Below are 72,089 nucleotides of genomic sequence, written 5' to 3' on the forward strand. Positions count from 1 at the left end.
CAAATGTACTGTAGATTAGCTTATAGCATGGTTTTTGTTTGAAACAGTTCTGAGTGCCAACTGACCAACCTGCAAATTTACTTTTGAAACACACCTAGTTGGTAAGATGGGGCTGTGCATGGTTAAAATTAGCAGAATCCCCTACTACAAGAATGTCCTAAACATATCCTTAGGAGAATTTCAGAGACAGCCAGTCCCCATAAGGGCCTTAGTAGTAAGAAATGAGTACAACAGAAGGAAAATTGGGTGCATAGTGGCTTCGTGCAGATTTGGCAGTTTCTTTTTCATTTAAGGCCATGAAATGGTATTTGACTCCATGCTGCTCCACAAGGTCCCTGGAACCAACTCTTGGTATCCAGTTTGATGAGAAGACTGAGGCCCCTGATTAGGGAGTGTGTGAGGAAGGGAAGCATTAGGCTCCCCCCCCCCCGCTCCCCGGTTCACTTGAGGATTTTAGGAAGCCAAGGATGCCTCCTGTCTAAGGTAACCCTCCTGTCTACTTCTCTAATCTCTGCATTCTTTGTGTGCTTGTTTTTCACTGATATGTCTGGGCTAATGTTTTGTGAGAGTAATCGCTACGTATTTTTTCCTTCCTGTATTTTCCCTTTTCCCAGCTTCTTATCTGAGCTGGATTTGGCCTTATCCTCATTTCCTCTCAGGAAGGATTGTGGCACCAGGTGAGTACAGTAATTTCTAAGTCTGTCTGACTTTTATCTTCCAATAGTCTATGCTTTTCGTCAGACCCAGGTTGTCTGGAATAAACAGCAAGGGGAAGGGTTTTTCCTCAGGCCAGAAAGAGTCTTCTGTGCTGGTAGAAAGTTCGTTTATTTAGTAGGCCAAAGGTGCTGGCATAGAAACAGGAAATGGGTCTATTTATTTCTTTCTTTTATTGACCTTTAGGTGAAGGTTTACAGAACAAACTAGTTCCTTATCAAATGGTTAGTACATACATTATTGTATGACATTGGTTAATAACCCTACGACATGTCAACACTCTCCCTTCTCAACCCTGGGTTTCCTATTACTAGCTTTCCTTTTCCACTTCAGTCTTGTTCCATTGGCTGGTTCAATCTTTGGCTGAAGGGTGAACCTCAGGAGTGGCCTCGTTACTGAGCCGAAAGAGTGACCGGGGGCCACACTCTCAGGGTTTCTCTAGTCTCTGTCAGACCAGCAAGTCTAGTCTTTCTTTTTGACTTGGAATTTTGTTCTACATTTTTTATCCAGCTCTGTCTGGGATCCTCTATTGTGATCCCTGTCAGAGCAGTCAGTGGTGGTAGCCGGGCACCATCAGTTGTACTGGGCTCAGCCTGATGGAGGCCGCGGTAGATGTGGTCCATTAGTCCTTTGGACTGATCTTTCCCTTGTGTCTTTAGTTTTCTTCATTCTTCCTTGCTTGGAAATGGGTTTATTTTACCTCCTTTCTCTGTCTTTAAACATATTTAGTTGAATTTCCATTCCTAGCCCCTTGAAATCTCAGGCTTGTCTTCATCTTGTAAACGTCCAGTGCCATCCAATTCAAAATGTCAGCCTCTCATTCAGTTCTAAATTTCTCCCCTCCTCTCCGCTCAGAGCCGCGTTGCATGGAGAAAGGGATCTGGGTGGTATCTTCACTCTCCCTTCTCCTCCACATCCTCTGTCCACTCAAGGAAAGGCCACGCCCCTCTCCTTTCACTGACAACTCTTCTTCAGTGAACTCCCTGTTCGAATTTCTGTCTTCCTCTTTTTTCTGGACATGATGTTGAGGGTGTCAGGGCCAGTTTAGCCCCTCTTAGTGGGTTCTGTGGGGATGCTCTTCAGAATGTGAGTGTGTGGAAGGGAAGGCAGGAGAGATAGTCCCACACACTCACACCCACACCCATACCCACAGCCCTGCATGGGATTCTGAAACCAGAGACCTGCATTAAACTACTCGACATCCTCTGGAGAGATGGGTGGGTGGATCCCAGAGAGCAAAGGCTGGCTGTGTGGGCCAGAGTTGTAACCTGGTGGGTCACAAGCCATATTTGGTTGTAGAGATAGGTATATTTTTTGGCATGGTGTTGTAGACAACCTGAATGGTTGCTATGGACCCAGTGCTTCTTAGTGCCTGGCCCCAGCAGATTCCATGGATGCCCATTCACAGTTTGGATCCTGGAGGCCTGGAGCTAGTGACCCTGTTGGGGAGCCTGCAGCATAGGCTGCCCCAGCCCAGATTATCACTCTCTGAGGCACCCTTGGCACACCTTGGCTGCAAAGTAACACGGGGCATGAAGAGGCCGTGTAGAGACAGAGGGCAAGGCTTGGGCACCACCCCCACTTCCACACATACACTATGTCACCTTGGAAATGGGAGGACATTCCAGCCAGGAGAGCACATGTTCTTCACCAACAAGAAACTTTGGGTCTTGGAGTCAGAAATTTACTAATCACTTTAAAAATCAAGTGAGTTTTCCTTGCGTTCTTGAGTTTTCAAGAGAAAAATTGAAAAAGTAACAATTTGCCAAGTTACTTTATTCCTCCTGTCATCTCTCATCCCTCTCGATGTGAATTGCTGTAAAGTGGAGACTACAAGGCCCACAGCATGGGAGTGACCTGAGGACAGATGGGACAATGCATGAGACATGTTGGGCACAAGGCCCGGCAGGCGGGATGTGCTCAGGTCAGAAAATGCCTGGGGACTTTTGCAAGCTTGATTTTCAGGCTGAACCTTGGCCTCAGCTAAATTTAACAAGTGCTCTGAGCCATTATAGTCGGGGGACTAGTCATTTATAACCGTGGCGTTAAATCACATCATGACTTCCCTCCACCTTTCATGAAGAAGGTGAGAAATAGATAAAGAATGCTTATGATTCCAAACTTCAAGTTTGATTTAAAAACTGTTTCAAAGTTATTTTGACAGTATTTACTCCTTTCTTAGTAATTTTATAATCTTAAAACTTAATCCATCCTAATCTGCAGTTATGGGGCATCGAATTATGGCCATGATGGGATCTTTGCATTAAAAAGGGGTGATGTATTTGTGATGGAGCTGCTGTGAGAGAAATCAAAGGATTTCTCACTACACTCCTGTTCGAGTTTGTTACTCTCCTTTGTTTTGCAACTACTTCGTTTTCTACTACAATCATGGTGTGGGATTTTACCCTGCCACTACTTCTGAATGAGTATTTTAAACACTTTTCAAAGTCTGTCAGCAGGAAGCTGATGGCAAATGCAAATTAGGATGATTTGCGAAAGGTTTGGTAAAGGAACAGTTTAAAAAGGTGTGGACTACTTGAAAGCAACGGGGTGAACATACACGTGTACACCAATGTTCATTGCAGCACTTTTCACAATAGCCAAAAGGTGGAAAGAGCCAAAAAATCTGTTGACAGATGAATGGGTAAACTGAAGTATATACATACAATGGACTGTTACTCAGCCATAAAGAGAAATGAAGTCCTGATGCATGCCACAACATGGATGAAACTAGAAAACATGCTGAACAAAGTCGGTCAGTCATAAAACGACAAGTACTGTATGAACTTACTTATATGAAATAAGCAAATATATAGAAACCAAAACTTACTAGTGGTTACCAGGCATGGGAAGGAGGGGAGAAAAGGGAGTTTTTGCTTATGGCACATTGAGTGTATGTTAATGGTGGTGAGATAATTTGAAAAAAGAATGGTTGCACAACTTAAGGGATATAATTCATGTCATTGAACTAGACAGGTAGAAATTGTTGAATTGCTGTGCGTTTTGTTGCATATATTTTCACCACAATTAAAAAAAAAAAAGTGTGGGTTGGGTGTCAGGAAACCACAAGGGATAGCGCAACTCCCCAGGGAACCAGGTAGAGAAGGCTTCCTTTGAGAGGAGCCAGAACTCTTGGTTGATGGATGTGGATTACTCAAGGTGGCCTTGCCAAAAGAGAAGTAGAGGAAAAAGTGCCCTGATCCCACTCTCCCAGCCGTCTTCTGCCAGGGCTCCCCATTGGCTGAACCCAACTGGTAGTTAGAGGGCAAGAGAGCCTGTTGATACTGTCCCTCTGGGTCAGCCATGGGGCAGAAAGCAGGGAGAATAGATCAGGAGGGGCATTAGACTGGGGAAGGGATGCTTTCTAGGTTTAGATTTACACATTTGGGATAAAAAATTGAATAAGCCCCCTCATGTATGTAAAGTATAAGAGGTTGACACCTAAAGAAGAACTAAAAAAATTGCCTGAGTGTATGGTAAGCTGAAGAGTTGCAAAAATGCAACATTGGACTCATAGACGCTGTAGTAGATTCTCAGGGCTGCCACAACAAAATGCCACAGACTGGGTAGCTTACAAAACAGAAATTTATTGCCTCTTGTTTCTGGAGGTTAGAAGTCCAAATCAACATGCCAGCCAGGCCATGTTGTTGTTAGGTGCTGTCGATTTGGTTCCAACTTAGTGACCCTATGTACAACAGACTGAAACACTACCAGTCCTGTGCCATTCTCACAATCGTTATGTTTGAGCCCATTGTTGCAGCCACTGTGTCAATCCGTCTTGCTAAAGGTCTTCTTCTTTTAGCTGATGCTCTGCTTTACAAAGCATGATGTCCTTCTCCAGAGACCGGTCCCTCCTGATAACACGTTCAACTACGTGAGACACCACGTTCAACTAAGTGAGACCAAGTCTTGCCATCCTTGCTTCTAAGGAGTATTCTGGCTGTACTTCTCACAAGACAGATTTGTTGGCTCTTTTGGCAGTCCATGGTATATTCGATCTTCTTTGACAGCACAGTAATTCAAAGGCATCAATCCTTCTTTAGCCTTCCTTATTCATTGTCCAGCTTTTCACATGCATATGGAGCAATTGAAAACAGGCACACCTTAAAAACAACTTGGCTTGAGTCAGGCACACTTTAGTCCTTAAAGGGACCTGTTTTCTTTTTAATACTTTAAAGAGATCTTTTGCAGCAGATTTGTCCAATGCAATGTATCCTTTGACTTCTTGACGGTTGCTTCCATGGGTGTTGATTGTGGATCCAAGCAAAATGAAATCCTTGACAACTTCTATCTTTTCTCCATTTATCATGATGCTGCTTATTGGTCCAGTTGTGAGGATTTTTGTTTTCTTTTTATGTTGAGATGTAACCCCTACTGAAAGCTGTGGTCTTTGATCTCCATCAGTAAGACCAAGTCCTCTTCACCTTCAGCAAGCAAGGTTGTGTCATCTGCATAATGCAGGTTGTTAATGAGTCTTCCTTGAATCCTGATACTACGTTCTTCTTCATATAATCCAGCTTCTTGTACTATTTTCTCAGATTGAATAAGTATGGTGAAAGGATACAACCCTGACACACACCTTTCTTGACTTTAAACCACACACCCTCGTTCTGTTTAAACAACTGGGTCTTGGTCTAAGTACAGGTTCCTCATGCTTCCTCTGAAACCTCTAGGGGAAGATTCTGTCTTGTCTCTGACTGCTTCTGGGAGTCCCAAGTGTTCCTTGGTTTATAGCTGCATCTTCCCAGGACTATTCTTCTTCTGTCGGTCTTTCTGTGTCTTTTCTCCTCTTTTATAAAGACATCACCAGACTGGATTAGGACCTACATACTCCAGGATGACCTCGTGTTAACTGATATAATCTTCAAAGACCCTATTTCTAAATAAGGTCACAGTACCGGGTTTAGGACTTCAACAAATCTTTCTGGGGGATACAATTCAATCCATAAAAACCAAACCCAGTGCCATCGAGTCGATTCCGACTCATAGCGACCCTATAGGACAGAGTAGAAGTGCCCCATAGAGTTTCCAAAGAGCACCTGGCGGATTCAAACTGCCAACCCTTTGGTTAGCAGCCGTAGCACTTAACCACTATGCCACCAGGGTTTCCATTCAATCCATAATAGGGGCTAAATGTTATTTTATGTCAAAATAGTTTTTAATCTAAAAGGAACAAAAATATAATTGATTAAGGGTAGTGGTTATACAACTTGACTGATGTAACTGATACCACTAAAGAAAAAGGAGAAGGGAAGGGAAGCCAGAGTCAGGAGACCTGGGCGAAGGCGGCGGCATGAACAGATACAAAGAGACACTCAATAATATGTACACAGAGTAACAAAATCAGAAAAACAGGGACCTGGAAAACATGGAGCTGATCTTTAAAGACTTCATAGGTTTCGAAGGTAAATGTGTTTATTTTCACATTTGCTGATAGCTTGGGTTTGGGCTGTCAGAATAAGCGCCCACTGCCTTTTGAAAGGAAACCTTGGTGGCATAGTGATTAAGTGCTACGGCTGCTAACCAAAAGGTTGGCAGTTTGAATCCACCAGGTGCTCCTTGGAAGCCCAATGGGGTGATTCTACTGTGTCCTATAAGGTCGCTATGAGTCAGAATTGACTCAACGGCAACGGGTTCTCTTTGGTTTTGGCCCATTGAAATCTTGACCAACTCTCCAGCAATGAAAACGGCTTCCAACCTCAATATTTATTTTTTATGTGAAGATACATTTTATTAACAAGTTCTGAAGTGATGAAGCAAATAAAAGTGGGGTTTTAGAAATTTACATTTGGGCAATTAATTCTGTAGGGGGAAGGAAGGTAAGAGTGGATAACATTCAGGTGGAGATAATATCTGAGTGGGACCCTGATAGATTTCCAGACCGAAGGACTAACATAAGGCCTGGGTGTGGAACAGCGTGTGGTAGTGGGGGCCCAGAGAGTGAATGGTGAGGCCAAGCATAGGACCAGAGGAACAGAAGGAAACTTCCTCAACCTGATAATGGGAATCTACAAAAAACCTACAGCTAATATTATAGTTTATGGTGAAAGATTAATGCTTTCCACCTGAGAAATAAGATAAAGAGGTCTGCTCTCATCACTCCTATTCAGCATCGTACTGGAGATTCTGGCCAGTGTGATAAGCAAGAAAGGATCAAGCTTTGATTGGCTCAGGTCTGACCCTGATAAGAGGGGCATCAGCCTCCCAGACCCTTTTGAGGATTTCTTCATAAGCTTAGAAAATGAACATCTCTGAGCCTCCAAGGCCTCTAGGTGGCACAATTTGCACTCGACTGCTAATCTAAAGGTTGGAGGTTCGAACCCACCTAGTAGTATCACAAAAGAAAGCGTTGGTGTCCTGCTACTGTAAAGATTACAGCCAAGAAAACCCTACGGAGCCGTTCTACTCTGTAACACGTGGGGTTGCCATGAGTTGGAATTGTCTCGAAGGCAATTAACAACAACTGAACCTCCATACCATCTCTGTTTCATTCCATGACAGACTGTCCCCAGATCTCCTGGACTGACCTTTTCCAGCACTACCTCAAATTGCAAGGACAGCTGATGGAAACTGAATGTGTTAGGTGTGAATAAAAACAAACAGTATAGCAGCAGAGTTAGGAACCATGATACAGGGAGGAAAGAGAGGGAGAGAAAGCAACCTGCCAATTTAAGAAGGCAGGTGTCTTTGCAGCCTAGGGATTCGCAAATTTGAGGTTTTAGCAGAGCAAAATAGGGAAGGGATCTAAGAGACGGGGGAATTATAGTAATTATAATTGTTTTCACTCTCTATGGCATGCACAAAGAGTAAGTGTTAAAATAATAACTTATTTTAAGTAATGGGTTGGTCCTCTGGTAAGAGAAGAGGAAGGACCAGTGTTCCAGAAATGGTTTCATAAGCAACAAGGCAAGGAAAATACCACCCTGGGCGCATGATCCTGGCTCTCAGACTTAAAGGTAAATACCCCACCATTTGGGAAGTCCTTTGTCAGCCTTTTTGGGCTATATTTGTAACGTCAAATTGGTGTTTACATAGCAGGCATGGATTTAAGAAGTACTTCCAGTAAATAAGTCGTAAAAGTATTTTCTCTCATTCAGACTTGGCAAACCAATATTAACTGTTAAGGTCAAATTTTACAGAGGAGATCGCATGGGCCGAATTCTGCCAGGAATGGCTGTGCAAGAGGCACCATGCCCTACCTGAGGAGTTTCATTACCTTGTAGTTGATGTACAAGTGCATTCTGGAGTTGAGCTGTGCCCACTCTGCTGACGTGCACGTGGGCAGCCCTGGGCAGGTCTTCGGCACTGCCACTAAGTCTCTCTCAGATCCCTTCTCAGCCCTTTCTTGTGGGACTGTCAAAGATCGCCTTTTCCAAATCTTTCTATGACCTTTCCCTAGCCTCTGTCACCCTCCCTGAACTTCAGCCGGTGACCCTGCCTCCCCTTTCACTGAGAAGACAGGAGCTAAGAGATGGAAATCGTATAACTTCCTGCTACCTCATCTAAAAATGGATCTGCACCTGGACCTGGTTTGCCATCATCAACCCCAGCTTTAAGCAAAGTCCCAGCTCCCTGTCTCCCACCTGTGCTCCTAATTTGATGCCTTCTCAGGACAGGGACCACAGTCTAGAGCTGAATCCCTAGCCCTGGCAAGAGGGCTTTCTTCTGGTCACATCCTTCGGCATCCAGGAAGAAGTCTTCAAAGACAGGGAAACTCGCCCACCCAGGCCCACACCTCTTCCCTTCTAGAACATGCTCGGGGTATCAGGACCCCCAGAATCTCCTGCCCAATAGCCCTGTGCCTGCTTCAGGGCCCATATGGGCCTTGTCCCTGGGTTCTATGTGTACACCACCAGCCCAAGGGGTGCTCAAGAGAAGGCTGTTTGCAAGGCTGGGGGAGGTAGTGAATGGAGCTTGGATGTTTAGGCTGGAATGTCAACATGTATGCACACATGTCCCCTCGTGATCCCCAGTGGACCAGGGGTGAAAAGAGAAGGGGCGGGGTTGGGGCTGGGACAGATAGCTCTTCCTATGCTGCCACATTCTGGAGGCAAACTCCAAGGAGTCTGAGAATTCTAAATTCAAATCTGGCCTTCCAAGTTATGAAGGTATGTTTGCCAAGGTAGAAACATATTTTGTTTTACAGTTTGCTAGCTCAATTTGTAGGAGACCCTGGACGGCACAAAAGGTTAAGTACTTGGCTACTGATCAGTAGGTTTGTGGTTCGAATCTACCCAGGAGTGCTTCAGAAGAAAGGCCTGGTGATCTACTGCTGAAAGGTCATAGCCACTGAAAACCCTGTGAAGCATTGTTCTACTCTATACACAGAGGGTCACCAGGAGTTGTAATCAACTCAACGGCAACTGGTTTAGTTTTTTGTTCTGTTTTGTTTTAGCTCGATTTGTATATTTAAATATTGAGGCATATGGTATTTAAGCCTACATTTGTATTCTTGCCCTGAACCCTGCAAATGTTAGAGGCAGGCCTATTTTCAACCACTGTCTCTCCTGCTTTTGAACATCTCCACGCATCTATCAGGTGAGAAATAAACAAGCAACTGAGTGAACGAAGGCCCCTCTCTGGCCTGCATTGGCCTAAGAGCTCTCCTTCTAGACACTGACTAATTGTTGAAGTAATGGAAGACTCAGCAGATCACCACTGAGGGCCTGCAATGCTCTGAATACAGTGATGAAGAAGGCACTGTCTCTACCCAAATAAGCGTGGAGCCCACAGACAGTTACCACACAAGGTAATGTGGACGGTGGTGGAGGAAACAGGCTGCTGCCAGGGCCTCCTGTTGGGACGTCCTACTCAGTCACAGGTTGGGATCAGAGGTCAGAGAAGGCTCCTCAGAGGTGACACGCAAAGGAGGAGGAGTTAGCCAGGCAAAGGAAAGAGGTGCAGGATTTAGTTGCCAAGAAACGAGGCCTGGAGAGCCTGTGGTGCAAAGCCAGTTCACACTTCTTCCTCCTTCTCCCTTCAGTTCACTCTTATCAGACTTCCATCCTTACCACAACAGCCCGTCTACTCTGGCAAAAGTCATCAATGACTTCTTAACAAACACAAAATTTTCCACCGTGACTTCTTTGACACATAGGACACTTGTCATTCATTTTTCCTGAATTGGTTTTTGTGAGGCCACTCTTTCCTGGCTTTGCCGTGACCTCCTGCCTCAGCCTCCTTGCTAGCTTTCCCAGTACTCTATCACTGTACTGGCTTTTCCTTGATGATCTCACCCACTCCCGAGGCCTCACCTCCTCCCCTGCCCTCCCCTTAGACCAGTTACCTTTTTCCAAAACTCCAGATGCCAGTAACGGTCCAGGTTCAGTACATCCCAAACCCATCAACTCTCCACAGATCTCCCCTAACTTCCAACAGTTCTGTCTTCCTGACCATCAATGACCCCTTTGCAGGCGGTTGCATCTTCCTCTTACTCCTGGCTCAGGCCCTTATCTGCTCTCAGGAACTGCTGCAGCAGGGTCCTAGTTGGCATCTCTGTGTCCTGCCTTTCTGCCAGATGGATCTTGGAAAGTTACAAATATAATTGCATCGCTCCCTTCTTTAAAACTTAGCAAAGTAAAAAAAAAAAAAAAACTCTTAAAAGTCCACTTCCTTAACATGGCATACCAGTCATGTCTACCTCTCCACCATTTACTCTTGCTGTCCCATCATCCTTTGGCTCTCACCCCTCCTGTCCAGCCACCTGATTGCTTGCCAGTCTCTTTCCCAAACCAGGTTGTTTCTCACCCAGGCATCTTTTCTCTTGCTCCTTTCCCTGCCTGGGGAATCCACTAGCTCCGCATTTCCTGGTGACCAACTAAGTGTTCCTCTTCTAATCCTTTCTCAACTCCACTGTATAATAATCCTGCCTTGAACAATCTATTGGGAACTCAGAGTAATCTACCCAGTGAGTCGTTTTATCCCACCTGTCTGATATTATTTATATTTATTAGAGCAAAGATAACACTGTCATATTTCTGGAGTGCCTGTCAGTTTCTCAGACATGTTTCAGTGCACTCTCTTGACTGTCACACAAAGCTGGGGGGCCTTTAGCACACACTACATACAAGAGAACTGAGGCTTATATACGTCAAATGACTGTCCCAAAGTCACACAGCCAGTAAGTGGCAGGATTCTGACTAAAATAAGTGCTGTCTCATATACCAAATGCAAGAGACCGCGTGCTCTTGAACGGAGTGTTCTGAGCTCAGTGGAGTGCTCCATATCATGGTACTGTGGGTGGATGGGTTACGTAGTCTAATGTTCTTATCAGTCCATCAGAAATAGTATAGGCTGTTAGTGGTTAAGACTGACTTGATTCCTGTAAAGATCCAATTCTCTTCTTTGTCCAGGGTCTTGGTCAAGGTGACTCTGCCCCATATAGGGGCATTGTTGCAATGTGGTTCTGGTCATTTCATAGGCTCCAGATCTGGGCTCCTCATGCTTGCCCAAGGAACATCTGGAATACAAACTGTATGAAGCAAAAGCTTCTCCTCCCTGTGGAGTGCTGCTCTCACGTACCAGAGAGGACTATGACTGATCTCTGAGGAGCCGCACTGGGTTTGTTTCTGGCTGCACATTCACCTTATTTATCTAGTGTTACTATGACAGAAATACCACAAGTGGGTGGCTTTAAAAACAGAAACTTATTTTCTCACAGTTTAGGAGCCTAGAAGCCTGAATTTAGGGCTCTAGGAGAAGGTTTTGTCTCTCTGTCAGCTCTGGGGGAAGATCTTTGTCTTTCTTGACCTTCTTTTCCCTGGTTTCTTGGTAATCTTCTTGTGACGTGGCATCTATCTTCCCTTATCTGTACTCTTTTACTTCTGTGCCAAATCTGATGTTTTTCTATCTCTAAGGTGAGTGGCTTAAAACACACCCTACATTTGGAAGCAGAGACTCAAAAACAGACTTGTACACTAATGTTCATTGCAGCGCTATTTGCAATAGCCAAAAGGTGGAAACAACCTAAATGCCCATCAACAGATGACTGAATAAACAAAATGTGGTTCCATACACATGATGGAATACTACTCAGTCAGTAGGAGAAATGAAATCTTGATACATGTTACAGTATGCATGGAGCTTGAAGGCATCATGCTGAGTGGAATCAGTTAATCCCAAAAGGACAAATATTGCATGACCTCACTTACATAAAAAGACAAGAAACAGCTTCAACATGTGTTACAAATTTAATTGTGTCCACCAAAATATGTGTTATAAATCCTAACCTCTATGCCTGTGGTTATAATCCCCTTTGGGAGTAGGTTGTCTTCGTAATGTTAATAAGACCAAATTAGCGTAAGGTGTCTTGAATCAATCTGTTTTGAGATATAAAAGAGATTAGACAAGCAAGCAAAAGAAGCAGAGATGGGATAAGATAGATGCCAAGCCACATGAAGATGGCTCAGGAGCAGAAGCTCAGAAGAGACAAGAGCCTTCCTCCAGAGCTAACAGAGAAAGAAAGCCTTCCCCTAGAGCCTGCACTGTGAATTTAGACTTCTAGCCTCCCTAAAGTGTGAAAAAATAAAATTCTGTTGTTAAAGCCATCCGTTTGTGGTATTCTGTTACAGCAGCACTCGATAACTAAGAATTGGTCCTGGAAGAGCAGGGTGCTGTTCTTACAGATTCCTAAAACATGGAAGTGATTTTGAAATTGGGTAAGGTAGAGGTTGGAAGAGTTTTAAGGTATCTAATAGTAAAAGCTAGATTGCCTTAAAGAGACTGTTCGTTAAATCATGGATGACAAAGGCAATTCTGGTAAAGGTTCAGAAGGAAGTGAGGACAGCTCCAGGAAAAGTCTCTATCATCTTAGAGAATACATATGGGTACCAGCAACAGAATGTTGTTAAAAATGTGAATATTAAACATGCTTCTAGTAAGGCTTTAAAAGAAAATTATGAATGTGTGGATGGACAACAGAGGAAGGGCGATGCTTTTTATGCAGTGGCAAAGAACTTGTCTGAATTATGTTCAAATGTTTGACGGAAGGTAAAATTTGAAAGTTATGAACTTGGATATCCAGCTGAGGAGATTTCTAAGCAAGATCTTACAGGGGCCATGTGGTTTCTTCTTATTGGTTATAGCAAAATGTGAGCAGAAAGAGATGGACTTAAAAATGAACTGTGCAAAATGACAACAAAACTTAAAGATTTGGGAAATTCTGTTGTACAAACTAAGGATACATGTCCTAGCATGTTCACCAAGGATGTGGCTACACAAACTTTTGTTGAAGAGATTAAGCCTGTGACTGATGGATCTAACTGACTACCACAGCAGAAAACCCATCAGCTTAGACTGAAGGGGACAGAGAAAGAACAAAAGAAAAGGGAGCTATCTGCCTCTTGGAATTCTACAGGCAAGAAACAGGTCAAGGGAGCTACATCTGCTGTCCTCTAGGAATAGGAAAGGACCATCCTTGGAGCAGCACGGAGGCCAGCAGAATTGTTGAAAGGAGCATGGAAGCAGGGCCTTCTCAGTTTCAAATGGTGGGGCCATAGTCTCCTGGATCTCAAAGAGTGGGGCCACAGCTTCCTAGGTTTCTAAGAGATGGATCTTCGCCAACTCAGTTCTAGAGTGTGGGGCTGCCGTTAAGGTATGCTACGGGGATGTGGTGCCACTCAAAGCTGAGAGGGTGGGGCCGCCAAGCCCAAGGGGTAGAAGAATGGGGACTTCTAGGGCTGAGGGCATAGGGTTACCACTTTGATGGATTAGGACAACGGGCCCACCTAAAGCAGAGGGAGTGGAGTTGCCATCCCAGAGGGCCTGTAAGGTGGAGCTGAAGCCCAGGGCTGAAGGGCCTCCACCCAGAATTTAGAGGGCCAACACCCAGAGTCTAGAGGCTGGGGCCAGAAAAGAAAGTTTATTTTCAAACCTTGAGACTCATGTAAATTGTTCTGCTGGGTTTTGGATTTGCTTGGTACGTGTTATCCCTTCTTTCCCTCTAATTCCTTCCATTTGTAATGGGAATGTCTACCTTGTGGCTGTTTCACCATTTTAATTTGGAAACACATAACTTGTAGTCTAGATTTCACAGGTTCACAGACAAAGAGGAATTTTTCCCCAGGATGGACTATGCCTAACATCTCACCCATATTTGCTTGAGATGATTTGGGAGATGAAATTTTGGACTTGGAGTTGTTTAAGATTTTTGAGATGATGTGATAGGGTAAATACGTTTTGCATGTGGCAAGGACATGAAGTTTTGGAGGCCAAAGACTGAATTGTGTCCCTCAAAAATGTGTTATAAATCCTAGCTTCTGTGCCTGTGGTTATAATCCCCTTTGGGAATGGATTGTCTTTTTTGTGTGTTAATAAGACAGGATTAGTGTATTGAGTGTCTTGAGTCAATCTGTTTTGAGATAAAAAAGAGATTAGACAAGCAAGTGAAAGAAGCAGAAATGGGGTAAGATAGATGCCAAGGCACATGAGATTGCCCAGGACCAGAAGTTTTGAAGAGACTAGAATCTTCCTCCAGACCTGGCAGAGAGAGAAAGCCTTCCCCTAGAGCCAGCACCCTGAATTCAGAATTCTAGCTTCCTAAACTGTGAGAAAATAGCTTTCTGTTTGTTAAAGTTAGCCACTTGTGGTATTTCTGCTATAGCAACTCTAGATAACTAAGACAACACACGAGCAAGCAGAATTTGGGTCATCAGTGTTAATTTATCATTCCCAAAGGTTATGGGAACCTCCCAGTTACACGTGCATCGAAGTGTACAGAGTCCCTACTTGTGCCAACACTGTGCAGGGACTGGTACTGCCAAGATTGAACGTGGAGCAGGTTTCTCCTCAGCTCAAAGCTTTTGAACTTCTGAAAAGTGTCCTCCAGCTTTTCTCCCACTCTCCTTGTTGTGATCACTTTTTGATGCTCTGCCACTTAATTCCTGATGACTCTGGCAACTGTATATGCAGAGATTAGGTCCAGCTGAGAAGACATATTTAATCTCTCTTCCCCTACAACTGAAACCCTGGTGGCGTAGTGGTTAAGTGCTACAGCTGCTAACCAGTTGAAATCTGCCAGTCGCTCCTTGGAAACTCTATGGGGCAGTTCTACTCTGTCCTATAGGGTCGCTATGAGTCGGAATCGACTCGACGGCAGTGGGTTTGGTTTTTGGGTTTCCTGTACTACATTGGGAGCTCCCCGAGGGCAGGGAATGTTTTGTTTGTTCTTGTCTCCATTCTCAGGGTTTAGCATATAATAGGTAATCAATAGGTAGTGGATAACTGAGGCTGATGGGCAAATGAAGCAAAGGGGTTTCTGTCACATGGAGTCACTATGAGTCGGAATCAACTTGATAACACCCAACAACAGCAGGAGAGGGAATGGTCAGAAAATAGCACATCAGCCAAGATACGAAAGGTCAGTGGGAGTTATTGTGACAGATAAGGGATGGGAAACCAGAGGAGGTTGGTGCTGGGAGACAAGGATTGTCCAGATAGGAGGTGCACTGTGTGTCAAGGCCCTGAGGGAGAAGGGAGCATAGCTGGCTGTTGGAACTGATGAAATTGAAAGCTGAGCTGGAGTGCTGAACAGGGGCAGAGGCAAGCCTGGACAGATGAACAAGTCTCTGAAGGCATTTGAAACCATGTTAATGACAATAGGACTTCATTTTAGGGACCATGGGAAGCCACTGAGGGATTTTAAGTAGGGAGTATGATCAAAAGTATTCTCATTGGTATCTTTAAACAGATCATCTAGAATTGCACATGGGGACTAGGCTGGAGTGACCAAAGAAGGAAAGGAAGCAGGGAGAGTCAGCTCATAAGCCTATGAGGGAGTCCAAGAGAAAAATGATGGTGGCTGGAATAGGGTTATGGTCTGGAGGTGGATAAAGGGGAGGAATCAAGGTGACTGCCTGTTTTTTTGTGTGAACAACTGGTGGAGAACTGGCATTTTCTGAGGTAGGAAACACTGAAGGAGAAACATGTTTTAGAGGAGCAGGTAGGATGATGAATTGTTTTTTGCCATGGTGAGTTTGAAATGTTTGCAAGCATCTGAGTGCCGATGTCAGGCAGGGAATTTTATATCTAGGCATGGATCTATGGGGAAAGACCCAGAAAGGAGATACGAATTTGAAAGTGGTCTCCATTTAGATGGTAACGGAAGCTCTATGAGCTGGTGAAATGGCTGGGGAGAATACAGACTGAGAAGGGAGAGGGCCCAGCACCAAGCCATGTGAAATTCTCAATGAGTAATGGCTGAGCAGGAAGAGCCTGTGTCCAAACCTGGCTGATCATTAGAACGACCTGGGAAACTTTTAAAACGTGTATCTTCTAGGAAATGTGACTAGATAATTTATATTTTGAAAAACTCATGGTAGCATTAGAAAACATGTGGTAGAAGGGGAAAACTCTCAGAAAGAGCGCAAGTGGTTAGGAAAGAGAAAAACAAAACGATGGTGATGTTTCAGATACTGGGGGAAGGATTTCAAGAAGAAAAGAATCAGACAAGGGCAGGACTGAATTTAGTGACGGGAAGCCAGATGGTGATGCATCTACTTGTCTGACTCCTGACGTAGGGAATTGGTATGCGAACTCAGTAAACATTTACCGAGGGACTACAGGAAGGGGCCCATTAGGGCACTCTGTGCTCAGTGCCCTCAGAGACAAGGACACAGGGTCGGGGAAAGGGGAGGAGGAGGATAAAGAAGGCACATCAACTGGTAGAAAGTTTTTCGCTGGGAGTAGCATCTGAACTCAGGCATGAGGGGCATTAACCAGGCAACCAGCTAAGCATTCCTACAAGAGAAGATAGTGTGAGCAAGAGTATGATAAGAGAAAAAATGTACACTCTAGGGAACAGTTAGTCCCTGGCTGGAGCACAGGGAATTAAGTGTTGGGAATGAAGCAAGAGAATGGGGCATAATCCAGCGATTAAGGGTCTTATATGCCAAGCTAGAAAGTTCTTTGGATTTTACCCTAAAACAAAAGAGGCCCTGAGGAATATAAGAAAGTAAGTAGCACGATTAGATTTGTGATTTAGAAAGCCCACTTTGGGAGCCAGTGTGAAGGATGGACTGGGGTCAGGGAGGATTACGGAAAGATGGAGACTCAAACTTCCACCAGAGGCTGTTGCAGGGATTCAGATGAGGGGAGACGGTTTCACTAGGGCAGGCGCAGCAAAGAAGGGAAATGAGTTAAGGTGGGGGTCACTGATTTGAATGGGAGACTAGAGAAGGTGTGACTTCTGTAGTCTCCCAGGAAGCCAGCACCACACCTAGTTTCTGCCTTAGGTGGCTGTTGGTTGGCGCTGTGACTCACTGAGATGAGCAATAAAAGAGAATACATTTAGGAGAGGATACAAGTAAAGGTTTGGGTGTGGAAGAGAAAATTCCAACTCCTTTCTCCAAAGGAGATGTCAGCAAACTTATTGCTATTTTCCCTAACTGGCTTCTCTCTCTCACCTCTAAGTCATTCTGCAGCCTATTTCCTTCAAATATCCAGATTTATATGTGGCACTTTCCTGTATTAGAACACAGTGACTTTCAACTAGCCACTGCAGGGGTCCACTCATTTTTTAATTCATCTATCCAAAAAGTATTTATAATGTACCAAGAATTTGCAAGGCACTGTAGGGCCCTGGTGATGCAGTGGTTAACCAAAAGGTCGGCAGTTCAAATCCACCACCTGCTCCTTGGAAACCCTGTGGGCCACTTCTATTCTGTCCTATAGGTTCGCTATAAGTCAAACTCAAGGCAATGGGTTGGGTTTGATTTGAGTGCCAGTCACCGGAGACAGAAAAGTGCACAAGACAGAGCTGACCCTCCTCTCACAGAGCTTACATTCTAGTCCCAAACCCATTGCCGGAGGGTCGATTCTAACTCATAGCCACCCTATAAGACAAGAGTAGAACTGCCCCATAGAGTTGACAAGGAGCGCCTGGTGGACTCAAACTGCCGACCTTTTGGTTAGCAGCTGCAGCATTTGACTACTATGCCACCATGGTTTCCACACATTCCAGTAGAAGGGGCCAAAAATAACATTTATGTCACAAAGGCTCTGAAGAAGGATAGGGTAGTATGACGCAAATAAGTGGGTGGGGGCAGCGAGGTCCATAAACAGGTTTTAGCAGATTTGTGAACTCCCTGAAATCTGTACGTAAAATTTCTTCTATGCTTGTGTAATTCGGTGGTTGGGTGGAATAGTCCAAAGCTTCTACGCTCAAAGGGGTCTGTGGACCCTAAATGCGTATGTTCCACACTCTACCCTATTTGGGAACTATTGATACACAAAGTTCTTCGTGAGAAAGTAGTGACCACGGGGAAAGCTAATAGCTTGGCGGTGTCTAGCCCATCCAGATGACCCTACCTTTACTATTACAGATCCCAGAGATGGAGCTTCTGATTAAGCATGAGAAAAGACAATGCACTTCTGAATTTTTTAAAATCCAGTTATTTAAAAAGATCGTGAGATCTTCTATGCCGGAGTCACTGGAGGTTTCCTAGCACGTGCCCTTAGGCCCAGGTTGGCAGCGCAGGAGTAGCAGGACACGCCCCGCTGACACCGCACGGTCACCACCACCACGGAATAGGCTGCTCCGAGCTCCGCCCTTTAGGTTTGGCCGAGAGAAGTCTGCGAACCGTTTGAGAATCCAGACCGGGTTTTCAGGCGTTAAGACGGAAGCAGCGGCAACCCGGAAGTTTCAGCGCTGTACAGGGAAATCGGTGGGGAAGGGCGGAGACCGACGCGGGAGGGATGGCGGCTCAAATTCCAATTGTGGCCACCAGCTCCACTCCGGGCATAGCCCGGAACAGCAAGAAGCGGCCAGCCAGTCCTGCCAACAACGGAAGCAGCGCCGGAGGTTACAGCGCCACTAAGAAAAAAAGGGTGGCCGCCTCCAACTATGCTCAGGTAAGACCCGCCCCCCAGCCTGCGCGTGCGCGGAGCCGCGCGGGGCGGAGTTAGGGGCCGTGCAGGGGCCAAGAATGCCTGTCCATACGCTTGCGCGGAACCGTGCGTGGCAAGGGCGGAGCGCGTGCTCGTGCGTGCTTTGGCGAATGGTGGTCTCTGGTGCAAAAGAAATGTTTTTGTCCTTAGTTTATAAATGTAGGATTTGTCTAGTGAAGAACCACCAGCCTTGCGTTGTCCTTGGGGAGAGATGGGAAGGTGGGAAAGTTATTCCTGGCGTAATCGAAAGGCCATTCTTTTCCCTCGAGGTCATGTTTAGAGCGACGTTGGGAACTTCTGTTTCAGAAGTTAGCTTGCCTCACCTTCATCAGTTCCACAGACATTTGTCGCAGGCCTGTGAGGTGGGAATAGAAAGTTCTCTTCACCCATCTGAAGTGGGTTTGGTCTGTCTTACCTCATGGGGTTGCTATGAGAGTTAAATGAGATAATAGCTTTAAATCACTGAGCACAGCACTGGCGCAGACTTCCCAGAGGCCTCGCAATTCCAGCTAAGAATTTTAAGCAGAGGAGTGGTTTGGTTAGTGTGTTTTTCTGGCTCTTGCGTTGTATTCGGAACAATTAGAGAGCAGAGATGGTGTTACTTTGTCCTCCCAGCACATCTGTGGCACCATCACCCGGAGGCTGCTCTAGAGTTGTGAAAGGCTTGTCCCTGTTGTTTCTTCAAGGGGTAATTGGTAGTGTTTTTTTTTTTCTTTTTAGTACTTTATTGGGGTATGATTTACGTACACTAACATGTACAGATCTTGAGAGTACAGCTCAATGACTGTTTACATACGTATACACCTATGTGGAGCCCTGGTGGTGCTGTGGTTAAGAACTGGGCTGCAAATGAAAAGGTCAGCAGTTCTAATCCACCAGCTGCTCCTTGGAAACACTATGGGGCAGTTTATTCTGTCCTGTAGGTTCACTGTGCGTCGGAATCGACTTGATGGCAACGACTTTTTTTTGATATACACCTATATGATCACCACCCAGATGCAGAGAACATTCCCAGAGCTCCAGAAAATCCCCTGATGACCTCTTCCAGTCAGTACTTTTCTCTCCTCACCAGAGATAACCACAGACATCTGACATCTTTCACTGTAGATTGGCTTTGCCTGTTCTTGAACATAAAGTAGATGGAATTACACGTAATATCCATCCATAGTCTGTCAGTTTGTTGTACTGTGGTGATTTGTGTGTTGCTGTGATGCAGAAAGCTACGTAACTGGTATTTCAAATACCAGCCAGGTCACCCATGGTGTACAGGTTTCAGTGGAACTCCCGTACTAAGTTGAACTAGGAAAAAAGGCCTGGCAACCTACTTCCGAAAATTATCCAGTGAAAACCTTATGGGTTGCAGCAGAACATTTTCTGACTTGCTTGTTTTGGGTGTGTCATCAGGAGGGATCATTTTGCTAGAGGAGGACCTCATGTTTGGTGAAGTAGAGGGCCTCTGAGGGCGAGGGAGGACTTTAATGAGATGTATTGGCACCATAGCTGCAACAATGCCAGTTATCGTGAGAAGGTGGTTGTGAGAATGACACAGGGCTGGGCAACTTTCACACAAGGGGTTCCCATGAGTTGGAGTCTGCTCGAAGGCGGCTACCTCCCTCTCTGTATGCATAACAAATTTGTGTTTGTCTGGGTTTCTCTGTTGAACAGTGCTTTTGGGATGCCTTTATGTTATCTGTAACAGTGCCACCCCCAGTAATCCATTGTATGAACATACCACAACTGATGGACATTTCACTGATTCCAATTATTTTTGGCTTTTACACATAAGCTACTCTAAACATTCTTTACAAGTCTTGTGTGGTTATATGCTTTCATTTCCTTTGGGTAGATGGCTAGTAGAATTGCTGGGTCATAGGTAGACACATGTTTAACTCAATCAGAAATGGTTAAATAGTATTTTTCAATGTAGAGAATGCATTATTTTGTATTCCCACCATCAGTGAGTGTTGGAGTTGCTTCACATACTCAGCAATACTTGGCATTGTCAGTCTTTTTACTTTTAGCCATTCTGGTGGATGTGTTGTGGTATCTCATTGTTATTTTAATTTTTTGTTTCTTTGATGACGAATGATATCAAGCCCCTTTTCATATGCTTATTGATCATTCCAGTAGCTTTTGTGAAGTGCTTGATTATTATTTTTTAATTGGGCTGTTTATTATTGATTTGTAAGTATTCTTTATGTACTCTATCTTAGATACCTAGTGCTTCCCTGATAGAAGATACCACAAGTGAATGGCTTTAAAGAACAGAAATTTATTATCTCACAATTCTGGGGGCTAAAAGTCCAAACCAGCATCTCGGCCATGTTGATTCCTTTTGTGGGCCTCACTCCTAGTTTCTGGTTGTCTGCTGGCAATCTTGGTGTCCATTTGCTTGTAATTGATCCTTATATGGCATCTGTCTTCCCCTGTGTTTGTGTGTCTGTGTCGATTCTGCCCTTTTTATAAGACATCATTCAGAAGTAGGTTTAGGACCAACCCTACTCTAGGGTTAACACAACAGAAGAACCCCCCGTATTTCCAAATAGGAATTAGGATTTCAACATAACTTTTTTGGCAGACAAATTTAATCTGTAACACTCTTGATGTGAGTCCTTTGCCAGACACATGCATCATGAGTACTTTCTTCCAGCGTGTACATTTTGAGTTTTGATAGCTAATGGTGCCAAGACCAAAGAATGCAGTCAGTACATATGAGAAGGAATGATTATTTTGCATCCAAAGGTAGTAGGTATCAACTCCCATCACATCAAGCTTCAGATTGTGACCAAAAGCCTTCAGGGTGCTGGAAATTTCCAGTAACCCAACTTGGTGGAAACCACAACTTTGGTGGCCTCAGGGTTCTTAATAAAGAGAAGGGTTGCCTCACACTTCCTCTAGGTCCTCTACATCTAAGGAACCTGAGTAAACCCTCAGGAGAGGCTGGAAAACCTGGCTTTTCCGGTAATAGTGAATTTTTTTGTCTTTGCTTCCCTTCCCTTCCCAGCTGACATTTAGCTAGTGAGGTGCAGTAACCAGTTACCCCAGGTCACCCTCAGCGTCCCTTACCAAAAAAACCCAAACCTATTGTCATTGAGTTGATTCTGACTCATAGTGACCCTATAGGACAGTAGAACTGCCCCGGAGGGTTTCCAAGGAGCAGCTGGTGGATTCAAACTGCTGACATTTTTGGTTAGCAGCTGAGCTCTTAACCACTGTGCCACCAGGGCTCCCCATAAGGAAAGAAAAAAACTTGGCTTCCTTGCACTCCAGTTCCTTAATCTACAACATAAGCTGGCATCAGCACAGTGCTGCCCTGAGGACTGCCTGGAATCTTCCTGAGATGGTTCTCATGTGTGTCTCTTGCTCAGTCCTCCTGCTATTTCAGTTCAGTTCAATCAGCAGGAACCTACTGTATTGTATTTCTGTTGTGTTCCCAGTAGTATGCTTAAGACATTTCAAAGGATTATAGCTTGTCCCTGCCCTTCCAAAAATTTCCAGAAGGAGAGACACAAATTTATGGCTTAAAATAACATCCATTTATTAGCTCACAGTTTGTAAGTCAGAAGGCCTGGCGTAATGTGACTGGGTTGGTTTTCTGCTCAGGGTATCACAAGGCTGAAACCAAAGTGTTGGCTGGACTGAATTCTTGTCTGGAGACTCTGGGGAAAAATCCACTTTCAGGTTCATTCAGGTCGTGGGTAGAATTGAGTTCTTTGTAGTGGTAAGACTGTGGTCCCAGTTTCCTTGCTGCAGTCAGCCACTGCCGACATTCCTTCCCACATGGCTCCTTCCATCTTCAAAGCCAATCCCTCATGCTCCTGACTTACCGCCTTTGGCATCTAGACCCAGATTTAAAGGGTTTATGTGATTAGGGGAGGACCTCCTAGATAATCTTTTTTTTTCAAAGGTCAGCTGATTTGGGATCTTAATTACATTGACAAAATCCGTTTCCAGCAGTACCTAGATTAGTGTTTGACGAATAACTGGAAGAAAGTTTGTGTTCACCAGGGTACAGGAGTCTTGGGAGCCATCTTAGAATTCAATCTAAGAAAACTTAGTATTTCCTATCTAGGAAAATATAGTAATTTCTGACCGTGAGCCAAAGCTGATTATATGTTGGTGCCCTAGTGTGTCAGGATACAGAAGGATGAGGACTCAGTGTTGGCGATGGCAGTCAGAGGAGAGTGGTGGGAGGCCGAGGGGCTTGAGGTGGCCTTTGAGTGGTGGTGGGGTTTAGCTGGGCAAAGCATTCTAATCTCAGAGCTCTGTACAGGAGCACATACAAGGTTAACTCAGACTGCCCCAGGCTTCCTTAGTGGAGGGAGTGAGTATTTTTATATAAATGACTGAGTTTCTTGAGGTAGAAGGGATTCTACAGATCCTTCAGCATCTAAATTTCCCTAGTTCAAGAGTTTCAAGTTCAATAGTTTCAGCTATTCTGTTTTTTTTTTTTTTTTTTAAAGCAGAGTGTGTAGAACATTTGTAGGATTTAAAATTTTGCAAAGGACATTTACACAGGACCCTAGAGTGCCTTTTGGAATTTTTGATAATGACTTGGTATCGGGGATTCTTCTTCTTAATTGTTATAAAAATGTATACAATGCAGCATTTGCCAATTTAACATTTTTCACGTGTACAGCGAGGTGATATCAATTACGTTAATCACGTTGTGCAGCCCTCTGCAGTAATTGTTGCCAAATTATCTGTTATCATAAATGGAAACTCACTGCTTCCTATACAGTGACTCCCATGTCATGGATTCTTGAGGTGGGTTTCATTTTCCAGAAATGTGCATGCGGTTTCTGAAGTAAATGTGAATGGGTAGATGAACATCAAAGGGCTTTATGCTCAGGAGTCTGCAGGAGCTGAAGGAAATATTTTTGAGATAAAAGTACGCTGAGCAAAGCATTTCTAGCAGTTTTGTTTACACCAGCACCAGTAAATAGTATTAAATAGTTTAATAGTACTAAAACAATTTTATCATTCCATCAAGATGGATCTTTAATTCAGCAGAAATTACTCTTAAGTGATTAAGCTTGGCTAGTTGTGCAGGTTGCCATCTTAGAATTACAGCTCTGTGTTTGGTTTTATGTTTTCAGTGTAACTGGTGTAGTTATTGATCATTATGTGGTAATCTAGAAAGTTGTCATTTTCTATTCATTCTGGTCATGACACTCTGGAAATGATGAGTGTTACTTGGTGGGTTCGGGGACAGATACACTGTGCGAAACCAAAAGATGTATTAATAATAATAATATGCGTTAAGCATTTATATTGTGGAATATATAATTTATAGAACAGAGCCAGAAACTGTTCTAAATTCTGAGTATTATTTAATTATTTAAACAACCCTCTGTGAGTTGTTATCCTCCCCATTTTACAGATAAAAAGACTGAGGCACAGAGAGGTTAAGTAACCTGCCCAAGGATACACAGCTAATAAATGGTAGAGGCAGGATTCCAACCCAGACAGGCTGTCCAGAGTCCACATTCACATTCATCTTTTTTTTTTTTTTTAACTGCCTCTCTTGATATAGTCTATCACTCTCTACTTTGGAAGACATAATTAGATCTCTGGTATAACCAAATCCATGGTACTGAGAAATGCATTTTGGGGGAATTTTACTGAATCAGTATGAGGTATTTTAGGCTTTTCAAATGCCTATTCATGTTGATAAAATTTACTGAGAAACCTAAAAGACCTGTAGACTGAGAATTACTTAATAGACTGGATTTGATGGTTAATAAACAGCAAAGCATCTGAACAAGTCAAGAGGTAGCTGTTGCTTCTTTAGGATAGTGGAGAGTGCAGATGATGACAGAAATTTTCTATAATTGGAAGTAGCCAGAGAATCTGGACTGATTTGTTTTTTTTCATTTAATAGCCATTCTACCCCCAACCTTTAAAAATAATCATGATAATTTTAAATTTTATTAGCTGCTTTTTTCTATTTTTAATGTTACTTTTTCAAAGTGGACATGAGTCACCCAGTATCTTTCCCTAAAACTTATAATTTGTATTTTCTACATGTATCATTTTTCATAATTGTATTCAGCATATAACATTGTATACCCTGTTTACTTAGTAACATTAGTAACATTTCTTAGTAACATTTCTCTAGTTGATATTCTCCTCAATTAGACTTTTTAAAGTATAGTTTTATTTATTTTGTTGCTGCTGTTGAGAATCTGTTCGACTTTTTAATGGCTGCAGTATGTTCCAAGGAATTAGTGCTCTTATTTAATTGACTTTCTTGAATATTTAGGTTGTATCTCACATTTTGGCTGTTTAAAGTAACTTTTCAGTAACCCTGTAGTTTTTGACTGAGGTCAGCTCTTTGAATCTAAAATACTGTTGGTAACTGTCACTGGGCATTTGATTTCTCAGTGAAAAGACAAAAGGCATTTGTCTCACTTCTTTGTAACCTTAGACAGAATGCCCACATTATCCTTACGCGTGCGTCAAAGTCATGCAAGCTATCTATCTGGACAGGCAAAATAATTTTTCTGGAGTTCTATAGTTTGGGGAGTCCCTGGGTGGTGCAAACAGTTAATGCATTTAGCTGCTAACCAAAAGGTTGACAATTTGAGTCCACCTAGAAGTGCCTCTGAAGAAAGGCCTGGCAATCGACTGCCCAAAAATCAGCCACGGAAAGCCCTGTGGAGCACAGTTCTACCCTGATACACGTGGGGTAGCCATGAGTCGGAGTCCACTCAACAACACCTGGCTTTACTTGTCTACGGTTGGGCAGACCTAGGCTGAGACCTGAGGTCTCACTGGCACCAGTCTCAGCGGCAGGCGTGTATGTGTTTGATAGCAGGCCGGCTTCCTCTTCCCTGGGACTTATATCACTGCTTTTAGTGCTGCGCAGAGTGGGCAGCCGTTACCACTAGGCGTTACTGCCTTTCCTTTTCTTTGGGCGTTCATGTCTCAGGGAGGGGCAGTTTATCTTGTACAGTCTCTTAGTGTTAACAGTGGTTTAGTAATATGGAAACTATACATCAGTTTTTATTTTATTTTATTGCAGCCAAGCCTCACAGACTTGATCCTTCCTTGGCAGAAGGTCTCTCCCTCTCATCCTCTCATGAGTAGACACAGGCGTTTCAGCTTGGCTGAGGCAGAGGGGAAGGGAAGAATGAGGCTATGGTAACATGAGTGGGAATAAAGAGGAAAGAAGAGTGGAAAACCTGATTCTGGGCCTAAGAGGTGGGGGTAATTTTTGGAGCCCAGATAGAGAGGGAAGAGAGAGCCCTCCACTATCTCGGAAGCAGGATGCAGCTCTGGAATGACATGGCTCAGCTTATGTTGGGGGGCTTCCTTTTTTTGTCCTGTCTTCAGCTTGACCTCCTAGTGGGCATCTGACCCTGCTGAAGAGGGGAGAGAAGAGGATTGAGTGAGCAAGCCAGCAGAAGGGGTTTGTTTTGAAAGGCAGTTTCATTTTCTTCTCAACTCTTGTCTAGCTTGGTGCCCACAGTCACTGATGTAGACTTCTGGCCCTCTCCTCACACCACCATCCCCTTACTTTCGGTAGATGAACTTGTCCCATGGTGGGTACTTTCTGTTGGCAGAGCTCCCAGACTTTCCAACTCTGTGCTGACTTGCTAGGGACCTACTTTTCTTAGTAGCCTTTGAGGAAGCTCCACCTGCCTGACTCTTACGGCCTAAAGGAGGCATTTCTGCCTGACGGTGTTCTCCCAGGTCTCACTGGAGCCTTGGAACAAAAAGCCTGTGTGAAAAGAATCCCCTGTCCCCCTTCCCTTTCACTGTGCACACAGCAGCTTTGGGCTTCCAAGAGGCTTTCCCCACTAGGGATCATAGAAGAGGCATAAACAGAAAGGGAAAAATGCAGTCTTGGAGCATTTTTTGGCACTCCAAGACCAACACCACTGCCTGGCGTCTTAACTCCATGGCACCTGACAAGGACTCTGTAGCTTGCTTGCAGGTTGAGAAGAGTGATAATCACCGGCTTGTTTTAGGAGCAGAGGAGAAAGACCAGGCCCATTGGCTGGAAGGAACATGAGGTGAGAAGGTCCAAGGAAACCTGCCAGTTTTAGAAGGAAAGGGCCATTCTCCTGACGGATCTGACAACAACTCATAAGGGTTGTTGTCGACAAGACTACTCAGCAAGGAAGGAACCGATGGCCTTGAACTACCAGGAGGCTGGACCTATAGGGAAGCTTAAATTAAGTGAGAGAGAGAAACAATCCTAAGAACTAACCAGTGAGCCTCATATCAGAATGGAAGAACCAAGATTATGGCAGACAACTTAAGGTCCAGCCTCAAAAACTTCATGTTGAGCTAAAGGAGCCAGACGCAAGAGAACATGCTGTCAGATTCCATGTACTGTATATGAAGTTCTAGAACTGGCTAAAGTAATGTGGTAGAAATCATAACAATGGTTGCTCTGGGGATGGAGGGTATTGATGAGGAAGGGACATGAGAGAAGTTTCTGGGTTGATGGAAATGTGCTATATCTTGATAGGGATATAATTTTTAAAAGACTATCGCAGTCTGGGAGGATTGGAAATTGCATTACAAATCTGAAGTGATCTCTTTTGTTTGTTTTTGCTTTGTGATTGTTAGCATAAAATAATTTTTTGTCTTAAAGCATACTCACCTGCTAGTTCCGGGCACCCTGTGGCTGCAGCCATCTGACCCATGGTGCCCCAGGGCTTTCCTTCCTTAGGAAGCCCACATTCTGCCATGCCCCTTAAGGAGGCTGTTTCCATCCTGGATTCTCAGGCTGACTAGACACTTGAAGGGGTTGACCCTTTTTTGCCTCAATATTTCAGGACATAGTCTGACATCAACAGGAGTAGGGACCATGTTGGTGTTAGAGAGATGGTGGGGGCTTTTGAATTGGCCTGACCTGGGTTTAGATCCAAAGGTCGACTACTGTGTGGCCTTGAACCTACCTCCAGAGCCCCAGTTTCCTTTTCTGTAAAATAGGGATAATAGCATCCACCTTGTAGTGGCTGTCAGAATTAAATAAGCAACTCAGGGGAGACAGCCACCCTGTGCTTGGCACATAGGGAGATGGGAAACATGGCAGCCGTGATTCCTGACAGTTTCCTGCGGGTTCTGCACATAGAGTGCTGCACCTAGCCTGGCATGCCCTTCTCTGGCACACGGCACCTGCTGGGCTCTGGGTGCCCTCTCTTGCCTTGCATGTGCTCGCATCTTCTGTCTTACTGAGAGCAGAGTTAGGGAACTTGGCTAAAAGAAACTGACCTCTAACCATTCTTACTATGTTTTCAGGGTATCAGTATGGAAGCCATGAGTGAGAATAAAATGGGGCCCTCTGATTTTAGCACAGGACCTGTGGAAAGAGCTGCCAAACCTTTGCCATTTAAGGATCCCAACTTTGTGGTAAGCATCTAAGGTATTTTAGATATAAAAACCCAAATATATGCGCCTCAGCATCTGACCTTGCTGGGCCCACAGCTGAGGTGACGCTGGTGTCACTTTCTTTCCCAGCCTTAATCGCCGCCTTCTCCCGCCATGGGCTGGTGTGGGAAGGGAGGGGGCAAGAGAAGAAGGGCCTTTCTTGTTGATCTTCCAGTGTGTCAGTTCCCAAGGATTTTGGTGCCTTCTATGAAATTTGTTAAAGGGTACTATTTTGGGAGCTGGTCCTTTCCGTGGTGGTTGTTCCCTTCTCGTTTCATTGGCCTCACCTACGTTTCAGACGAGGCTTGAAATACTTCCGTAAAGAGCCCTTCTCTTCATTAGTTTCTTTAAGTAAATCTGAGCTGTTCTGCTGTAAAGTAGAAATAGGGTTCTCTTCCCTTCCTTCTTGAGAGATGCAATAAATTACAGCAACTCAGAGTACACTATTAAAGTTTATTTTTCATTAATTAGTTTTGAAAATACACTACTACGAGCACCTGCAATAGATTCTGCTATGCTTTCCCATTTTATTTTGTCATCTTTATGGAACCAAAAAAATAAGATTTCTGGAAGGCTTGCCATGCCATGATTGAGGCTTACACGGGTTTTCCAGGATTACCAGTAGTTTACAAGCCAGAGACTTGCCCCTAGAGGGGAGTTTAGAGATGCGGTCATGAGTTTAAATCTAACTTTGTAGTAAATTTATTTTAAAATGATCGGAAATTCATGAGTGAATTCTACAAGGTTAGGTCCAAGAAAGGATTTAATTTTCTATGTGCATATAGAAAAGTAGCCTTTTATTTCTACTCCCTCACCAACTCATGGATTTTTACAACCCAAAAGCTTTATTTTTAATAACTAAGATTAAAGTGTACAATGTAATACTTAAAAAAAAAAAAAAGTCCTGGGGTACAAGTGATTGCTGATAGAATGAGGAGTATATTACAGTTATGATTAAGCATAAATGTCAGACTCTCAAATGGCAGTCTCCATTGATTTTTATTTCTTCTAACCCCTGCTTTTAATTCAAGCATTCTGGCCACGGTGGTGCAGTAGCTGGCAAGAAGAACAGAACCTGGAAGAACCTGAAACAAATTCTCGCTTCTGAAAGGGCATTGCCATGGCAACTGAACGATCCTAACTGTGAGCCATCTAGAGCGTTCCACGTGTTTATAATGTTCACACTGGGAACTTTGTTGCAACAAACCTGCATTATTTTCTTGTGTTTGCATTAGTAGAGGGAAACAATTTTTAGTTTGAGAGTTTCCAGTGGCATCAATCTAGGGATAAAGTATGTGTATATTTCCTCATAACTGTGTCTGTGTTAAATCCGTGTGTTTGTGTTGCATGGGTGTGTGGTTTTTGGGGTCACTGTTAACATTTCAGCCTGGAGAAATATGTCCTGATATGATAATATTAGTGTTTCTGTTAGACAGACTTTTTATTCAAAAGTCTTCTCTTAAAATTTGTTTCCAAGAACGGGGAGGCTTAAGTATAAATCCCAGATTTAGGAGGGTTTTTTCTATCAGCCAGCTTAAAGGCCGCCTCTATTGTCCTCAATGAGCCAGTGTTTTTCAGGGTAAATGCTTTATGCTGCAGTATGTCCAAATCAGTGTAAAACACTATTTTGTGTTCTGTTCAACATTGATGAAAAGGATAGGTGCAAGATTTCTCCCATCTGTCCCACTGCACATCTTCCATGGAGTGACTCAGGCCAGTGACAAGTAAGCAAGTCATCTGTCTGAGTGTGGACATGTAGGTTTCCAGATGCTTGGGCCCAATTAGTGGGTTGCTTAGCATCTCATCACCATCACCCCATGGAGCCTGAGATGTGCATGGAGCTTATGGGCAGATAGGCTTTCTAGTGGTTCTGCTGGAGTTGAGAGCCCATGGTGATAGGGCAGGGCTGGATCTGGAGCCCACATCTGGTTTATGACATACTGCATACTTCCTAAGGCTCCTCCTTTACTTCCTCGGTTAATCCCCAGAGAACTCTGTGGGTACTTAATCACAAAGTAAAAATTTCAAGAGTATTATTAAACAGTATTAGAAAAAAGGATAAAGGATTCGAGTGTTTTAAGCCAGTTTAGTTATCTTTTTTTTTCCCCCTCCAGACTTCAGTATTGATGCTCCTCCATCCTTTAAACCAGCTAAGAAGTATTCTGATGTTTCAGGTCTTCTTGTGAGTATAATTCCATCTCTCTAACTTATTACCTTGAAAAGAAGATTTCACAGTTACATCTATTAGACAGTGCTGAGTATCGACCACTGCTGGTCCTGCCTGGAGCCCGTACACTTTGAGTAGGTAGTGGATTTGTGCTGAGGTGTTCATGCATTTCCTTCATAGATCCAACCTGGGGTGTCGGTGTGGGCAGCCTAGAGGGAAGACTGCTCCAGGAAGCCAGAGACTCCAGTTTCAGTTCTGCTACTTCTGCTGGTTAACTATATGGCGGTAACATGGAAGAAACAACTAGTTTTTGAAAATTTGCTGTATTTTAGATGATGATTTTATTTTATTTTTTAACATTTCAGCTTCTCTAAAGAGGCAGTATAGTCACAGTGATCATATTCTTAAGCATCAGAACCTCTTTTCCAAATGAGACTTTCTATAGAACCTAAGTGTACCAAAAACCTGGAGCCTGCCTACCTGCTGGCTCCTATTTCGGTTTGGTCCTCTGACCTTCTCCCCATCCCTCACCAGTGACTCCTGAAACCATACTGAAAACCACCAGTGTTACCGTGACAGTGGGAATTGGGCAAGCTGCTGAACCTCAGAGAGCCTTATTTCTTTATCTGCAGAATGTAAATGAAGCATGGAACTTGTAAAGGCACCTTCAGCTCACCTTCTTACTCCTTTTTTTGTCTCTAGTAAATTTGAGGGATGGGCTTTTGCTCATAGTTACAGAGATCATGAAGCACTCCACTTTTTAAGCTCACAGACACATCATTCGTATGATTTATGTTTTTATAAAAATGTATGACTCCAAATTCTGCAACAAACTGATCCAAATTAGTTATACAAATTTTACATTGGAAAATTTTTGAGTTTTTACTATATCTTTGAAAATATGTTGGTTATGCTATCTGAATTTCTCATATATTTTGGCTTTTCCTCCAGAGAGTGTACACTCCTCAGAATGTACCATAAGCTTTTGAACATAGGCCATTAAATACAATGTTACTAAAAAATAACAGGGAGAATGAGAGGCCTATAAAATGTATGTGTGCTGGGTTCCTTTTGTATCCACTCAGGGTGTATCTCCTAAATGTTAGCGTGTCAGGGGACTTTCACTTGCAGGTTACTTTAAGACATCTCTTCACCTGGGCTGCCCCCTCCCGTAAGCTGGCTCCTGGCTTTCTCTTCTGTGAGTCGCATGCAGTGCTTCCCATGGGTGAAATCTCAGGTCATCCGGCTTCCTGAACTGTGTGCTCTGGGTAGGGTATGTGAGTGTAGTTGTATAACTCTGGTACGGGAACAGGCCTGATACCAGTGTCCTGTAACTGTCACTGTAGTTGCGTTTATTGCCATTCATCTTTGGTTATAGTGCTGTGTTGGGAACCACGGACAGGCTGGCCTGGATTCTGGTAGAGAGAGGTACTTTGAATACCCCTGAATAGACCTGGAGACAGCCGAGATTCAAGAAGAAGCATCCTAATACCCTGGGCAGCTCAATGGAGACACAGTGTTGATCAGAGCTGCTGGAGTTTTGATCTCCTGAGCTCCAGACACATCTCTTGGGTCTTCTAGAGAGAACCCCTTGGTTGCTAAAGGATTGTCAGAAGTCATCTTTTTTTTGTTGTTGAGAATATACGCAGCAAAACATAACACCAATTCAACAGTTTCTGCATGTGCAATTCAGTGACACTGACTACATTCTTTGAGTTGTGTAACCATTCTCACCCTCCCTTCCTGAATTGTTCCTCCCCCATTAATATAAACTCACTTCCTCCTAAGGTTCCTATCTATCGAGTTGCTCTTGTCAGTTTGATTCCATATAGATAGTTCTTAAAAGAGCATAATGCTCAAAGCAGGTTAAGCTAAAATGTTGTTTGGTTTTAGGAAGACTTCAGGGGATATTTTTGGTTTAAGGTTTAAAGATTATCTCAGGGCAGTAGTTTTGGGAATTCATCCAGCCTCCATGAAAATCTGAAATTCTGTTCTGCATTTTCCTCCTTTTGATCAGGATTCTTCTGTAGACAGATGTCATCCTTCTAACCTCAGGAATAGTTTCATGACTTCCTGTGTCTTCTTAAAATCAACTTTATTGAAGAATAATTTATATACGATTAAAATTTACATATTACATATTTTAAATGTGCAGTGCGATGAGTTGTGACTGATGTATTTCCATTACTCCCGAGAGTTCCTTTTTGTCCCTTTGCAGTAAGTTTCTAACCCATGCCCCCAGCAAACAGAAATCTGAGCTCTCACTGTAGATTCATTAGCATGTTCTACACCTTCATATGAATGGAATCATGTGGTATGTACTTTTTTATGTCTGGCTTTTTTTTTTTTGGCTCAGCATGATGTTTTTGAGATTTATCAATGTTGTTTCATGTATAAATAGTTGCGTCTTTTTTGGGGGGGAGTACTATTCCATTATATGAATATACCACAATTTGTTTATTCATTCTCCTGTTATAGCCCTGTGGTAGGCAGGGCTATCCATGTCTTCATCCCTGGAATCTGTGAATATTTTATGTCACATTGCAAAGAGGAATGAAGGTTGTGGATGCAATTAAGGTTGCTTACAGGGTTGCGATGAGTCAAAATCAACTCGACGGCGCTGTTTTTTTTTTTTGTATCAGCTGATCTTAAAATAGGGAGGTTATTCTGGATATCCACATGGGCCCAATGTAATCACAAGGGTCCTTCAGAGTAGAGGAGGAGGGTGTACTATGCAAGAAGGTGATAGAGAGATGCGACATTGCTTCCTTTGAAGATGGAGTGAGGGGACCACTGCTTAAGCACTGTGGGTGGCTTCTAGAAGCTACAAAAAGCAAGCAAACAGAATTTCCATAGGTCTTCCAGAAAGGAGTACAATCCTTCTGACCTGTTGATTTTAGCCCACTGAGACCATGTTGGACTTCTTTCCTGCAAAACTACTTAAATAACAGTGTGTGTTGTTTAAACCACTAAGTCTGTGATAGTTTCTTACAACAGCAATACAAAACTAATGGTCTGTCTTGGTGAAGGTCCATTTGCACTTGAGAATAATGTGTATTCTGCTGTTGTTGGGTGGAGTGGTCTATAAATGTTAATTAGGTCAAGTTGTTTTTTAGCATTTTTTTAGGTCATCTAAATCCTTAGTGATTTTCTGCCTACTTATTCTATTACGGTATTTTTACGTAAATAACACAAGCCTTCTATGTTTGTTTGCCAACCACTCCCCCCAACCGCAAGGTATTTTCGTAAGGCCCGCTATACCAGTTTTTTTTTTCACATGTTGCTATAAAAAGTTAGCATAGCACATTTTACAAAAATACCTTGCAGGGGGAGGGTGCAGCTGGCACACAAAAGTAGAAGGCACGCGTTATTTGCGTTAAAATATGGCAAGTACTATTAGAGGAGAATGGAGTCTCCAACTACAATAGTGTCCATTTCTCCTTCCTGATGTATCAGTTTTTGCCTCATGTATTTTACAGCTCTCATGTTAGGTGCCTGCATGTTTAGGATTGTTATGTCTTTTTGGAGAATTGATTCCTTTATCATTGTGTAGTGTCCCTCTTTATCCCTTGTATTCATTGCTCTGGAGTCTACTTTGAAATGAATACAGCTGCTCCATCTTTTATTGGTTTGTGTTTGCATGCTCTCTCTCTTGATCTCTTTACTTTTAACTTATCTGTGGCTTTATATTTAAAGTGAAGTTCTTATAGGAAGCATGTAGTTGGGTCTTGGTTTTTATTCATTCTGACAACCTGTCTTTGAACTGCTATCTTTAGGTTTACTTTTAAAGTGGTTATTGATGTGGTTAGATTTAAATCTACCGTCTTACTAATTGTTTTCAGTTATTCCATTTGTTTTTTGTTTCTTTTTCTTTTTTGGATTTGTTGAGCATTTTTAAATAGACTTTATTTTTTAGAATAGTTTTAGATTTACAGAAGTATTGAGACAGTAGTACAGAGAATTCCCATATACCCTGCACTCATTTTCCCCTATTACTAACATCATTAGTGTGGTGTATTTGTTACAGTTAATGAACCAATACTGATATATTATTTCTAGCCAAAGCCAATAGTTTTTTCAGATTTCCTTAAATTTTTAGAAATTTTATTGTGCTTTGAGTGAAAGTTTACAGTGCAAATTGGTTTTTCTTTAAAAAATTTTTACACAGATTGTTTTGTGACATTGGTTGCAATCCCCACAATGTGTCAGCACTCCCCCCCTTTCCTTTTATACCCTGGGTTCTCTGTGTCCATTCGTCTGGTTTTCCTGTCCCATCCTGCCGTCTCATCTTTGGTTTTGGGCAGGCATTGCCCAGTTGGTCTTGTATACTCGATTGAAGTGAGAAGCACGTCCCTCATGTGTGTTATTGTTCTATATGCCTGTCTAATCTTCGGCTGAAAGATGGACTTTGGGATTGGTTTCAGTTCTGAGTTAGCAGGGTGTCCAGGGGCCATAGACTCAGGGGGTTCAGATTTCCTTAATTTTTACTTAATGTCCTTTTTCTGTTCCAGGATCCCATCCAGGATGCCACATTACATTTATTTGTCAGGTCTCCTCAGCTTCCTCTTGGCTGTGGCAGTTTCTCAGACTTTCCTTGTTTTTGATGACCATGAACGCTTGGAGTAGCACTGGGCAGGTATTTTGTAGGCTGCCCACTACAGGAGTTGGTCTGATGTTTTTCTCATGATATAACTGAGGTCAATTGAGCATTTTTGTTATTCTATTTATCTTCTCCATTTACTTATTAAACCTCTTCTAAAGTTTAACGGTTCCTCTAATGTTTACAAGACACATTTTAAAATAATCTGCGTCTGTGTTTAAATAAGATCATATCACCTGATGTGTATTTTGAGAATCTTGTAATAGCCTATTTCCAATTCCACTCTCCCATTGTTTTTGCTATTATTGTCACATAGTTTACTTTTACTTACACTGTAAACACATAATACATTGCTATTGTTTGTGCTTTAGATGGTCAGTTAAAATCGATTTTCTTTTACCTTCATTTACTCCATTTCCAGCTCTTTTCAAGTCTTTGTGTATAGCTAGGTTGCAATCTGGTATCATATTCTTTCTACCAGAAAAATTTCCTTTGACATTTCTTGTAGAGCAGGTCTACTGGCAATGAATTCCTTCACCTTTGTTTTTTAAGAAAGCCTTTATTTCTCCTTCATTTTTGAATGATATTTTCAATGGATATAGAAATCAGGGTTATTTATTTTTTCTTTTATCACTTTTATGATGTCAGTCTTTAAATGTTGTCTTTTTACTTGCATGATTTCTTACGAGAAGTCTGATACAATTCTTATCTTTGTTCCTCCCCCCACCCTCCCCGCATTTGGCTGCCTTCAAGATTTTCTCTTTGTCTTTTGTTTTCAGCAGTTTGAATATGCTACGTCTAGGTTTTTCTGATATTTATCCTGCTTGATGTTCTCTGAGCTTCTTGGATCTGTGGTTTCATACCTATCATTAATTTCAACAATTCTTGGCCATTATTTCTTTAAAGATTTCTTTTGTCCTCTTTGTCTCTCTTCTTCTGGGATTCCATTTATATGCATGTTAAACCATTTAACGTTGTTGTTGTTAGGTGCCGTCGAGTCGATTCCAGCTCACAGCAACCCTATAGGACAGAGTAGAACTGCCCCATGGGGTTTCCGAGGAGTGGCTGGTAGATGAAACTGTCAGCCTTTCGGTTAGCTTAACCACTGTGCCACCAGGGCTCCAAACCATTTCATAGTGTCCCACAACTCTTGGTTGCTCTGTTTTGTTGTTGTTTTTAATCTCTGAGTTCAGTTTGGATAATTTCTGTTGACATGTCTTCAAGTCCCTTCCCTACTATATCAAGTGTACTTATTGAAAGCATTCTTCATCTTTGTTACTGCCATTTTAATTTCCAGCATTTCTGTTTGATTCTTACAGTTTCCATTTCTCTGATGAAATAACCTTATTGGTCTAGCATGTTTTCTGCCTTTTAGCTCCTTTAACATATTTTTTGTAGTTATTTTAAATTGCCAGCCTTATAGTTTCAACACCTGTGTCATATTTGAGTCTGGTTCTGTTGATTTCTTTGTCTTTTAAGACTGTGTAGTCATTAAGTCGATATTTTTCTTTTAAGTCCTTAACACATTTATAATATGTGCTTTAAAGTGTCTGTCTGCTATCTCCAACATGTAGTTTATCTTGGGGCCGGTTTCTATTGACTGCATTTTTCTTAACTGAGTGTCAAATTTTCTTGTTTCTTTGCATATCTACTCTCTCTCTCCATATCTACATCTGTCTATCTATATATATATACACACACGTGCATATATGTGTTGTAGAAGATGCATTGTACAAACTTCAGATTCTGTTAAGTTTCTCTGAAGAATGTTGATTTTTTTTTTTTTTGGCCAGTAGCTGAGTTACCAAATGGGTATAGGCTTGGTTTTATACCTTCTTAGGACAGGTCTGTGAAAAGCACAGTTGTTTCCCAAGCCCCTTTAACCTGGTTGAACTTAACATCCAAACTCTTTATTCTCTGCCAATCTTACTGAGGTTTGGTGTTAGGCTTTGTTTTGGTTTGTCAAAAATAGGGCATTCATTATCTTTACTCCTAAGCTGTGGTCTTTGTAGTGTGTCAGCTGGATGCCTGGTATCTTACAGAGATCTCTCAACTCTGCTGGGCTTGAAGTTTGTCTTCCAGTACTACTAGACCTCCAGTTTCTCAGTTCTCCTAAGCCCAAAGTATCTACTCTCTGGTAAATCTCTCCAGTAAGGAATCAATAGCTGAGCCCGTGGTCAGGGACTCATGGGAAATGACAGACTTTTTCTCCCTTTCCTGTGCAGGTCTCTCCCTTCTGATGCCCTGCTATATAAGTTGTAGCCACTTCAGTAGCCCCTAACTCTGACCTCTGCCTCCTCAGCTCAGAGCGTGTACTGTGCTTATGCTTGAGCCCCTGCCCCCTGAACCATGTCAGGAAATTGTCATAGGCAGAGAGTTGGGATGATCATGGGGCTCATCTGCATTTCCTTTATCTCAGTTGTTGTAGACTTGCGCTACCTATTGTCTATTGCCTGAAAATAGTTGTCTTACTATACATTTGACCCAATTTAATAGTTATGGCAGAAGAGGTACCAGTTATTCTTTTATAGCCAAAAGTGAAATCTTTCCCTGTGCTATTTTGTGCTGAGCTAGTGGAAGCCATGGTTTATGACCAGACTTGGAGAGTGGTCCCATAGAATATCCACTTTATCCTCACCATTATGAGGCAGCTCATCTGCTAGTGCAGTGGTTTTCACACGTTAGTAGGGATGAGAATCATTGTGAGAAGTATTGTCCCAGGCCCCTTTATGCCATTGGTAAGGGACGTGTCATGTCATATATAACCTAGAACATCTTACCCCACTGTATATAAGAATTAAGATAAAGGATATGAAATGGGCAATTACAGGAGAGGAAATACAGATGACCATAAGTAGATATTCACCCTCACTGGTGATGAAGAAAAAAACTAAAGAGAACAAGGGATTCCTTTTTTTTACTTAAGGTGAGAAGGAATTAAGACATTTGGCTATATATATTGTCACTCTCATAGGGAATGGATGTCCTCATATATTGCTGTTTTGAGGTGGGAATATACGCTGGTGGAGGACTATTTGACACAGTCTGTTGGGGCAAAAAATGCATAAGCCTAAGACCCAGCAATTTGCCTTCTAGGCAGCTTCCTAGAGAAATAGTGTACACAAAGAGTTACGTGCAGAAATGCTTATGAGAGACTGTTTGTAGTAGCAAAATGGTGGAAGCAAGGTAAAGGTCCAGCGATGGTATTTTCGTACTATTCTATGAGCCAGAGGTATATTTAACAACATGGATAAACTTCCAAGATGTATTATTGACTGAAAGGTATAAAGCAGTATCAACAGAGTGGTACCACTTATGTCAAAGTCAACACACACTCACAAAAAAGTATCAGGTGATTATCAGGTGTGTTTATATACGTTTGTGACAGTATACATTAAACAAGTGTGGAAGGGGACCTGCCCAGCAGTGGTTTCCTCAGGGTAAGGCAAAGGACTTTTGGATGGTAGATGGTGGTGAAAGAGGACGTTAGGCTTATCTGTAATGTTTTGTTTTTAAGAATATGTTCATCTGTTATGTGTATAATTTAAAGTTACATAATTAAAAAACAAAGGCTGCTAATGTATGCACTGAGCCAGCTGCTCCCACCTAGCCAAGTGGCTGTTTCCCCTGTGTTTGGGCACTGCAGGAAGGCATGTAGGTCACACCTGTGTTTGGCCCTGTCTCAGAGCTGTGGAAAGAATTGTGGCTCCGGGTGAGCAGTGAGAAAAGCTTTGGCAGCTGTCCAGAAGGCACTCACACTGTCTGTCACCCTGCAGCAAGTGGAGCCCAAGGCTGTTTGCTGACTGCCCTTGGGGATGGCAGCCTTTGCCTCATTCAGGCTCGAGGGATGGAATCCAGAGGAGGGTGGACTGTGGGAGTGAAAGTCTTTATTTGGCTGACTCTGGGGTGTCATTTGGCATCCTTCTGTTCAAAATACTGGACACTGGCTCCTGGGTCAGATCCAGTCTGTTCAAGTTTTGTCGGTGCCACAGGGCCTCTGTATTCCGTGTTCTTTTTCAGCAGCCTTCCTGGCAGAGAGGTCTGAACTTGGGCGGGCTGGCTTAGCACAGCTTGGTAGTAGGAGTGAGGCAGCCACAGAAATGGAGCCAGACTGGGCCTGGTTCATCTGTGGAGGATGGATGATCAAAGCCAGATGCCCAGGCCTGCACTCCTTCCTGCCCAGGACCCCGGGAGCCTCACCTCTGACGGTTAGGCAGTGTGTACCTGCCTCACAGCCAGGTGCCCACCCACAAGAGGACTCGTCACTGTTTTTCTAATTAAGCCTCCCCTTACATTTTTTTTACATTACTGCTGTTAAAGGAAGCGTGGTACAGAACGGCACTGTCTAGACCAAGTCAAAGAATCAAAGTTTTATTGTATACAGTTTTAATTAATCGTAGCTTTTAAGGAATTATCCGATTTTCCTGGCACATGGAAGTTAAATTCCTTAGAAATTTCTCCAGTGGAGGAATCGAAGACTTCTTCTTTAGAGAGCCTCCCCCTCCTTATTAAATCACGGGATTACTGTGAGTCTAGGTCCACGCAGAGACGATCAGCCCTGGAGCAGACGATCCACATATGAGTAATTGGATGTTGTCTGTCTGGACTTTAATGGCATCGTGTATAGCTTTTTAAAAAAGTAACTCAAAATGACTCATTCCCATGTTTCAAAATCTACAGAAGCTTTGAGGTATATAGTAAGTGAACTATTTTCTCTGCTTTGCACATGGGGAAACAGGCCAAAAGAGAGTTTTGACGTCGGTGGGAAACAAGTTCTCTTTTCTGTGATAGTTCCATTCATTCATTCTTCCTTGTACTGACACTGACCGAAGGACCACTGTATACTCTGCACTGTACTAGGAGTGGGATACAGTGATTAGCAAACCACAGGGCTCCTGCCTCCTGGAACCTGTACTCTGTGTGGAGTATAAGGGGTAGGGGGCCAGGAGTGCCAAGCATGGATAGGGGTAGGGCTACACTCTCTGCCTCCAGGAACATTTGTTTGAAACAGAAGGGAGTCTGAAGGCAGGGAAGAATGGCAATCATGAATTTGGTTTTGGACATGTTGCTTGTAGCCCTTGAGGTGCCCATGAGAAGGGTCCAGAGTCTGATGTGGTTATTCCTGTTCCTGCTGTCCACACCCCAAAGCGTTTCTCAGTCTGGGAAGATTAATGAGCCTTTGCCAAAGTGAGCAATTTAGTGCTCTCGGTGACGGGAAGACATAATGAAGATGCATTTCAGTGTCAGTAAAATGGAAAAAAAAAATGATTTAAAAGTTGTACTTGAGCGCTCTGCAGTTCACTGTGCCCGTTTTTCACCCAGGCCAACTACACGGACCCCCAGAGCAAGCTGCGCTTCAGCACCATTGAAGAGTTTGCCTACATCCGCAGGCTGCCGTCCGACGTTGTCACCGGCTACCTGGCCCTGAGAAAGGCCACAAGCATTGTCCCCTGAGCCTTAAGAGATGTAAAGAAAGTGGGAAACTGCTTCAAAGGCAGACTTTGGACTCGTGATTTTGTTTCATGGAAACACTCGTTCTGCCGTCAGTCTGAAAATGCCAGTGCGGTGCCTTGGAAAGAATGTTTGGCTTTAATTTAAGGATTTTTTGGTATGTTTTCCCTGCAAGTGTGATATTAAATTATCCTTCAGTTGTTGCCTCAAGTAAAGTTCTTTGACAAGAAAATACAATGTGCTTTTTTTAGTATAACCAAGCGAGTCCCTGAATTTTTGCTCCAAAGTTGTGACCTCTTTTATACCGCACCTAAAGGCCACCCTGAATCTGACCAGCAATTCTGGGTTAGCCTTGATATTGGTGACTCCCTCCTTAGAGCATGTTAGTCTTTCTCTTTGATCGGAATGCTTAGAAGAGGTCCAAAATTGGGTGTCATGGACTGAATAGTGCCCCCCCCCCCCGCCAATACATGTCAACTTGGCTAGGCCATAAAATTCCCAGGATTATGTGGTTGTCCTGTTTTGTGATCTAATGTAATTTTCCTATGTGTTGTAAATTCTAATCTCTGTCTGTGGTTAATGAGGCAAGACCACCACATCTTTCTCCGTTGGAGTGGCTGGTGGGTTCGAACTGCTGACCTGGGAGTTGATGCCCTGAATTCGGGCTTCTAGCCTACAATACTGAGAGAGAGTAAATTTCTGTTTGTTAAAGGCGTCCACTTGTGTTTCTGTTATAGCAGTACTAGATAACTAAGACACTGGGTCCAGAAAAGAAAGAACTGAGGATCTTGCCCTGTCTCACTGGGTGGCTAGTCCTCGCCTTTGTGCCCTCAGCCTCCAGATCAGCCTCCCCAGCCCTGATCCTGTTTCTAAAAGTGTGGGGTCCCAGTGTTGACACTGTCTTTGTCCAAGAAGGGCTTTTGTCTTGCCATTTGGTTGCAGGCTGCCTCAGAAAGGCAGTATTTGCTTCTGCATCCTAGGAAGAGAGCAGGGCTTTGAACTTGTTGAGATTGAACCCCTGCTGGGAATTTACATTTCTAACAAGTTCCCAGGGGATGCTAATACTGTTGGTTAGGGCCTAATTCCTGAGAACCACTAGGAGAGCAGTGGTGCTTGAAAATTTCTATACGTAAGAGTCACCTGGAGATCTTGTTAAACTGTAGATTCTAATTCAGTATATTTGGAGTGGAAATGCAAATGAACTAACGGATTGAAGGCCCTGGGGAGGAGAAAGCATTTCCCTGGGCCGGGAAAGGGGGAGCCTGGGTACATGTCTGGCCTCTCCTGGGCTGTATCCCATGCTTTTCTAGGGAGAACAGTGGGACTAGTCCCTGGGGCTCCTGAACCAGAGCTTTTTTGGGGAATTAGGGTCCCAGGTGCACTTACTTTCTGGGGAAGGCCTCTCCCCAAGCCGCTCTCCGGGCTTGAAGAAAACACAAACAAAGTTGGAGTCAGCCGGAGAGCAGCTGACAGCTGCCCGGAACTTGGCTTCCCTTTCTCGGGGGCAGCTCCCATGTCATGCAGCACTTTCCCAGTCACTAGCAGCGAGAGCAGGAGGGGTGCCATGTAGCCTTTCCGCCCCAAAGGGATCTGAGGTGATGGCCAGGAGAAGTGGGAAGCCTTTCCTAATCCCAAGATCACTGAAGCATCTGAGCTTCTGGTTCTCAAGCTTGAGGGAGTATCAGAATCACCTGAGGGCTTGTTGAAACAGCTGTCTGGGCCCCACCCCAGAATGACCGATTCAGTAGGCCTCAGGTGGGGCCAAGATTTTGCATTTCTAACGAGCAGTGCTAGCTAATGCTGCAGATCAGGGACCACTCTTTGAGACCCACTGCCAGATGAAATTGAAGCTCTTTTCTTGGGTTCCTGTTCTTGCTCCTGCATTTTATGCCAGTAGTCAGTTTAGGAAAATCCCTAGCTTCCCTTCCCATGAAAACAAGCAAGTGAGCCAAGGGCCCTTCCTGCTTCACTTCCATCTTCAGTGATAAAAAGAAAATGTAGGGTAGGTCACTTCTCTGTGGGGGCCCCGAATTGGGTAATGCCCCAGGATCATTTCCAACACTGATTGCTGGGTGCCACCTCAGACTCTCTAGGGGCAGGGTCTAGGATTAACAAAAGAATCCCTGGCTTGCACATGGCCACTGCAGAGGGCAGGCAGACTTGCTCCTGTAGGCCTCTCCCTGTGTTTCTCAGCGTTTGTTTTGTGAACCCTGTCAGAGTCCCTGGGGACCTGTTAAAATGCAGATTCCCGGGCCACACCCTAGACCTTCAGGCTCAGGAAGTGGGGCCCAACAATCTTCATTAAAAAAAATGTTTTAGGTGAAAGTTTACAGAGCAAATTAGTTTGTCATTGAACAAATTGTACACAAAGTATTCCATGACATTGGTTGCAATCCGCATACTGTGTCAGCACTCTCCCCATTTCTGCCCTGGGTTCCCTGTTTCCCTTCGTCTGCTTTTCCTACCCCTTCCTGTCTTATCTTTTAGGCAAATGTTGCCCTTTTGGTTTCATATAATTGTTCTATGGAGCATGTTCTTTCTGTTGTTATTGTTTATTTTATAGGCCTGTCTATTGTTTGGCTGGAAGGTGGTTTCCTGGAATGGCTGCAGTTCCAAGTCAGAGAGGTGGCAGTTCCAAGTCAGAGGGGTGTCTTAGGGCCATAGTCTCCCACGTTCCTCCAGTCTCTATCAGGCCAGTAAGTCTGGTCTTATTTTTTATGAATTTGATTTTTTGTCCCACATTTTTCTCCTGCTCTGTCCGGGAACCTCTGCTGTGATCTTGTCAAAGCAGTCAGTAGTGGTAGCTGGGCACCATCTAGTTCTCCCGATCTTGGGGTGGTGTAAGCTGTGATGCGTGCGATCCGTTAGTTCTTTGGGTTCATTGTGCACAGCAATCTGCGTTTTGACAAGTACCCCGGTGTGAATATGATGCACACAGGTGTCAGAGCTGCTGCCTTCCACCCATGCTGTTGAGTCAATTCTGACTCATAGTGATCCTATAGGACAGTAGAACTGAGACAGATAGGGTTAACTGTGCCAGCTGAACAAAAGAGCTGTTAAAAGATTACCATCTAGAAGTTGGGTAAACAGGAACCCACCCTGACAACATGAGATAAGATTGAAACAACCCATGAATTACTATCTTTTTCTTAGTGTTTTTCTAGTCCCTTCCCCCTTTACAGGCTCCTGCATGTGCAGAAGAGCAAAGTTTGGCTGCTGTTTAACCTTCCTTAGCCCTCTGAAGATGGCGATGTAGTGCCAAAGATCAGTGCACTTGCACTATAGCCCGTAATAAGTATTGCCAAGGGCTGCCAAGAGGACTCCATCTTGAATATCAGTGGGTTGCATCTTGGATTCCAGATGTGGGCGCAACCTAATTAAAATGCATCGCCATTCTGAGAAGTACCTGCCCCTTGAAAGAAGCCCACTATTCATTACTCTGTTGTCTCCACTGAGCTCATATAAGCCCAAGCCTTGCTTTCCTTTTTGAGTCAGTCTTTTGGAGAGGCTTAGATCCTCGCTGACTCCTTTTGCTTGACTCAAACAAAATAAAGCTTACCGAAGATGAAGTTTGTCTTTCATGTGTATTCTTACTCAGGAAAAGACAAGGACCCTTTGTGTCAGATTGGCAATTGGTAACAGAAGTACCCCATAGAGTATCCAAGGAGCAGCTGGTGGATTCCAACAGCCAACCTTTTGGTTAGCAGCCGCAGCTTGTTGAAACTCAGCCGTAGCTCGCTAAAGCTCAGCCGTAGCTCTTAACCACTGAGCCATGGTAAAGGGAAACATGCGTATGGGACATTGCGCTCCCTTCTTTCCTAGTTTTTGCCAGGCTTCCCCTTACCCTGCCTGCCTCTTTTTGCTGGAGACCTGTGAGTCCAAAGGTCAGGTCATTTCTCAGGGGGCCAAGCCAAGCCAAACCAAGCTTCAAGCTGTGAATGTTTCCAAGAATGAGTCCTACAGGTTTTGGAACAGGCGGGTTAATGACCTTGTGCTGAAGTAACCCTTGTTGTCAGTGCGTTAGTCCAGTAGTCCTTAGTCCTGGCTGCACATTAGAACCACCTGCAGGGGAGGGGGGCAGCGATTGTGGGATTTGAAAAATACCCAGGGACTCCGATTCAACTGGCCTGAGCTGGGTCCTGGGCACAGGCCTTTTTTAAACTCCCCAGGTGATTGTACTGTGCAGCCAATGTTGGAACCATTGCTATAACTACAAGGAGAATTTTTCACATGGGCATGTTTTCCTATTCCCGGATTACCTGGCTCTTTCCATTCTAGGGCTATGGGCAATTTGGAAGAGGGTTCCTTTTGTGTGTATGTGCATATGGGTGTATATTTAGGGTGTTTGTTTACAGCCTCCCAGCAGCTGGAGTCAGAAGCACAAATGTCATTGCATTCCTTCCTCTTCCATCTTTATTCGCCACATTCAGTCAGCTCTCCGCCCCAGTCCTCTCCTTCTCTCCATTTCTCACACCTCCCGCCTCCTTTTCTATCTGCCCCTGCCCACTCCCCACTCTAGAAGCTCATTGCCTCCTGCCTGGGCATTAGCCGTGTCCTCCTAACTACACTTTCCAAAGTAGTCTGGTCCCTTGTCAACCATTTCCACTTGGCCTTTCCATGACCTTGGAGGAGAGCTTGACTTTCTTCATCATGGCACGTCCACTGCTGATTTGTCTCTGATAACTTGTCAATTCTGGCATTGGCCTGTAGAGAGAGTCCAAAGGAAAATTCAGCCCATTTCAAGAGGAAAAACAATTAGCTGGATTCAAGAAACCAGACTGTCTTCTTAAGACCAAATTGAGGTCTAATCTGCTCCGATTGGAGTTAGACTCTTTCTCAATGTCTGATACTTGATTTCATTGTAAAAGGAGGCGATTAGTCTACTACTGGGCATAGTTAGAAATACCTGTAATTTTGGAGGTGCCCTGGTGGCACAATGGTTAAGAACATGGATGGTAACCAAAAGGTTGGCAGTTTGAATCCATCAGCTGATCCTTGGAAGCTCTATATGGCAGTTCTACTCTGTCCTATAGGGTTGACTCAACGGCAGTGGGTTTGGTTTTTTGGTTTGGTAATTCTGAAGATGTGCTTTCCAGAGCTGGAGACAGTCTGTGTGGGTGAGGAGGACCCATTTGCCCCCATCTCCCAAGTTACAGCATGCATCCTCCCAGATTTTCAATGTGCTTTGTAATTGGTTTAGCATCTGATGGAAGGCCAAAAATAGGTTTCATCAAGAAATCTCTGATTTCTGAATCCTTAGCCATTGGAAAGAGACATCAGACACTTGATAACTGTTTCCAATGACCTATAACTATGAGTTGGGATTATTTAATTTACTAGAAATAAAGGATAAGGAAAAAAGAATGGGTAGAATGTGGAACCTGGCTCATCATTGAATAGAAGGCATACCTTGGGGATAGGTTGCAAATGATGTCCTCTAACAGATATGTGAACTAATTAGTGCTATTTAAAATAATGTTACATCCAAGGGTAATGTGTAGGCCTTATTTGGATCTTGATTCAAACAAAAACCTTAAAACATTTTTGAGATAATTGGAAATTTGATATATTTGGATATTTGATGATATTAAGGAATTCTTGTGTATACTTTTAGTTGTGGTAATGGCCTTGTGATAATAATCTTGTTTCACCTTTAACAATAGTTCAGAGAAAGATTTCATATCTTTTAGAGACACATACTGAAATATTTATGGATGGAATGATATGATGTCTGGGATTCACTTCAAGATAACATGGAAGAGAGGAGGTGGATGGGAGTAGTGTTGAAACAAGGTTAGCCATAAGTGGATAACTGTTGAAGCTGAGCATTGGATACAGAGAAGCTCATTGTACTATTGTTTACTTTTGTGTGTGTTTGAATAAAAAAATTTTTTAAATAACATGTTTTTATTATTAAAAATTATGAATTTTTATCTAAAACTGGTGGTCTGCATTTGCTCGAAGTGGCCTGTGGATGCTGAAAGTTTGAATGGTATGAGGTCTTGAATGGAGGGAATACCCGATACCTAAGGCATTTCACAAAGAATGGGTTAGAAGAAAAGAAACACAAGGCAGGTGAGACTGTCTTTTTTTTTTTTTTTTAGGCATTCTTAATAGAGATCGTCATTGTGTATTCACTTGTCCTGGTGGGCTGTAAGAGTATTTCCTGTGTAGAGGTGAGTAGGTGTAGGAGAGGGAAGACCAAAAACATGAGCCTAGAGTTTCGTCTGGGGTATATAAATAAATTTCACTACAGTGGGTTTGGGATGCATTAGAATGACTGACTGGTTTGAGAAAATACCTATTGATCTACTTTCTGATGGAATCTGCAATATGTTTATGTCCATGCAGAAGGAAATTAGATCACCAAAGAACTAAGCACATTCACAAGACTGGGTCCAAGGAATTGCTTTCGCTTAATTTCAACTGGTTTATGCTTTTGTGCTTATATTAAGGAATCACGTTGAGAGAGGTAAGGAGTTACAGCCTTACAAAAAATCTCTAGTATGTTTGTTGTAGAAATGCCCACTTGGGCCCTCCGCTGTCCAGTGGGGTGAACTTGTTTCCACACTCAGACTTGGAGCCTGACAGCCTAGATTTGAACCTCATTTCTACAACTGACTAACTCTGTGGTCTTGGGCAAGTTACTAGCTTATTCTCAAGTTCTCAGCTTCTTTATCTGTAAAACGAGCATCATAGTTGTGTTCATCCCACATGATTGTCAGAATCAGATGAGAAATGTTGGAAAAGCATTTAACCTAGTCCCCGAGCCCATGCCCCCAGCAGATGTGAGCAGTGATCACCCACCTCCCTCAGGTCTCTGCATTAGAAAGACAGATCTTCTCCTGAGCTGCAAATATGCCCCTTCTGCCTGATTATTTCTCTCCTTTCTTTGGCTCCTAGGACTGTTAGATCCAAATTTGCAGCCCACTTGAGTCACTGAATAACATCATATGATAGACATTTCCATGTGCTCATCTCATTGCTGGCTCTGTTTCTGTTTTCCGTGTCTTCTTCATTGCTTACCTTGGCCATTTATTCCATCCTTTATTCTGTGTATTTTTATAAGTTAGCTCAACTTTTCTATGGGACAAGAGGAGTAAATAATGAGCTAAATATAAAAGCAAATGATCTGTGACTGAGGCCAGGAGGGAGAGGGGATGTAGGAGTCGTGGGGACCGAATGAAAGAGGAAGAAGAGGACCCACTGCACTTCTTAAAAATTGTGATTGCTCCCCACCTTCTTTGGTAGTCATCAATTGCCATTTCCCTGCAATAATGAGCTATAACGGGAAACCCTGATGGTGTAGTGGTTAAGAGCTATGGCTGCTAATCAGAAGGTCGGCAGTTTGAATCCACCAGGTGCTCCTTGGAAAATTCTTAAAAACAAAAAGGAAGCCAGCTGTATACTTGTTTTGGGGACAGAGTTGAGTAGGAAAATTGGGGATCCCTCTTCCCTCTGCAAACTCAGAACTCCTGAATTCAGCCTGGTTTTCTTCCATGACTCTGACCTCTGTCCACCGAGGTTTTTGTTCCCACTGCAGACAAAGCCTTTCCTGGGAAGAACTAGTGTTTTCCTGGTGGACAGGATGCTGACTGCTGACAGGTGAACAGTGTGCTCCAAACATACCGTACTCTTCCACTCCGGGTCAGGAAGCTGAGTCATATTCTCTGGCCCTGGTGACTCAAAACCTCTGATCTTTCCAGAGAGAGAGCAGAGGGCGATGGCCTGGGGTTCTGCAATGTGAAATGTTGCCAGGGGTCCAGTCGAGGCCTTGGTGATTGATATCTCCCCTTCTTACAACTGGGGAGGAAATTGCTAACTAGAGATAAAGATGAGAGTTTCTAGTCTTTTTAAAGAAAAAGCCCCTTCAATGACAATACCAAATCTTGAAAATGAGATGTCCCCAAAGTACACATTTGTACAACTCCCCAGACTTTTTGCTTAGCTGTCTGGAAGATTTTGTAGAGAAATAGTAACCTATGGATTTGTGCCCACTCCTAACCATTTTCTTTGAAATGTGATGTTGCCATTTCTTTGCTTATGGAGTGGCAGAGGGCTGACAATGTTCTTTATGAGGCTTTTGGCTCAGCCTCAGAGGCAAATGTGGCTACCAGGAGCCAAGGGGAAAGCCAAGACAGAACACTCTAGGAATGGAATATGTAAGTGGGGACTTGGTTGCACGTTGGGTCTTGGAGAGAAAAGGTGAGGCCTCTGGTGGCATTGCCAGGGGCCCAGACCCTTCCCAGAGAAAAAGGGGCTGAGTAATGTCAGAAGGATGGTTTCATCTTTTATTTATAAGAACCAGTTTTTGATTTTCATTAATTTTTTTCCCCTCTACTTTAAGTAAGTGAATTAAAAAACCAGCATATGAAAAGTCAGATTTAGACATGAAAAAACATGTATGGTGTATTGTTAAGGGAACAAAAAAATCACGAAATTATTCTCAGCCCATTTTTGTAGAAAAAAATTACTGTGTTTAAATATACATAAGAAAGGACGTGAAATGACCTCATAGTTGATAGTGGTCTCCTTTGAAGAAGGGTTTAGATTTGGAGGAAGAATGACAAAGAAGGGAAACTTACTATGATTTTTTTTGCAAAAACTGTAGTAGTTATATGTTGGCGTCTCCTGCCTGGAGGGGAGATGAGAGGGTGGAGGGGGTTAGAAGCTGGCGAAATGGACACGAAAAGAGAGAGTGGAGGGAGAGAGCGGGCTGTCTCATTAGGGGGAGAGTAATTGGGAGTTTTAGCAAGGTGTATATAAGTTTTTATGTGAGAGGCTGACTTGATTTGTAAACTTTCACTTAAAGCACAATAAAAATTATTTTTAAAAAAGTGTAGTAGTTAAAAAAAGAGACAAGAAAAAAAAAAAAAAGCTCAACCTAGGAGTTCTAGATTGGGAGTATTGCTGATGTTTTCCTGTGGAATTCAGCCTCTCCTTTGAAGCTGGACCCCTGTCACCTGCGGTTTCGGTCCACCAGGAAAGCCCAGGTAAAATAGATTTTCCTTCCCATTCCCATCCATTAGGTTACAGGGTCCTTGCTACCTTGGCTTAATGATTGCACCTAATGGAATACAAAGCATCCCCTCATACACAATTTCCATCTCACCCTCACAACAGTTCCGCCGGGTAGATCTTAGTGGCATGTTCTCTACAGCTAGGTGGAGGCAGGGGAGGGTTGTGAGCTGGGCACGGGACTCGTTCCTGCTCCTCTAGCAGGAGAAGGTTGGCTTGGACCTGCCTGAGGAGGGCGAGAAGGAGCACAGGGACTCCATAGGGATAGAACTGTGCTCTACAAGAGAATACTGAACTTCCATTGTAAGTGGAAATTTCTTTCTCTAAAGGAGAATGGGTGGATGCATTTGATTTAAAGCAACTTTAACTGGCATCACCACACCTAGCAGGGAGCCATTCACACCTTAGGTGATTCAGAAATATTTGAGTGAAAACCAAACAGCTAGACCAAAATGCCAGATGGCTTTGCCAGATTTATTTACACGATTGCTTTGTTTACCTGTAAGTCATTGAATCAAATGGAAAGTGTCTTAGCCATCTAGTGCTACCATAACAGAAATACCACAAGTGGATAGCTTTAACAAACAGAAATTTATTTTCTCACAATCTAGTAGGTTACAAGTCCAAATTCAGGACGCTGGCTCCAGGGAAAGACTTTCTCTCTGTTGGCTCTGGAAGAAGGTCCTTGTTCTCAATCTTCCCATGGTCGAGGAGCTTCTAAGGCACAGAGACCCCAGGCCCAAAGGCCACACACTGCCCCTGGTGCTGCTTTCTTGGTGGTATGAGGTCCCCAACTCTCTGCTTGTTTCCCTCTCCTTTTATCCCCTTACATTGGAACAGGAATGTGACCTGGTAAGGGTGTTACAATCTCACTCTAATCCTTTTAACATAACATTACAATCACAAAATGGAGGACCACCACAGACTACTGGGAATCATGGCCTAACCAAGTTGATATACACATTTTTGGGGGGACATAATTCAATCCATGACAGAAAGGAATAGAAATTGTCTTGAAGAAATTGGGGGTGGGGACGGGAGCAATGGATGGTGAGGTGCCTTCCATTTCTGAAGATTCTGTGACATGTCGTCAGTCCAAAAAGTACAGTTTTTGATCTTGTCTTTTAAATTTGAGTAAGTGGAGACTGGGAGGGCCAAAGGAATCCCTGTGTGGTGCAAACAGTTAAGCGCTGGGAAAAGTTGGCAGTTCAAATCCACCCAGAGGCATGTTGGAAGAAAGATCTGGCGATGTACTTCCAAAAGATCACAGCCATTTAAAACTCTGTGGAGCTCAGTTCTACTCTGCAACACTTGGGGTCTCCGTGAGTTGGTATCTACTCCACAGCAACTGGTTTGGTTGTGAGTTTTTGAGATGGACCAGAAGGAGAAGTCTAAGACAGGCAGTGTTGGCCTTGCATGCCTACCCCAGGTGTCTGGAGCCTCTTGTGCAGATCCATCCCATCCACGCACCCCTCACATGAACGTGTATTCTTTCATTACCATATGCTCTATGAACTAGGATGAACTTGTTTAGGGGTATTTTGCTTAACAGTATTTACATGCTAAACCAGAACAGCAGTGAGAACCCACAGGGAGTCCCTTCTTTGGCCACAAACACCACTTATTGGCCATTTTTCTTGAGCCAGACCCTGTACTGTGGCATCAGGATTTCCTCCAGTACCCTCTGAGGTGGGCATCATTGCTCGCATTTTAACCTTGAAGGAAACTGAGACCCAGGGATGTTGGGAAGCCTGCCCAAGGCCACACAAGAATTACCATCTGAGCTTGTTCTGAGGCCACTGGGAGGGGAAAAAGTTTCTAGAAGGATGTGCCCTAGCCTCTCTGCATTCCCCATTCCCTGAGCCTCACTGCTTCTTGAAGAACAGATTCTGATGAAGGGATTGTGACTTTGTATCCTGGCTTTACCATCCTCAGAAGGGTGCTTGTTAATTCCCATGAAAATTTCTGCCCTAACATATCATTCTTAAATATGTGGTGAGGCTGAGTGTCCAATACAACATTTCATTTCCCGCAGTGTGGCAAGCTCACCCTTGTACCTCTCACCTAGAGCGCTCTCTCATCCCTCAGCACTTAGCTTTAGTAGACACCTCCTCCAGAAAGCTTCCCCTGTCTCCTCTCCTCCTCCCATGTTCCCCCAAATGTTCCCATGGAATCCTGGCCATTGGCAGTCTCCACACTTGTTGCCTTGTGTGGTCACCAGGCAGTGAGAGCCTTCAGAGCAGGGAGCCCAACACCCAGCAGTGTTGACACATGGTAGAACTGGGTAAACGTTTGTCAGCTAAACCACAGATAGCATTTAACAGCAATGTGATAGTATATGTTTACATACTAGTAAATATTTCTTTTTTTTTTTTAAATAGGGAAAAATGGTGAAATATATTAATCACCTTGCCTGACATATAATGGGCACTCAATGTTTATAGAATAATGGGCAGTTCTTAAAAGTGAGAATGTTGTGCTCAGAACAACAAATCCTTTCCTAAGTTGATGCTGTAGAGTTGCTGGGCAGTGCCACTGTCATCTCTGGGTAAAACTTCTAATGGCCATGGGGAGGGTTTCCGATTTTTTGTTTTCCTGCCATAAATTTACTAAAATTATTGGCATTCCTGATGCTTATCTAGAATCTAATAATCAGCACAAAAGTTAGTCCCAAATTATATACTTTAGCTATTTTAAACTTGGAACTCAGTATGACATGATTTCCAGGGATCTACCATTTATTTGGTCAATGGTGGTGAGGGACACCCTTGTTGAGATGGATTGGTGCAGCGGCCACAGTGATGGACTTGAACATACCAGTGATCATGAGAATGACGCAGGATTGGGTAGCATTAAGTTCTGTAGTACATGAGTTGGAGTCAATGTGACAGCAGCTACAAAAACAGCCACTTATTTAGGATAAAGAACCCACATACTATCAAAAGCTCTGGTCAATTCAATTCAAAATCACTTGGTTTAGATGTTTGGCATCACTGGACTTTGTTCATTCATTCATTTGTCCATACATGTGGGGAATGGCTAAGAGCCTTCTGCCGTCAGAGAGTTACTAGGGTGGTCAAGGAGGAGCAAAGACATGGATAGGCCTGAAAGAGGAGGTCAGAAGTGCCCTTAAGGAGGTCGAGAGGGAGCTCAGGAGCCAGGCCTAAAAGGATAGGCTAGACTTAATCAGAGCAATGTCTTAATAATCAGGGAAAACTAAGTAAAAAGAACACAAATAATGTAATTAGGAGTGAGGCCAAGCAGCAATGGGAAAGATTAATTTTAAGAAGGATGCAGAAAAAGAAAGGTAATCATTTAAGTCTGGAAATTTTTCTTGGAGAATAACTAGCCATGCCATTCCATGTAGGCCATAGAAATAAATTCCGGGTGCTTCTGGAGAATAAAAGGATATGCAACCAGATGGAATGGATGGTGGCCTGGTCCCTAGGCCGAGCTGGAGTAAAGGGAGCCCATGGCCAGAGCAGTGACTCAGGCGGGAGGAATGTGGCTCGGGCTGCATGCAGCTGTGATAAGAACAGGATGGGGCACTGCAGAGGACATCCTGGGGCAGCCTGGGGACTTTCCATACAGGAGCACACATGGAAACCCAGTGCCCGAGAGAATTTTGGCTTGCACACCAGGCAAAGTCCATGAGCATGAGTGAGGGAGAAGACTGGAAACGCTACCCCTGCACCCCCCATCACCGAGGACAGTGGGGCTTGGGGAGGAAAGATGGCCAGTATCCACTGGACTGGGCAGACAACTTCATTACAGACCCAGCTGGCTCCTGCCTCCCAGGGCCTTCAGCCCAGAAGCTATGCTAAACCTTCTCAGACTAGCCTTGGGTATCCTGTGCTCCATGGCTCTTAACCCATAGAGCCAAACCTCAGCCATGTTTCTCCGGCCAGCATACTTTGTGCCATATCTGTGTAATGCTTGTACCTTAATTTACTTAGAATATCCTCTTAAATAGTCTCATGTTTTAAATATAACCTCTGCCTCCTAAGCAAATATGTGTATTCATAAATGACTCTCGTTTGAACCCGACCACCACCACACTCCCGTAGGATCGCTGGGTGTCTTTGAGGCTCCATTAAAACTATTCCTGGACGTCCACTCACTGGGTACCAGATGAGTTCAGGTGGCCAGGCAGGTTCTTCCCCCTTGGAAGCAACCTTCTTCACAGAATAGTAAAAGTTACTGTGGTTTCCCAGGAGATGTAGAGTCCTGCCTGGTCGGGTTTCTTCCTCCTTTTCCATTACTGAATCTGGAGCTCAGGCCCTTCTCCCTACAATCTCTCCCACACACTCCCAGGAGCTGGGGTTCTGGCCCATCCTTCAGGGAGCTCTGTGCTTCTCTTGTGAGGTCAAAAAGTCATCCTGTTAAAATCAACAGTGATAAGTCACATTGAAAGCGTGTACCCTTGGTATGATGTTATGGAAATGCACGTCACCTCTGTGATCTTGCTCCCCAAAACCCATAATCCCTGTCTAATAATAAGAAATACATCAGAAAAATCCCAGTTGAGGAACATACTGCAAAATACCTGACCAAAACTCCTCAAAACTGGAAACAAGGAAAGTATGAGAAACTGTCATAGCAAGAGGAGCTTAAGAACCATGACAACTAAATCTAATGTGGTATCCTTGATGGCCAAGAGGCAGAAGAACGGACAAATCTGATGTTCTGGAGGAAGTGTAGGCAGAATGCTCCTTGGAGGATGGTGAGACTTTGTATTGCTTACTTTGGATATGTCATCAGGAGGGATTATTGCTGAAGAAAGACACCATGTTTCATAAAGTAGAGGGTCAGTGAAAAAGACCTCAATGAGATGGATTGACATAGTGGTTGCAACAAGAGGTTCAAACAGTAACAATTGTGGGGATGGCGCAGGACTGGGCAGCATTTCATTCTGCTATATGTGGTGTCAATATGAGCCAGAGCCAACTAGATGGCATGTAACAATGACAACATTCTTGATGGGATGCTGGATCAAAAAAAATTAGGTAAAAACTAAGGAAATCTGAATAAGCCCTGAACTTTAGTTAATAATAATGTTTTAATACTGGTTCATTAGTTGTAACATATGTACCAAACTAACAAGATGTTAATAAGGGAAACTGGGTGCCAGGTATAAGGGAACCCTGTACTATTGTCACAATTTTCCTCTAGATACGAAACTGTTCAAAAATAAAAATTTTATTAAAAAATAAAGGCTTAAAAAAAAAGTCATTCTACCAGCCCCAGTGAAGCAACACCTGCTAAGTCAGATATCATTAAAGAAAATCCTAAATACTGCCTTTCAAACTAGAGACATGATAAAGTGTCAACTAGTTACTAAGTGAGAACTCATTAATTTTAGCCTTATTTATTGCTATGTTAAATATCTATTACACAATCCACAGCAACTTATTCGTAGTATGTACTTTTAAAATTCTGGCTTGACTTATTTCTGATTCGAAATGTAATATGTTATCCTAGAGAAATAAGAGCCTTTACATGAACAGATATATGCACACGCATGTTCACTGCAGCACTGTTTACAATAGCAAAAAGATGGAAGCAACCAAGGTGCCTAGCAACGGATGAATGGATAAAGAAATTATGGTATAGTCACACAATGGAATACTACGTATCGATAAAGAACAGTGATGAATCTGTGAAACATTTCATAACATGGAGGAATCTGGAAGGCATTATACTGAGTGAAATTAGTTGCAAAAGGACAAATATTGTTTAAGACCACTATTATAAGAACTGGAGAAAAAGTTTAAACAGAGAAGAAAATATTCTTTGATGGTTACGGGAGGGGGGAGGGAGGGAGAGAGGTATTCACTAATTAGATAGTAGATAGGTGAAGGGAAACACAACACACAATACAGGAGAGGTGAGCACAACTGGACTAAACCAAAAGCAAAGAAGTTTCCTGAACAAATTGAGTGATTTGAAGGCCAGCATAGCAGGGGCGGTGGGGGTTTGGGGACCATGGTTTCAGGGGATGTTCAAGTCAATTGGCATAATAAAATCTATTAAGAAAACATTCTGCATCCCACTTTGGAGAGTGGCATCTTAAACGCTATCAAGTGGCCATCTAAGATGCATCAGTTGGTCTCAACCACCTGGATCAAAAGAGAATGAAGGACACAAGGTAATTATGAGCCCAAGAGACAGAAAGGACCACATAAACCAGAGACTCCATCAGCCTGAGACCAGAAGAACTAGATAGTGTCCAGCTACAACTGGTGACTGCCCTGACAGGGAACACAACAGAGAACCCCTGAGGGAGCAGGAGAGCAGTGGGATGCAGACCCCAAATTCTCATAAAAAGACCAGACTTAATGGTCTGAGTGAGACTAGAAGGACCCCAGAGGTCATGGCCCCCAGACCTTCTGTTAGCCCAAGACATGAACCATTCCCAAAGCCAAATCTTCAGACAGGGATTGGACTGGACAATCGGATAGAAAAAGATGCTGGTGAAGAATGAGCTCCTTGGATCAAGTAGACACTTGAGACTATGTTGGCATCTCCTATCTGGAGGGGAGGTGAGAGGGCAGAGGGTGTCAGAAGCTGGTGGAATGGATACGAAAAGAGAGAGTGGAGGGAGAGAGCAGGCTGTCTCATTAGGGGGAGAGCAGTTAGGAGTATATAGCAAGGTGTATATAAATTTTTGTGTAAGAGACTGACTTGATTTGTAAACTTTCACTTAAAGCACAATAGAAATTAAAAAAAAAAAGGTAATATGTTATTTGGTGTAACTCTAAAAGAAGAAATTGTTGTCTTGAGAAATGGCATTATTCACAGAACTTCCCTGAAAAGCTTTTTTGGAAATGACTCAGAATGCCCACTGACTCCACCACATTCTACCTTGTAGGAATCATGATAACAAAGCAGTAATTTCCGGCAATAGCTAGGTGCGATGAACCCAAAACAAGTAAAGACTGCACATGCACACTCTGGCCCATTCATTCCTGGAGTAATTTGTGAGGCTATAAGTACACATTACCCTGATTCTATCTATCAAGTTTGGAAAGGTGTTTCTTGTGCTGTTGTTGTTTGATGGGGAGAGGGTGGATTTGAGCAGGGAAGAAGAGATGTTATCAAGTAGAAATTTGGGGAGAAGCTTTTCTTGTTCTCAGCTGAAAAATCTCAGGTATAATATATAATCATAATCATAATATTGCCTACTTATAACACAGAAACCCTGATGGCATAGTGGTTAAGAGCTCGGCTGTTAAAAGCCATCTGTAGATACAATGCAATTCCTATCCAAATTCCAATGACGTTTTTTAATGAGATGGAGAAACAAATCACCAACTTCATACGGAAGGGAAAGAGGCTCCGGATAAGTAAAACATTACTGAAAAAGAAGAACAAAGTGGGAGGCCTCAGTCTTCCTGATTTTAGAAACTATTATACCACCACAGTAGTCAAAACACCATGGTACTGGTACAACAACAGATACATGGACAAATGGAATAGATTTGAGAATCCAGATGTAAATCCATCCACATATGAGCAGTTGATATTTGACAAAGGCCCAAAGTCTGTTAAATGGGGAAAAGACAGTCTTTTTAACAAACTGTGCTGATATAACTGGATATCCATCTGCAAAAAAAAAATGAAACGAGACCCATACCTCGCACTGTGCACATAAACCAACTCAAAATGGGTCAAAGACTTAAATATAAAATCTAAAACGATAAAGATCATGGAAAAAAAAATATGGACAATGCTAGGCGCCCTAATACATGGCATAAACAGTATAAAAAGCATTACTAACAATACAGAAGAGAAACTAGATAACTGGGAGCTCCTAAAAATCAAACACCTATGCTCATCCAAAGACTTCACCAAAAGAGTAAAAAGGTCACCTACAGACTGGGAAAAAGTTTTTAGCTATGACATTTCCGATCAGCACATGATCTCTAAAATCTACATGATACTGTAAAAACTCAACTACAAAAAGACAAATAACCAAATTAAAAAATGGGCAAAAGATATGAACAGACACTTCACTAAAGAAGACATTCAGGTACCTAACAGATACATGAGGGTATGCTCACAATCATTAGCCATTAGAGAAATGCAAATCAAAACTACAATGAGATTCCATCTCACTCCAACAAGGCTGGCATTAATCCAAAAAACACAAAATAATAAATGTTGGAGAGGTTGTGGAGAGACTGGAACACTTATACACTGCTGTTGGAATGTAAAATGGTACGACCATATTGGAAATCGGTCTGTCGTTTCCTTAAAAAACTAGAAATAGACCTACCATACGATCCAGCAATCCCACTCCTTGGAATATATCCTAGAGAAATAAGACCCTTTACACGAACAGATATATGCACACCTGTGTTCACTGCAGCACTGTTTACAATAGCAAAAAGATAGAAGCAACCAAGGTGCCCATCAATGGATGAATGGATAAAGAAATTATGGTACATTCACACAATGGAATACTACACATTGATAAAGAACAGTGATGAATCTGTGAAACATTTCATAACATGGAGGAATCTGGAAGGCATACTGAGTGAAATTAGTTGCAAAAGGACAAATATTGTATAAGACCACTACTATAAGAACTGGAGAAAAAGTTTAAACAGAGAAGAAAATATTCTTTGACGGTTACGAGCGAGGGGACGGAGGAAGGGAGGGACAAGGGTTTTCACTAATCAGATAGAAGATAAGTATTATTTTAGGTGAAGGGAAAGACAACACACAATACAGGAGAGGTCAGCACAACTGGACTAAACGAAAAGCAGTTTCCTGCATAAACTGAAAGCTTTGAAGCCCAGAGTAACAGAGACGGGAGTTTGGGGACAATGGTTTCAGGGGACATCTGAGTCAACTGGCATAATAAAATCTACCAAGAAAACATTCTGCATCCCACTTTGGTGAGTGGCTTCTAGGGTCTTAAACGCTAGCAAGCGGCCATCTAAGATGCATCAGTTGGTCTCAACCCACCTGGATCAAAGGAGAATGAAGAACACCAAAGATTCAAGGTAATTATGAGCCTAAGAGACAGAAAGGACCACAGAAACCATAGACTCCATCAGCCTGAGACCAGAAGAACTAGATAGTACCCGGCTACAACTGATGACTGCCCTGACAGGGAACACAACAGAGAACCCCTGAGGGAGCAGAAGAGCAGTGGGATGCAGACCCCAAATTCTCATAAAAAGACCAGACTTAATCGTCTGAGACTAGAAGGACCCCAGAGGTCATGGCCCCCATACCTTCTGTTAGCCCAAGACACGAACCATTCCCAAAGCCAACTCTTCAGACAGGGATTGGACTAGACTGTGGGATAGAAGACAATACCGGTGAAGAGTAAGCTTCATGGAGCAAGTAGACACATAAGACTATGTTGGCACCTTCTGTCTGGAGGGCAGATGAGAGGGCAGAGGGGGCCAGAAGCTGATCAAATGGACTTGAAAATGGAGAGTGGAGGGAAGGTGTGTGCTGCCTCATTGGGGGGAGAGCAGTTAGGAGTATACAGCAAGGTGTATATAAATTTTTGTGTGAGAGACTGACTTGATTTGTAAACTTTCACTTAAAGCACAATAAAAATTAATTTAAAAAAATGGGCAAACTATTAAAAAAAAAAAAAAAAAGTTTGGCTGTTAACAAGAAGGTCAGCAGTTCATATCCACCCAGCTTTCCTTGGAAACCCTATGGGGCAGTTCTATTATGTCCTATAGGGTCACTATGAGTCGGAATCAACTCAGGGGCAACGGGTTTGGTTTTGGTTTTGGTACTTATGACACATATTACTTCATAATATCATAAAAGTTACAGAAGATATTGAAAGAAATGAAAAACAAATGAGCTGGCAAACACCTTTGAAATACTGAAATATACCGCATGAACCTGCTCCACCTCTGAAATCTAATTCTAACACCCTGCTGTTTTGTTTTATCTGTCCTCTCTCAAGCTCTCTTGTCTCTTGGGCTTCCCCATACCTCAGTTCTGTCATTCTTAGCTGCCGTCCAGTCATCTCCCAACTCATGACAAACCTATGTGTTGTTACAGAGTAGAACTGCTCCATAGGGTTTTTTTGGCTGTAATCTTTACAGAAACGGATCTCCAGGTCTTTCTTCCAGGGAGCCACTGGTGGGTTCAAACCTCCAGCCTTTAGGTTAGCAGCTGATTGAAAATCACTTGCTCCATCCTGGCTCATTTACCTCAGTCCTAGTCCTTTGTTTTCTATTTCTTGCTGTCTTCTTTTTGGTCTCATGTTCTTCCCTATCCAGTGCATGCCCTTGACCTGTGTATGAGTCAGGGCAGAAAACCTGACCTCAAAGGGCCAGGGGTAGGGGCTGTCAGCACAGCTTCTAGTGAGTCTTTGCTATGCCCAGCCCTTGGTCATATGCTCCTCTTAGTTTGCAATGGCTTGGCATTTCAAAATGAAACAAGGATTTGAAGACTCAGAAAACAATCTGCTAATCAAAAAGCTGCAGAGCAACTGAGTGACTTTGTCATCTTAGAACTCATTTCTGAGCATGGCACATGCCCAGAAATGGCCTCTTTGGAGTGGTAACTAGCTGTCTTAGTTATCTAGTGCTGCTGTAACAGAAATACCACAGGAGCTTCTCAGCACAGGGACCCTGGGTCCAGAGGACTTGCTTGCTCCTGGCTCTCCTTTCTTGGTGGCATGAGGTCCCCATGCCTGATTCTGTGTTTTATATCTCAAAAGAGAATTGACTGAAAATACAACTTAATCCTGTAAATTGTGTCCTGCCTCATCAATATAACTTCCTCTAGTCCTACCTCATTAACATCATAGAGGTTAGGATTTACAGCACATAGAATAATCGCATCAGATCACAAAATAGTGAACAACCACACAATACTGGGAATCATGACCTAGCCACGTTGACACAAACTTCCGGGGACACAATTCAACCCATAACACTGGCGAATCAAAGGACTCCCAGTTTAAGCAAAACCAGGCTGGCCTGCTCATTCTTGGAGCTTCTAGTGCTGCTTACTTCCATGAAACAAAGCCTCAGAGTTTCCCAGCACCTTCAGCAACCCCACGTTGGCAGCTTACACAGCACCAGGAAATGCTGGGATAGACAAAATATCTGATTGGTTCCATCTCCATTCTGTAACTTCTGCTAAATGTTGTTTGCATAGGGGTATACAGAACGTTCTGTACTATCTTCACTAGTTTTCAATCAATATTCTAAAATTAAAATTTTATTAAGTAAATAAGTAAAGGCTTAAAAAATAAGTCATCCTACAACCCTCTTGTTGAAGAAAATCTTACTCATGCATCCTAAATGCAGCTTTGCTGAAGAAGCAGACTTAGCAACGGATACTATTTCCACCATCCTCTCACATCCAGGCCTGACAGTGAGGTGGGAAGAGCTGGATTTGGAGTCTGAGGATCTGGGTTTGAGTCCTAAGCCCTTTACTTACTAGATAGGAAACTCCGCTGTTACAAGAATGCTCGTAAACCGTAATGTGTTTATCTGAAAATGAAGGTAATAACCCCCATGTGTGGGGGAGCTCACTTGAGAGTGCTTTGTTTGGTGCTATCGACATAAAGTGCCGTAGTGTTCACTGTATAAAATATTACAGAAGATGCTTGAGCAAGCTGAGGCATCACACAGGCAGTTTTCACAATTGCCAGCTCGCTCATGGCATTCCAAATGTGACTCTTAATGCTTTTAGTGCCTGAACTTGGCTACCTATTACATATTAAAAGGAGAGTTGAGAAAGCCATGGCCTAGTGGTATTTGCTGAAATGTCATTAGAGGTGTAGGCTTTGTTGTTAGGCAGAAAAGCTCTTGAATTGGTCAGGGCTGTACTCACCCTTCACAACCTGTCAATCTATAAACTTAAGTGAAAGAAAATATGGGTAAGATGTTTGAACTGATCCAAGCCTTTGGAGCAGGGGGAGTGGGAAGTCAATGAAACTTGCAGGAGCCCAGTGGTACTAAACAAGCTGAGATAATCATCAGGACTGTTGTCATTCTCTGAACAGTATCTTCTGATGAGCTGAGTTTGAATTTGAGTTAGTGGCTTACACCATTTTGGTCAAATTTTTTTTTCTTCTACGATTACCAAGGTCATAAAGATATCCCCCTTGCTTTCTTCTAGAAGCATTATAGTTTTAATTTTTATATTTATGTCTACTATCCATCTTGAATTAATTTTTTTTGTGTATGATGTGTCATAGGGGTAAAGGTTTGTTTTTTCCCATATGAACATCCAATTATTCAAGCACCATCTGTTGAAAAGACTGTATTTCCCCAGTGAATTGTATTGGTGCCTATCTTAAATATCAATTGGCCATATACTTGTGGGTCAATTTCCGGTCTTTTCTTCTGTTTCATTGATCTATTCCTTATGCCAATACTGCACTGTTTTAATTACTGTAGCTTTATAGAAATCCTGAAATCAAGTGGTATAGGTCCTTCGGCTTTGTCCTTTTCAAAATTATCTTGGCTATTCCAGGTCCATAGTATTTCCATATAAATTGTGCAATCAGACTTTTTTTTTCCTCCAGGCTATTATTTTCCTTAAAAAAAAAAAAAAAACTAATAGGATTTTCATTGTAATTGCATTGTCTATAGATCAATTTGAGAAGAATGAGTATTTTAACAATATTGAGTTCTTTGAACCATGAATTTGACATATTCCTCCATTTATTTAGGTCTCCTTTAACTTCTCTCAGCAAGTGTCCAGTGTAGAGGTTTTAGACATATTATTAAATTTACTCCTAAGCATTTTTTGATGTTATTGTAAATGATATTAAAATTTTTTTTTTATAATTTACATGTAGTATGGAGCCATATTGTCTATGAAATAGCATTGCATTCATCATCAAAAACAGCATTTCAAGATCTATCCTGAAGTACAACACTGTCAGTGATAGGATAATATCCATATGCCTGCAAGGAAGACCAGTTAATACGACTATTATTCAAATTTATGCACCAACCACTAAGGCCAAAGATGAAGAAATTGAAGATTTTTACCAACTTCTGCAGTCGGAAATTGACTGAACATACAATCAGAACAATCAGAATGTACTGATAATTACTGGTGACTGGAATGTGAAAGTTGGAAAGAAGGATCCATAGTTCGAAAATTTGACCTTGGTAATAGAAACGATGTCGGAGATCCCATGATTGAATTTTGTGAGACCAATGACTTCTTCATTGCAATACTTTTTTCAACAACATTAACAGTGACTATATACATGGACATAGCCAGATGGAATATACAGGAATCAAATCAGCTACATCTGTGGAATGAGACGATGGAAAAGCTCAAAAGCATCAGTCAGAACAAGGCCAGGGGCCGACGGTGGATCAGACCATCAATTACTCATATGCAAGTTCAAGTTGAAACTAAAGAAAATTAGAACAAGTCCATGAGAGCCAAAGTACGACCTTGAGTATACCCCATCTGGATTTAGAGACTATCTCAAGAATAGATTTGACACGTTGAACATTAATGACCGAAGAACAGAAGAGTTGCAGAATGACATCAAGGACATCATACATGAAGAAAGCAGAGGTCATTAAAAAAACAAGAGAGAAAGAAAAGACCTAAATGGATGTCAGAAGAGACTCTGAAACTTGCTCTTGAACGTTGAGTAGCTAAAGCAAAAGGAAAACATGAAGAAGTAAAAAAGCTGAACAGAAGATTTCAAAGGGTGGCTCGAGAAGATTAAGTAAAGTATTGTGATGACATGTGCAAAGATCTGGAAATAGAAAACCAAAAGGAAGAACATACTCAGCATTTTTCGAGCTGAAAGAACTGAAGAAAAAATTCAAGCCTTGAGTTGCAATTTTGAAGGATTCTGTGGTAAAAATATTAAACGACATAGGAAGCATCAAAAGAAGATGAAAGGAATACACACAGGCACAATACCAAAAAGAACTGGTTGACATTCAGCCATTTCAGGAGGTAACATATGATCAGGAACTGATGATACTGAAGGAAGAAGTCCAAGCTGCACTGAAGGCATTGGGGAAAAACAAGGCTCTGGGAATTGATGCAATATCAATTGAAATGTTTCAACAAACAGATGCAGCAATGGAAGTGCTCACTCATCTATGCCAAGACATTTGGAAGACAGCTACCTGGCCAACTGACTGGAAGAGATCCATATTTATGCCTATTCCCAAGAAAGGTGATCCAACGGAATGCAGAAATTACTGAACAATATCATTAATATCACATGCAACCAAAATTTTGCTAAAGATCATTCAAAAGTGGCTGCAGCAGTATACCAACAGGGAACTGCCAGAAATTCAAGCCAGGTTCAGAAGAGGATGTGGAACCAGGGGTATCATTGCTGATGTCAGATGGATCATGGCTGAAAGCAGAGAATACCAGAAAGATGTTTACCTGTGTTTTATTAACTATGCTAAGACATTCAACTATGTGGGTCATAACAAATTATGGCTAACATTGTGGAGAATGGGAATTCTGGAACACTTAATTGTGCTCATGAGGAATCTGCATGGATCAAAAGGCAGTTGTTTGTACAGAACAAGGGGATACTGCATGGTTTAAAGTCAGGGAAACTGTACATCAGTGTTGTTTCCTTTCACCATACTTGTTCAATCTGTATGCTGAGCAAATAATCTGAGAACCTGGACTCTGAAGAAGATTGGGGCATCAGGATTGCAGGAAGACTCATTAGCAACCTGCAGATGACACAACCTTGCTTGCTGAAAGTGAAGAGGGCTTGGAGCATTTACTGCTGAAGATCAAAGACCACAGCCTTCAGTGGTGTGGTCCTCACAACTGGACCACTAAGCAACATCATGATAAATGGAGAAAATATTAAGGTTGTCAAGGATTTCATTTTACTTGGATCCATAATCAACACCCATGGAAGCAGCAGTCAAGAAATCAAAAGACGGATTGCATTGGGCAAATATGCTACAAAAGACCTCTTTAAAGTATTGAAAAACAAAGATTCCACCTTGAGGACTAAGGTGCGCCTGACCCAAGCCATGGTGTTTTTAATCGTCTCATAGACTTGGAAAAGCTGGACAATGAATAAGAAAGAACGAAGAATTGATGCCTTTGAATTGTGGTGTCGGCGAAGAATATTGAATATACCATGAGTTGCCAAAAGAATGAGCAAATCTGTCTTAGAAGAAGTACAACAAGAATGCTCATTATGTCTGGGGTCTTAAATGCTAGCAAGCAGCCATCTAAGATGTATCAATTGGTCTCAACCCACCTGGAGCAAGGAAGAATGAAGAAAACCAAAGACACAAGGTAATTATGAGCCTAAGAGACAGAAAGGACCACAGAAACCAGAGACTACATCAGCCTGAGACCAGAAGAACTAGATGGTGCCTGGCCACAACCGATGACTGTCCTGACAAGGAACTCAACAGAGAAACCCTGAGGGAGCAGGAGAGCAGTGGGATGCAGACCTCAAATTCTCGTAAGAAGACCAGACTTAATGGTCAGACTGGGACTGGAGGGACCCCAGAGGCCATGGTCCCCAGACCTTCTGTTAGCCCAAGACAGGAGCCATTCCCAAAGCCAACTCTTCAGACAGAGATTGGACTGGAATAGGGGGTGGAAAATGATACTGGTGAAGAATGAGCTTCTTGGATCAAGTGGACACATGAGACTATGTTGGCATCTCCTGGCTGGAGGGGAGATGAGAGGGCCAGAAGCTACCCAAATGGACACGAGGAAAGAGAGTGGAGGGAAGAACTATGCTGTCTCATTGGAGGGAGAGCAATTAGGAGTCTATGGCAAGGTGTATGTAAATTTTTGTATGAGAGACTGACCTGATTTGTAAACTTTCACTTAAAGCACAATAAAAATTAAAAAAAAGAAAGTAATATTCTGGAATAAAAGTGTAAGCAACAGGCAAAAATTAAATACAATGGGCTCTAACATGAATTTGAACCTCCATGTCACACTAATAGGAAGTATCTTTCCCAGGGCGAAGTCATACCCAGAGAACAGACAGATTGGGGGAGGTGGGGGGTGGGGGGGGAGTTGTAAGATCCGTATTCATAGGAATCAGAATAATAAAATATTGAAATGGATGTCTATGTATAACTTGTGAAATTATGTATAGAATCCTTGTCTTAGATAGACACTATTATTTTTTTCAGGATTAATAAGAGAGTAATGGCCCATTGCATGGACAGCAACCAATGTCATGGAACAAACTGTGTATAAATTCTTGAAAGGGAAACTAATTTGCTGTGTAAACATTCACCTAAAACACAATAAAATGTTCAGAAAAAAAGAGTGCTCATTAGAAGCAACCATGGCGAGACTATGTCTCACATACTTTGGTCATGTTTTTAGGAGGGACCAGTCCCTGGAGGAGGACATCATGCTTGGTAGAGGGTCAGAGAAAAAGAGGAAGACCCTCAACAAGATGGATTGACACGGTGGCTGCAACAATGGGCTCAAGCATAGCAACAATTGTGAGGATGGTGCAGCACCGAGCAGTGCTTTGTTCTGTTGTGCAAAGGGTCGCTATGAGTCAGAAGTGACTTGACGGCACCTAATAACAACAATGGAGCCCTGATGGTGCAGTGCTTAACAGCTCAGCTACTAACTAAAAGGTTCGCAGTTTGGATCCACCAGCCGCTCCTTAGAAACTCTATGGGGCAGCTCTACTCTGTCCTATAGTGTCGCAATGAGTCAGGATGACTCAGCGGCAACGGGTTTTTTTTTTTTAGTATTCACTTTTTTGTTGTAAGATTCCATGTTGTATAATTTTTTAAATTGAGATTTAATTCACACACATTAAAATTTGCCCTTTAAAAGTATACAATTCAGGCCTAATATTGTTTCTAGAGTCTCTGTTCTACCTCTGGTCCGGTAAGTCGTGCCTGGGGTCATAAAAGCTTACAAGCAGCCATTCAAGATACAACAATTGGTCTATATTCACCTGGAAGAGCAGAGGAAGAAGGAGAGCCAGGAATCAGAGAAGGAAATGGGCTGCAGGTCTAACTGCCTTTATGAACTACTATCTCCTCTTCCATGAGACCAGAAGAATGGGCTAGTGCCCAGCTACCATTACTAAACGTTTTGATCAAGGACTTGATAGATGAATCCTGATCAAAAACAGGAAAAAAGTGGAACAGAACTTCAAATTCTTAAGGAAACCAGACTTACTGGACCCATTGAGACTGGAGGAATGCCTGAATCTTGTTCTGAGATAACTTTAAGCCCTGAATTGAAACTATCTCCGGGAGTCACCTTTTAGCTAAATAGCAAATTAGCTCATAAAGCAAAGAATATCACCCTTGAGGGCTGCACCCTTTTAAAAAATCATCTATATGAGACCAAATGGTCAACAATTACTCCAAAGCATAGATGAGAAGGTTAGGGGCAGTGAGACTAGATTGATGGGAATGGAACAATGAGAACGGAAATAACGAGAATGTTGACAGAACGTGAAGAATGTAACCAACGTCACTGAACAGTATGTACAGAAATTGTTGAATGGAACCTGTTTTGCTGTGTACACTTTCACCAAAAATACAAGAAAATATTACTTAAAAAAACAGTACACTTAAAAAAAATGTGCAATTCAGTGGTTTTTATCATACTCACTGCATTGTGCAATCATCACCACTATCTAAATTGAGAACATTTCCATCACCCCAAAAGAAATGTACCCATTAGCAGTTGTTCACTGTTCTCCCCTCTGCCTTGCCCCTGGCAACCATTAATCTACTTTGTATATCTGTGGATTTGCCTGGTCTGAACATTTCATATAAATGGAATCGTATAATATATGGTCTTTTCTGTCTATTTCTTTTGTTGTTGTTAGGTGCGGTGGAATCGATTCCGACTCATAGTGACCCTATGTACAACAGAACAAAATATTGCCTGATCCTGCGCCATCCCCACAGTCATTGTTATGCTTGAGCCTATTGTTGGAGCAACTGTGTCATCCATCTTGTTAAGCGTCTTCCTCTTTTTCACTGACTGTCTACTTTACGAAGCATATTGTATTTCTCCAGGAGCTGGTCCCTCCTGATCACATGTCTAAAGAACATGAGACAAAGCTTCACCATCCTTGCTTCTAATGAGCATTCTGGTTGTACTTCTTCCAAGATAGATTTGATTGTTCTTCTGGCAGTCTATGGTATATTCAATATTCTTCGCCAATACCATAATCCAAAGGAAGCAATTCTTCTTTGGGTCTTCCTTATTCATTGTTCAGCTTTTGCAAGATTTTGGGATGATTGAAAACACCATGGCTTTGGTCAGGTGCACCTTAGTCCTTAAAGTGACATCTTTGCTTTTTAACACTTCAAAGACGTCTTTTGCAGCAGATTTGCCTAATTCAATGCATCGTTTGACGTCTTGACTGCTGCTTCCATGGGTGTTGATTGTGGATCAAAGTAAAATGGAATCCATTTATCACAATGTTGTGTATTGGTCCAGTTGTGAGGATTTTTGTTTTCTTTATGTTGAGGTATAATCTATATTGAAGGCTGTGGTCTCTGATCTTTGTCAGTAAGTGCTTCAAGTCCTCTTCACTTTCAGCAAGCAAGGTTGTGTCATCTGCATAATGTAGGTTGTTAATGAGTCTCCCTCCAATCCTGATGTCCCGATCTTCTTCGCAGAGTCCAGCTTCTTGGATTATTTGCTCAGCATACAAATTGAGTAAGTATGGTGAAAGTACACAACACTGATGCACACCTTTCTTAACTTTAAACCATGCAGCATCCCCTTGTTCTGTTTGAACGACTGCTTCTTGGTCTAAATACAGGTTCCTCATTAGCACAATTAAGTGTTCTAGAATTCCAATTCCTTGCAATGTTGTCCATAATTTGTTATGATCAGCATTGTTGAATGCCTTTGCGTAGTCAATAAACCATGGGCAAACATCTTTCTGATATTCTCTGCATTCAGCCATGATCCATCTAACATTAGCAATGATATTCCTTGTTTCACGTCCTCTTCTGAACTTGGCTTGAATTTCTGGCAGTTCCCTGTTGATGTACCGTGACAACCTCATGAATTATCTTCAGCAAAATTTTACGTGTGTATGATATTAATGATATTGTTCAATAATTTCCACATTCTGTTGCATCACCTTTCTTTAGAATCAACACAAATATGAATCTCTTCCAGTCGGTTGGACAGGTAGCTCTCTTCCAAATTTCTTGACATAGACAAATTGGTGCTTCCAGTGCTGCACCCATTTGTCGAAACATCTCAGTGAGCATTCCATCAATTCCTGGAGGTTCTTTTTCGGCAATGCTGCTTGGACACCCTTTCCTTCAGTACCATCGGTTCCTGATCATATGCTACCTGCTGCAATGGTTGAACGTCGACCAATTCTTTTTGGTATAGTGACTCTGTGTATTCCTTCCATCTTCTTTTGATGCTTCCTGCATCGTTTAATATTTTTCCCATAGAATTCTTCAAAATTGCAACTCGAGGCTTGAGTTTTTTCTTCAGTTTCCATGTATCTGTCAGTTTGTCTTACTGTGGTGTCTTGCGAGTTGCTATGATACTGGAAGCTTTGCCACCAGTATTTCAAATAGCAGCAGGATCACCCTTGGTTGACAGGTTTCAGCTGAGCTTCCAGACTAAGACAGACTAGGAAGAAGGACCTGGTAGTCTACTGAAAAAGTTGGCCAGTGAAAACCTTACGAATCTCAGCGGAACATTGTCTGATATAGTACAGGAAGATGAGCCCCTCAGGTTGGAAGGCACTCAAAATATGACCGGGGAAGAGCTTCCTCCTCACATAGAGTCAGCCTTAACAATGTGGATGGACTCAAGCTTTCAGGACCTTCATCTGCTGATGTGGCATGACTCAAAATGAGAAGAAACAGCTGCAAACATCCATTAATAATTGGAATGTAGAATGTACAAAGTATGCATCTAGGAAAACTGGAAGTCATCAAAAATGAAATGGAATGCATAAACATTGATTTTCTAGGCATTAGGGAACTGAATTTGACTGGTATTGGCCAATCTGAATCAGAGAATCATATGGTCTACTATACACGGAATGACAAATTAAAGAGGAATGGCATCGCATTCATCGTCAAAAAGAACATTTCAAGATCTATCCTGAAGTACAATGCTGTCAGTAATATCCATATGCCTACAAGGAAGATCAGTTAATATGACTGTTATTCAAATTTATGCACTAACCTTTAAGGCCAAAGATGAAGAAGCTGAAGATTTTTACCAACTTTTCCAGTCTGAAATTGATTAAATATGCAATCAAGATGCATTGATAATGATCGGCGATTGGAATGAGAAAGTTGGAAATGAAGAAGGATTGGTGGTTGAAAATATGACCTTGGTGATAGAAATAATGCCATAGATGACATGATAGTATTTCACAAAACCGACATCTTAATTGCAAATACCTTTTTTCAATAACATAAATGGTGACTATATACACGGACCTCACCTGATGGAATACACAGTAATCAAATCGACTACATCTGTGGAAGGAGAGGATGGAAAAGCTCAGTATGATCAGTCAGAACAAGGCCAGGAGCTAACTGTGGAACAGACCATCAATTGCTCATATGCAGGGTCATGTTGAGATTAGAACAAGTCCATGAGAGCCAAAATATAACCTTGAGTATATCCCACCTGAATTTGGATACCATCTCAAAAATAGATTTGATGCATCGAACACTAATGACCAAAGATGAGACGAGTTGTGGAATGACATCAAGGACATAATACATGAAGAAAGCAAGAGGTAGATTAAAAAGATAGGAAAGAAGAAAAGACCAAAACGGATGTCAGAAGAGACTGTGAAACTTGCTGTTGAACACAGAGTACCTAAAGTGAAAGAAAGAAATGATGAAGCAGCTGAACAGATTTCAAAGGGTGCTTGGGAAGACAAAGTAAAGTGTTAATGAAAAGTGCAAAGACCTGGAGATAGAAAACCAAAAGGGAAGAACACACTTGGCATTTCTCAAGCTGAAAGAACTAAAGAAAAAACTATTTCTTTTACTTAGTATTGATAATGATACTTAGTATATTTTCAAGGTTCATCCATGTTATAACAAAGATCAGTATTTCATTACTTTTAAGGCTAAATAGTATTCCATTTTATGGATATGCCACATTTTGTTATCCATTTATCAGCTAATGAACGCTTGGATTGCGTCTGCGTTTTGGCTGTTATGAATAATGCTGCCTTAAACTAGGTTCTGTGTAGACATATGTTTTCACTCCTCTCGAGTATATACCTGGGAGTTGCTGGGTCGTGTGATAACTACATGTTTAACTTTTTGAAGGACTTACATGCTGTTTTCCAATGTGGCTGCATCATTTTACAATCCCAGAAGGAATGTGTGAGGGTTCCAATTTCTATCCATCCTCGTCAACACTCGTTACTGTATTTTTTACTTTAGCCATCCTAGTGAGTATGAAGTGGTATCTCATTCTGGTTCTGATTTGTATTTTCCTAATGACTAAGAAGGTTGAGCATCTTTTCATGTGATTGTTGACCATTTGTAAATCTTCTTTGGAGAAGTATTTATTTATATCCTTTGTCCATTTTTTAATTTGTTTTTTTTTCTTTTTATAATTGATTTGTAAGAGGTCTTTATATATTCTGGATACCAGATCCTTATCAAATGTATGAGTTGCAAATGCCTTCTCCCATTCTGTGGGTTTTCACTTTTTTGATAGTGTTCTTTGAAGCACAAAAGTTTTAATTTTAATGAAATCTAATTTATCTCTTTTTTCCTTGATTGCTTGTGCTTTTGGTGTCATATGCAAGAAACTGATCCAAGAAGCCTAATCCAAGGTCATGACGACTTATACCTAAGTTTCTTCTAAAAGTTTTATAGTTTCAGCTCTTACACTTAGGTCTTTGATCCATTTTAATTTAAATTTAGTATATGGTGTGAGGTAAGAGTTCAACATCATTCTTTTGCATATGGATATCCAGTTGTCCCGTCACCATTTGTTGAAAACACTATTTTTCCCCCATTGAATGGTCTTGGCACCCTTATTAAAAATCAATTAATCATAACTATATGGGTTCTTCTCTGGACTTGCTAACTTATTTCATTGATCTATATGTCCATCCTTGTGTCACTACCACACTGTGATTACTGTAGATTTGTAATAAGTTTTGAAATCAGGAAGTTTGAGCTCTTCAACTTTATTCCTCTTTTTTCAAGATTATTTTGACTATTTGGGTCTCTTGCATTTCCCTGTGAATTTTAGGATCAGCTTGCCAATTTTTTCTAAAAAAGCAGTTAGGATTTTGATAAGGACTGCATTGAATATATAGATCAATTTGGAAGATTATTGCTATCTTAGCAATATGAAGTCTTCCAAACCATGAGTATAGGATGTCTTTCCATCTATTTCCAGTTCCAGTTGCCATACAATCAATTCCAACACATGGCAACCCCAAGTATGTCAGAGTAGAACTCTGCTCCGTAGGGTTTTCAATGGCTGATTTTTTGGAAGTAGATTGCCAGGCCTTTCTTCCAAGACACCTCTGGGTGAATTTGAACGTCCAACCTTTCAGTTAGCAGCCGAGTATGTTAACCATTTGCACCACCCAGAGGTCCATTTATTTAGGTCATCTTTCATTTCTTTTCTTTCTCCTTTAATTTCTTTCAATTTGTAGTTTTCAGTGTACGAGTCTTAAGTCCTCTTTTGTTAAATTTATTTCTAAGAATTTTATTCTTTTTGATGTAATTTAAATTGAATAATTTTCTTAATTTCAATTTCAGAATGTGCATAACTATCACCATAATCACTACATTACATAAAACAACTCCAACACCCCAATGTATTCTCACCTGCTGACCTTTGGTAGTCAAATAGTATTTTTTGAATTTCATTTTCCAATTATTTGTTGCTGATTTTGTATATTGGCCCTGT

General features: G+C 42.4%; 1 protein-coding gene across 1 annotated transcript; it reads left to right on the top strand.

Moving 5' to 3' along the window:
* Positions 1–18,296: 18,296 nt before the first annotated feature.
* INO80C (INO80 complex subunit C) lies at positions 18,297–46,277 on the top strand. The gene is made up of 5 exons (XM_003406327.4): positions 18,297–18,561; positions 27,856–27,966; positions 29,016–29,127; positions 30,099–30,166; positions 40,074–46,277. Exons 1-5 carry the CDS (start codon positions 18,406–18,408, stop codon positions 40,203–40,205), a joined length of 579 nt encoding a protein of 192 aa, XP_003406375.1. The 5' UTR covers positions 18,297–18,405; the 3' UTR covers positions 40,206–46,277.
* Positions 46,278–72,089: the final 25,812 nt, after the last annotated feature.

Source organism: Loxodonta africana, chromosome 11 (assembly GCF_030014295.1).
Source record: "Loxodonta africana isolate mLoxAfr1 chromosome 11, mLoxAfr1.hap2, whole genome shotgun sequence".
NCBI classification, from domain to species: Eukaryota; Metazoa; Chordata; class Mammalia; order Proboscidea; family Elephantidae; genus Loxodonta; species Loxodonta africana.

Coding starts and splice junctions, on each gene's coding strand:
- INO80C (XM_003406327.4), top strand. CDS start 18,406: ATGGCGGCTCAAATTCCAATTGTGGCCACCAGCTCCACTCCGGGCATA. Junction 29,128..30,098: donor GCAACTGAACGATCCTAACT/GTGAGCCATCTA, acceptor TTCCCCCTCCAG/ACTTCAGTATTGATGCTCCT. Junction 30,167..40,073: donor CTGATGTTTCAGGTCTTCTT/GTGAGTATAATT, acceptor TTTTTCACCCAG/GCCAACTACACGGACCCCCA.